This window comes from Meles meles, chromosome 16, assembly GCF_922984935.1.
Source record: "Meles meles chromosome 16, mMelMel3.1 paternal haplotype, whole genome shotgun sequence".
Lineage (NCBI taxonomy): Eukaryota > Metazoa > Chordata > Mammalia > Carnivora > Mustelidae > Meles > Meles meles.
In genome coordinates, this window is record NC_060081.1 from 34,250,461 (window position 1) to 34,322,549 (window position 72,089).

A 72,089-nucleotide genomic window follows, 5' to 3' on the forward strand; every position below is an offset into this window, starting at 1 on the left:
GACACTTAACTGACTGAGGCATCCAGGTGCCCTACAACAAACACTCTTGATTTGATAAACACAGAGTATGTGCTTCTCTTAAGTACATATAGATTGTATTCTTCAAAAAAACAAAAAACTGTGGATTAGGACATAAAACATGCTCAATAATTTTTAAAGAATTGGTATCACAAAGTTATTATCTCAGACCACAATGAAATTAACTTAGAAATCAATTACTAAAATATAAATTAGGGGTGCCTGGGTGGCTAAGTGGGTTAAAGTCTCAGCCTTCAGCTTGGGTCATGATTCCAGGGTCCTGGGATCAAACCCCATATTGGGCTCTCTGCTCAGCAGGGAGCCTGCTTCCCTTTCTCTCTCTCTGCCTGCCTCTCTGCCTACTTGTGATCTCTGTCAAATAAATAAATAAAATCTTTAAAAAAATAAAAAATATAAATTAAATGTTGTAATCTTAGCAATTAAACACCATACTTATAAGTTACCCATGAGGCAAGGAAGAAATCAAAATGAAACCTTAAAATTAGTTACAATTAAATATAAAAATACTACAATCCAAACCTTTAAAAAATGAGGAAGAAGCATAACAACACATGCACCAGTGATTAGAAAGATAATTAAAAGTTAATACAAACACAGTTTACAATTCTGTCGATAAAACTTATATCAAAAAGAAAACAAATCTAGGAAAAAATGAGCTTTCTAAAGAGATTCAGGAATGAATTTAAAAACATGAAAAATCCTATAGCCATTAAGGCTATTGAATCTGTATTTCAGAATCTTCCCACAAGAGAAAACACCAGGCCATTTTACATAATGGTTAAATTAAACTTTGAAAGAACAGATTATTCTAAGATGATAAAACTCTCCCAAAAGACAGGGAAGAAAAAGTGGGAATCACTGTTCAACAATGGCAACTTTAATATTATAATCTAAAAAGGAAAGTATGAGAACAAGAATTACCAGTTAAGCACAATCATGAATGTAGATGCAGAAATTCTAAACAACATATACGATCACCAAATAGAGCAATTTACTAAAAAGTTAAAATAGTGTTGTCAAGTTGAAGCTTATTATAAAGTTATAGGAAGTTGTTTAACATTATAAACAATTATAAATGGAATCATCTGATAAATATATTAAAGAAGAAAATTCTAATAATCACCTCAATATACATCAAAAAAGAATTTAATAAAATTAGCATCTTTTCCTGATAAAAACTCTTAGCTGCTGAAGAATAGAAGGTAACTTTCTGAACTGGTAAGCCTCCAAAAACTATCAATTTCAGTGGAGAAACTTGAAATGCATTCCCTTTAAAATGAGGAGCATAATAAGGATCCCCACTTATGCCACCTTTATTTAACATAGTACTTGAGGTTTGCACAGGCACAGTAATAATAGAAGTTATGAGTTTGAATGGGCAAAGAAAACTAAACACTGTATAAAAAATGAAAGTAATGGAAAGCAATTTACAAGTTAGTTATCAAAATGCCTAAGAATGATGAATATGGAGCAAATTCATTGCATTTCTATAGACCAGAAATCAGCAGCTAAAAATTTGAGAAGGCTTGAACTACCAGCTACCAGAACTTATTACAAGATGATAGGAAAGAAGACAGTGTGGTATTAGCACATCAGCATATAGTTACCAGAGGAACAGAACAGAAAGCCTAGAAATATATGCATGTGTTGAAATGTAATACAAAGTAGAGATGTCAATACCTATTAGTCAGGAAAGGATGCACTGTTTTTAATAAACTGTAATACAAAAATTACCTACACAGAAAGGGAAAATAAATTGTATCCCACCTCACATTACACACACACACACACACACACACACACACACACACACACAGACACACACACGCACAGATTTTAAAAAAAAAGATTAAAATGCTTAGGGTAAGTTTTGCATATTTTTAGGAGAAACTCAAGACTATCTTTAAGATTTGGGTATAGAGAAGAATTTTTTTTTAAAAAAAAAACTCATAAAGTACTCACCATCAAAAAAATTGATCAGCAAAGAAGAAGTCAAACTCTCACTCTTTGCAGATGATATGATGCTTTATGTGGAAAACCCAAAAGACTCCACTCCAAAACTGCTAGAACTCATACAGGAATTCAGTAAACTGTTAGGATATAAAATCAATGCACAGAAATCAGTTGCATTTCTGTACACCAACAACAAGACAGAAGATAGGGAAATTAAGGAGTCAATCTCATTTATAATTGCACCCCAAACCATAAGATACATAGGAATAAACCTAACCAAAGAGGCTAAGGATCTGTACTCAGAAAACTATAATGTTCTCATGAAAGAAATTGAGGAAGACACAAAGAAATGGAAAAACACCCCATGCTCATGGTTTGGAAGAACAAATATTGTGAAAATGTCTAAGATACCTAGGGCAATCTACACATTTAATGTAATCTCTACCAAAATAACATCAACTTTTTTTTCAAAGAAATGGAACAAACAATCCTAAAATTTATATGGAACCAGAAAAGACCCCGGATAGCCACGGGAACGTTGAAAAAGAAAACCACAGTTGGTGGTATCACAATTCTGGAATTCAAGCTCTATTACAAAGCTGTAATCATCAAGACAGTATGGTACTGGCACAAAGATAGACACATAGATCAATGGAACAGAATAGAGAGCCCAGAAATAGACCCTCAACTCTATGGTCAACTAATCTTCAACAAAGCAGAAAAGAATGTCCAATGGAAAAAAGACAGTGTTTTCAACAAATGGTGTTGGGAAAATTAGGCAGCCACATGCAGAAGAATGAAACTGAACCATTTCCTTACACCACACATGAAAATAGACTCAGAATGGATGAAAGACATCAATGTGAGACAGGAATTCATCAAAATCCTTGAGGAGAACAGAGGCACCAACCTCTTTGACCTCAGCTACAGCAACTTCTTCCTAGAAACATCACCAAAGGCAGGGGAAGCAAGGACAAAAATGAACTATTGGGATTTCATCAAGATCAAAAGCTTTTGCACAGCAAAGGAAACAGTTAACAAAACCAAAAGACAATTGACTGAATGGGAGAAGATATTTGCAAATGACATATCAGGTAAAGGGCTAATATCCAAAATCTATAAAGAACTTGTCAAACTCAACACCCAAAGAACAAATAATTCAATCAAGAAATGGGCAAAAGACATGAACTGACATTTCTATAAAGAATACATCCAGATGGCCAACAGACACATGAAAAAGTGCTCAACATTACTTGGCATCAGGGAAATACAAATCAAAACCACAATGAGATGGCACCTCACACCAGTCAGAATGGCTAAAATTAACAAGTCAGGAAACGACAGATGTTGGAGCAGATGTGGAGAAAGGGAACCCTCTTATGCTGTTGGTGGGAATGCAAGTGACTGGTGCAGTCACTCTGGAAAAGAGCATGGAGGTTCCTCAAAGTGTTGGAAATAGAACTACCCTATGACCCAGCAATTGCACTACTGGGTATTTACTTTAAAGATATAAATGTAGTGATCCAAAGGGGCATGTGCACCCAAATGTTTATAGCAGCAAGGTCCACAATAATCAAACTGTGGAAAGAACCTAGATGTCCATCAACAGTTGAATGGATAAAAAAGATGTGGTATAGATATACAATGGAATACTATGCAGCCATCAAAAGAAATGAAATCTTGCCATTTGCAATGACATGGATGGAACTAGAGGGATTATGCTGAGTGAAATAAGTCAATTAGAGAAAGACAATAATAGTATGATCTCACTTATATGAGGAATTTGAAAGGCAGAGTGGGGGCTTCGGGGGTAGGGAAGGAAAAAATGAAACAGGATGGGATCAGGAGAGAGACAAACCATAAGAGACTCTTAATCTCACAGAACAAACTGTGGGTTGCTGGGGGGAGGGGTGTGTGGATACAGTGGTTAGGTTATGGACATTGGAGAGGGTATGTGTTATGGTGGGTACTATGAAGTGTGTAAGCCTGACGATTCACAAACCTGTACCCGTGGGACAAATAATACATTATATGTTAATAGAAATAATTAATTTAAAATATTGATAATTAAACTAAATTATCAATGATAATTTATCTTCTATTCTATTGTTATCTATTTATTATTTTCATTCTATTTATCAAGAGACCCCATAAAGGAAGTAAAAATACAAACTACAATCCAGAAAATGGCATTTGAAACCTACTGTAAACAGAGAATATGCAGAAACCAGAAAGGATCTCTGGAAGGCAGTAAAAAAATAAAAGAGCATAAGCTCAAATTTTAAAAAAATGTGCAAAACACACAGACTGGCCCTTCAGAAAACGGACACAGAAATGGCCAAGCAAATAAAAAGATGTTCAAAGAAATTCCCCTAACTTCCATTCTCAGATGCTTAGATGGGCATGGATCCTTTTTGAAGGTGGGCCCTAGGACTGCACTTAGCATTCTTACACAGTGCTGCTGGAGGCGCAACCAGAGGGAACAGGAACTTTGCAAAACAATCTCGTGTTTTCTTTTTTTTTTTTTTTTTTTCGTTCAGTACCTCTTCATTTTATTTATTTTTTCAGTGTAACAGTATTCATTCTTCTTGCACAACACCCAGTGCTCCATGCAAAACGTGCCCTCCCCATTACCCACCACCTGTTCCCCCAACCTCCCACCCCTGACCCTTCAAAACCCTCAGGTTGCCCCAACCTCCCACCCCTGACCCTTCAAAACCCTCAGGTTGTTTTTCAGAGTACATAGTCTCTTATGGTTCGCCTCCCCTCCCCAATGTCCATAGCCCGCTCCCCCTCTCCCAATCCCACCTCCCCCCAGCAACCCCCAGTTTGTTTTGTGAGATTAAGAGTCATTTATGGTTTGTCTCCCTCCCAATCCCATCTTGTTTCATTTACTCTTCTCCTATCCCCCTACCCCCCCCATGTTGCTTCTCCATGTCCTCATATCAGGGAGATCATATGATAGTTGTCTTTCTCCGATTGACTTATTTCACTAAGCATGATACGCTCTAGTTCCATCCACGTCGTCGCAAATGGCATGGTTTCATTTCTTTTGATGGCTGCATAGTATTCCATTGTGTATATATACCACTTCTTCTTGATCCATTCATCTGTTGATGGACATCTAGGTTCTTTCCATAGTCTGGCTATTGTAGACATTGCTGCTATAAACATTCGGGTACACGTGCCCCTTCGGATCACTATGTTTGTATCTTTAGGGTAAATACCCAGTAGTGCAATTGCTGGGTCATAGGGTAGTTCTATTTTCAACATTTTGAGGAACCTCCATGCTGTTTTCCAGAGTGGTTGCACCAGCTTGCATTCCCACCAACAGTGGAGGAGGGTTCCCCTTTCTCCACATCCTCGCCAGCATCTGTCATTTCCTGACTTGTTAATTTTAGCCATTCTGACTGGTGTGAGGTGATATCTCTGCGCACACCCAGAAACTCAGCAAATCCATTGCAACTTTGTATTCTAGAGAAACTCTTTGAGTACATCAGGAAACAATACCACTATGCTCATGTCAGCATTATTCATGGAGAACTATAAAAATGCTCTCAACAAGCAACTAAAAAATAAGAAAAGGTTGGGGGGAGTAATTCAATAAATGCAAATAAGCTTTCAACCTCATTGTAATCATTTCAGCAATGTTTTTTTCTCAAATATTCTTCTTTTATTTATTTGTTTTTTGGAGGGAAGGGCATGTATTTATTTATTTATATTATCCTGTTCAGTTACGCAACATATAATTCAACATTAGTTTTTGAAATAGTGTGCAACGATTCATTAGTTACCCAGTGCTCATCACCACATGTGCTCTCCTTAATGTCCATCAACTTGTGATCCCATCCGCCAATCCCCCTCCCTTCTGTAACCTTCAGTTTGTTTCCAGGAGTCCAGAGTCCCCCATGGTTTGTCTCCCTTTCTGATTACTTCCCATACAGTCTTCCTTCCCTTCCCTTATGGTCTTCCATGCTATTCTTTAAGTAGAAACTATTCTTTTTAAAAAATTGTAAAACATTCATAAATTTCAAGCATAAATTCTGGAATTTTGAAATGGAAATTTCTGCCCCTTTCCTTAATCTTCAGAAGCCTTTTCTTACATGGGGCAGACACTAGGCTCTCTCGAAGAAATCTGGCAGAAATCTTTCCCATTAGGTCTAGGAAGTTGAAATTCTTCACCTATAAAGGTGCTATACACCTTTATACATATACACCTTTATACATATACAACAGTGCTATATGATCTTACTTTTTTTTCTAGTCCCTTCATTTGGGTTTTCTTCATGTTCCCTAGAGATGTTGCACACTTATGAAAGTAATGCTTCCTCAACTTTTCCTCAAATGGCTGGCCTGATAATTTTCAATTTTACACAAATGGGTCTGTCAGTGGTATCCGAGTAGGCACTGTCTCAGGGATGAACCTAACATAGTGGAATGGAGTGCCCCAATTGGAGGGTCACCTGTAGTCATAAGAGAACCTGTTCCTCTGGCCCAGGCTAATTGCCAGTCCTGATGGTAAAAAGCAAAGCATGGGATCTCATGGTCTTTGCCAAAGACAGAGAAGAAAACAGAGAAAAAAAGCCAAGGTAATTTACCCTCTCAGAAGTCAGGTAGGAATTACTATTATGAGGATTCTGTAAGACTATAAATTTAATAATTTTGTCACAATGGCTATCATTTGATCCTGGATGTCCTCCAATGGAATTCGGACAATGTCGAGCAGAATTCCACCTCTAGGAATTGTCTGATGCTACGGTATGAGTGCCTTTGCCTATCCTTGGCCAGGATAGTTTGCAATTCTGTAGAAATAGATGTGGATTTGTGGAGGGCTGATGGTGTTGCAGGACTTTGGTGTCCACCATGCGGCAAATGGTTCCTTTTCAAGGCAATCCAAATATTTTGTTTTCCCCTGGGAAGACAGAATTGATTTCTGGTCTGAAAAGGGATTTTCCAACCATTCTATTTTTCTCCCAAACATTACATTTTAGTGCCTGAATATTGTCTAACTGTGCATCTGTTAGTGAATTCATTTCAGCACCTGATTGCCTATTATATATCTGCTCTTTAGATGCTCCTTTGGAGGTATTTTCATATCTTACATCATTATTTAAACAAATTAAATCATTAACACATTTGCATTAAAGTCACTATTTTACCTTTTTGAATATTATCCTTTAAAAGTTTCTACTCATTGTAAACTAAAGGAATCCAAACACTACAAACCTTAAATTTTATCATGGATGTTCACAAATGTTCGACTTGATTCCCTCAGAAAATTTTAGAAGGATTCATTATTATGCCCCATTTTGCAGATGTTGAAAATGAGGCTTAGATGTTTTTAGCTACAACACTTGGACTCAGGTTTCCTAAACAGGCTTGAAGTCTAGCCTCTAGAGGGCATGCCCCCAGACTAACAACAAATTCTCAGCCTCATCCCAGTCCTACTCAGTCAGGAACCAGAGGTTGGAGGGAAGACAGTCTGCATTTCATTAAGCCCTCCAGGTAATGCTGATGCACACTCAAGTGAACACCACTGCCCTAGGAGGTGTGAACACCACCTGCACAGGTGAAGCACCAGAGGAGCTTTAAAGAAATGCTGATGCCTGGGTCTGCTGCTAGGGCTTCTGATTTAATTGGTCTGGAGTATGTCCAGGCATCTGGACTTTTAGGAACTCCCTGGGAAATTCTAATATGTAGCCGGGGTTGCAAGCTGCTGCCTTTTTAGAGTGACATCCCCAACCCATAAATGCCCATTGCACTTTTGAAGTATTTTCAGCCTGTGCTGCTAACCAAGGTAGGCAGATTGTTGCTAGATGGGTATTTCATTAGATAGGATACTTCTAAAGGCATCTCATGAAGAGCTTGATTTCCCTCCGCACCAAATATTAGGATGCTGTCTGTAAAAGAATAGGGCCTACCCCTCTCACTGAAGAGAAGTAAATGTAATGTTCTTAGGGTTGAAGAAAAAAATAAAAAGAATGTCATTTGGATTGGCCCCATATGGTTCAGTTACTTCTCAATATAGCACAAATTCATTTTAATTTAATGGATTTGTTACAAATTTCCTGAAAAGCTTTTTCAGAAGTAGGTTGTGAATTAGCAGCTCAGCATCCTACCGCGGAAGTCATTATGTAGCAAGCTCCAAGCTGAGATAATCAAATAATAACTGACAATTTATAACTTCCAAAGTAATATTCTTAAATATGGAATTGTGGAAGGAAACATTTGCCAACAGCATTACTGCAGTGGAGATGATTAGCTTTCAAGACAACAAACAAAATGCCTCCTTCTTTGTGGCCATCTGCCCTTGCCTTTGAGATATTTGGGCAGTGGGCACTGATCTAAGTCATTTCTCCTTCTGTAGCTTCCTTTGCTGGGCCCAACAGGATGAGGCACAAATTCAGGGACCCTGCAGAAATATTTTATTTACTCAATTGGTAATGGAAACTAGCAAAGAGATGTGCTAACTTGAATAATGTCAGAGTGAGGGGAGTGTAAGAATGTCCCATGTTTGGGACATGAGATGTCTCAAGAAAATGTTATTTGAGGTAGAGTCAAACAGTAACTGGCTGAATCCCTCATTCATCACAGTAATTGTCTAACAAGGTTCTAAGCTAAAGGGTCTCTAAATAAGCCCAAAAAGGCAATCTTGAGATTTCCTTAGGACTCAACATTCTCATTACCTTCTGAGCAATATTTTATGATTTATGGTTCAAAAATCGTTTTTTTTCTCACATGAGGATCGATTTTTAGGGTACCCGACAGACTAACTTGATATTAAGAAACTTTGTTCTGCGAAGAAAAATTCCTCTCACTCTCAAGAAACATCTCATTCATTACGATTGCACCTCATAATAAGTTCTACTTTGTATAACTAATCATATTTTCATACCATCAGATATTAATACATCTGTGGAACTCACTAACCTATGCATATCTTTAATTCCTAGTAAGAATGTCAGTTCTCTGAGAACCGGGCAGGGCAAGGACAATGTGCCTCACAGATGACTCTATCTTTAGGTCTTAGACATATAGTGGGCATGTCATGCACCTCGTAGTTCTGATGGGGCAGTCTGTATGAATACACTCACTCTATTCACACAATGCTTTATCCTCTGAGACAAGTTACCTTCAAAACTTGGCTTTGCTACAAACTACCTATATACGTGGGCAAAATTGTATGAGATGTGACTCAGTTTCCCTGGCTTGTGCCTCAGTTTTTCCACCAATAAAATGTGGCTAAAAGTTGTACTAACCTCATAAATTTGTTTTGGAAAGATTAGGTTATTTAATTTGGGGAAAATACCGAAGAACACATGTTAAAGCGTTAGCTGATAGTGGTAGCAGAGTGGCCACTTTATGGGAAGATTTGATTTGTGGGACCCTGAAGAGCATTTTGCCATTAAATATCACTTTTATCTGCCTGATTTGTTGTCTTAACTGAAAATCATGTCCTCGTCTTCCTATTGAATAGCTAAATCCTTGTGTCCTCACCCTACCCACATAAGGTTCAATATTTAAGCCTGTTGTCTGCGGTGGTATTACCACTGAGAGCAACTGAAAAATCACAGGGTTTGAGTTCCCAGCACCCTCCTGTGACAGGCAAAGCCCTGGGGGGATATGGAAGCTCAGTTTAAATGGAGAAAGGAGGTAAATGTGAGAGAGGGAAATGAGCCTGGTGTCAACTGGCAGGAAATTAGGGCGTCCTGGAGGAGCAGATGCTTGGGGCGGAGGTGGGGGGAGGGTGATGTGCAGAAAAGGAATGTGCAATGTTAGCTTCTTGTTAGGTTTCTCATGGACACAACTTATTTGTTAGGACAGTTGAATGCACCAGCAAAATAATTAATTGAAGAATAATTAAGTTAGGGTAAGAACACCAAATGTACCAAATGCAAGTTTAACAAATATAGTATATCAGAATCCTAACAGGGAACAGATGTGCCATCATTCCCAAATTAGGATCATTTGAGGAGAGATCATTAAAGGAAATATTTACAAAATTGTAGGCAAGGTGTTTCTTTGGCCCCCAGGTTCGGGAAGGTTCTGGCTGTCTGTGCTCACAGTCCCTTCCGAATGCCCTCTAGCTGAGATCAGTTAATTGAAATCAGACAGAGATCTGCAGACACTGTCATGTGACAAGGACATTCTCATCTGCTTGTTTCCTCTGCTGTTACATTTGGATAATTCAGAAAGGAAGTGCAGGGTGGATCTTGAAGTTTCTGATGATAGATCTTTGATACTGTCTTGATGTCTCAATAAACTGTCTTTGGGGTTTATTTTTATCAAGGACCAATTGAGCCAATAATGCATGGATCCTTTCTTTCATTTCACTACCAGATTCAACTTATATTGAAGTACTTATTACATTTCTAGGACTGAGGAAGAAACAAAAGAAATGCAGCTTCTTTTTCATCTTCAAGAACTTAAAATCTTACTTAGGAGTTTTGACACAAAGGGAAGCTTTATAGTCTGATGGGAAGAGGGTTGACATGGAAAACAGAGACCTGAACATCCCAATCAATGACACATTCCTGTTCTTGTTCTTTATCCTCTTAGAAATTTATTTTTACTTACCTGGGTAAGGGCAGTGGCCAGGGGATGGAGGATAGGAACAGACAGGGAAATCTCGGTGGGCCTCTCAATAACTTTGAGAATAAGCACAGTGCCATGTAGAGAACTATGAAGTCCAAGACTGGTCAGACCTGGGGACACTTCCTGGATGAATGAACATCAGTACATTAATTTTGGGAAGAATTCTTTCCCAAATGTAAAATGAGGGAAACAATAGCTGCTCTTCAAGGTTGCCTTAAAGATTAGATGCAACACAGGTTACAGATTCCTTAAAGGCAGTAGCTATCTTTCCTTTCTCTTATAGCCATGTATCACACCATGGGGTGGATTCTCACATGGGCAGGAACTTAACAAATATTGCCTGGTTTTATTTAACTAGGTAAGTGTCTAGAACATAGTAGACAATTAAAAATAGTAGATTTATTGTTATTGAGCTCATTCCTAGCTCTGAAATTATGCGATTTATTGATAAGATTTAAATGAAGATTACCAATAAAGGGGATAACTTCTTTATTTGACAAAGTATTGTCAGTCATCTGTTCATCCAGAGATGAAACATTGTATCTTCACCAGAGTGAAGGTGGAAGGAATTAGACAAGGAAGAGGAGAGGTAATGCAAGGTTTTAGGAGAGGCTTAGAAATGAGCCCTCCAGGACATGAGCCTGATAGGTTTGGAGGAGTCCTAGAATTCTAGACCCTTGAAGAGTTTTGTAAGTGGGATTCTTTCAACAGTCAATCCTGAGTCAAGGTCTACCTGTCAGTTTTATTATGGGCGTTTTCCTGGGAGAAATTGGCAATGTGATAAGGCAGGGTAGGGAAGCCGTGTAATATCAAGTGGAGACCCAGAATCAGCCTGTTCCCATGGGAGCTCTGGAGCTTGAATTCTGTCCCATCAGAAGCCAAAAGGTTGGGATTTTGAATTTCTGCTTCAGTCAGTCATTAGCTAATCAGCCCCCAGGGATGGGGAGTGGTGAGGGCTGTAAACTTCCAGACAATTCCACCAGCTTAAAGACAGTTCTCAGGAGTATGGCATATGTGTGAGCCATCAGCAGCAAAGCGCAAAGAAGTTGGAGGGTGGGTGTACAGAGGCATTAAGGGATCCATAGTGATATTGGTGGAGCACCAATAGTGTCTGATACTGAGGCAGCAGTAGAAGGTGGCTGCCTTAGATTAGAGCTCTAAAAGTCTGGATTCAGTTTCCAGTGGTCTGTCTTGGAAAAGGCATTATGCACTTGAAGTTGACCCATCTCCTCCTGATCCAATCCAGTCCCATGCAATTTTGTAGTATGGGCATAAGGGGGCTCTCTGAGTAGCTTCAAAGAGATGAGGTGGCTCTGGTAGCAAAAACAATTTCTCCAGAGCCTAAGAGAAGAAGAGAAGATGGCTCCTCAGGGATAGATGCTGGAAAGATGGTGGTTTAATGTATAGAAAGGGGGAATTGTTTCTGAAGAAGACAGGAAAGCCACCACAAGGGGGATCAGCTACTGCCCCCCAGCAGTCTGTGTTTTCACAGAGAAAGTCTGTTTAGGGACCTCTTTCACCTTTTCTGAACCTCCAGGCACAGTCAGAGTTAACTATGGCATGGAAAAAGAACTTGCTGGGTGCTTCTATTGAGAGGAGACTAGGCACTGCCCAATTTCTGCCGGCCAAGATCTGTGCAGGGCCCTTCACATACTTTATATCTTTCTAGGGCATTCTTCTGAGATAAGCAGCAACCTATCTCTGAGAGAAGAGAAAGCTGAGACTAAAAAAGCTCAGGTATAACTCCAAGGGGTGATTGGTGGGCACAATTCCAAGAGGAGTCTATATTAATTCCAAACCCAGAAGCCTCTCACTTCAGCCAAAGAACACCTTTATATTCTAAAGAGCTTGTTGTGGGCAAAGTTAATCCTTGAATTGACAGTTTAAATTAAAACAAAATAAACTTCAAATGTCAATTCACATTTCAATTTTTAGGCGATTTCTGGTAACAAAAGTAGAAAGACAATCCAAATTCCGAGAAGGGTAAATATTTTTGGTGAGGGGTGAATATGGGATGATTTGTATATTAAAGTAAGTGATCCCTACCCAGTGGTCAGAAAAAAATCATTTCTCTAGAGCAGATCATTTGCTCATATCCTATCAGAACTGATAATTGCTTAAACAGTTATGTCACACTAAGTGATGAAAAGTAGAATCTAATGTGTGGCTTATCTGTAACAAGGGGGACAGTGTTTAGGATGTGTCTTCTGTATATTAACATCATCTTAGACTGTGCCTCACATTTTATCTTGACCTTGTTTTCCCATATAATGGCCATTTGATTTCCAGCTTCAACCTTATCTTGAATAATTATTTCTTTTAATTATAAACCATTAATATAATTTAGCCAGGACAGTCTAACTATGTCAAGTGCAGTAAATGAGCCCTTTTTCCACCCCTTTGTCACTTAGGATATATATCCATTAGTACATTTAACATATTACAATACAATCCTCCTATTATAGCCTATGCTTCCCACTGATTCACAAGCCCTTTAATAGCAGGAGCTAGATTTTATGTAAATCTTTTTTTTTCTTTTTTAACCTCCCAGATACTTTATGCTTTAATAGCTGTTGTTCAGTACACAAGTGGTCACTAGTGCTTGGCTCATGCCAGTTGATCGATCAGTCTACACCAGCACTGATGACGGCTGCCATCTCATAACGAATTATCCCTATGGCTGCAAACCTGCCATGAAATTTTTTCATAGATAATAGAATAAATATGTATTTAGTCAATTAAAAAAACACAGTAAATACCAGATATATTGTCTGTTTATGTATAAGACAATATATACATCCTTCCGTTCTTAAAAGGCAGTGGGGATACATATAAATTTACATAGAAATATAACAGCAAAAGTGTTAATTTTTGGTTATCACTAGGGTCAGAAATTAGAAATGAATCTCATGTTCATTCCACTATTCAATATCTAACATTTCTAACATTAAAAATGCCAGAGATATAATAAAATCTATTTTAAAAAGGTAGTTAAAATAGAATGAAAAGATTCTTAAAAATAAGGAGGGAAAGGGTAGAACTTGTTGTAAAGGCATATTTCCACATTGAAAGATGTGTATGTTTATAGTGAACATTGTTGCCTTGGCTATTCAAGAGTAATTAAATATATTATCCCTCCAAAGGTATATGTACTATATTAAGTTTTTACATTAGTCATTAAAGATTTATTTCAGGAGTCTCACTCCTGACAGAACAATCTTCCAAGTATTAGATTTTACTTTTTAGTTTATTCTCCCTACTTTCCCAATTTAAGTCACTTATTTGCAACAAAACAGTAAGTGAAATGTAACCATTTGAATGAATAAAGCATGAACTCCACATAATGCAGCCCTCATGCTGTGCATGTAATGAAATCTATTTCTCTTTGATGATCTCAATTAAAAGAAGTTAAGAATTGGGACTGTGACTTTAATTACTTCTTGATGTACTTGTGTTTTTTGCCAGGCAGAAAAAGTAAGCAAGAGCTTTTAGCAGGGTTTCCCAGGGTTGTCCTTGTCAGGTCCCTGGAATGAATGAGTAGGATTATATCAGGGAAGAGGACTAATCTTAGAAATGAACGGGTAAAAACACTTTTCTCCTAATGGCTATCATTTTATAACAAAGCACAAAACATAGAGACCAAACAATAATCACTCCCTTTTGGTCACAATCAGTGGGTCAGGAATTCTGGCTGGGCTCAACTTGGTGATTGTTTTGTTCCATATGATGTTGATTAGAGTCACTTGATGGTGTTTAGTGGCAGCTGGTCTGGTCTGGAGGGTGAAGGTGGCTTTCACTTACTTAACCAGTACTTTGTACAGATGGCTGGGAGACTGGGCTCAGCTAATCCTTTCTTCATTTCCATGTCATTGCAAGGTCTCTAGGAGTCTGGCAGCAACACAAGCAAGTGTTCAAGGAGGTAGGAAATGGAAGCTGCCAGTGTCTTAAGGTCTCATGTAAGCATTATTTCTGCCATTATTTTTTCCTCAAACCATCCACATAACATACTCATGTTCAAAGAGAGCAACATAGATTCCACCTCTTGATGAAGGGAACCAAGAAATATATGGTTCTCTTTAATCCAGCCTATTTTCCTATAGAGATATTACCCCTAAGAATAGGATATCCCACTCTTATTGTCTCTAAACTGATGCATAAAAACTGCTAGACCCTTCCAGAGGTCCAAGGTTAACCTTGGCCAACGTCAAGTTAACCCACATTTGCATGAGACTAGATAATGGGACATATTAGAGCAAAGGTTTGATATTTGTTCCTGTTGTTCCATAGACAACCTTAATTAATTAAGGGTGCCTGGGTGGCTCAGCCATTAAGTGTCTGCCTTTGGCTCAGGTCATGATCCCAGGGTCCTGGGATCCAGCCCTGCACCAGCCTCCCTGCTCAGTGGGAAGCCTGTTTCTCCCTCTCCCACTCCTTCTGCTTGTGTTTTCTCTCTCACTATCTGCCTCTCTGTCAAATAAATAAATAATTTTTTTAAAAATTTTCTTAAGAATTTATTTTTTTTGACAGACAGAGATCACAAGTAGGCAGAGAGGCAGGGAGAGAGAGGAAGGGAAGTAGGCTCCCTGCTGAGCAGGAAGCCTGATGAGGGGCTCGATCCCGGGACCCTGGGATAATGACCTGAGCAGAAGGCAGAGGCTTTAACCCACTGAGCCACCCAGGCATCCCAAATAAGTAAAATCTTTAAAAAATGAAATAAAAAAATAAATAAAGTCCTTAATTACAGAAAGTGGGTCAGATACTTTATATCAAGGTCTATGATAAAAATACATTCTCTGGATCTATGTTTAATTATAAGCAAAACTAAATGACTCTTAACTTGTTTGAGATCATTTATCATATATTCTGGAGAAGATAGTGAAAAGTGGAGCGACTTCAATATCTATATATGTTAGATAGATATTGGAATTCTAGTAGAGTCTTTTTTTCTTTCTTTCTTTTCTTTCTTTTTTTTTTTTTTCCTTAATGTGCCAGGCATTATTCTAGGTTCTGGAGATCTACTGTTGAAAAATATTTTTTTAAATCCCTGACTTCCTGGAGTTTACATTTTCATGAGAGAGACAGATGATATGTAAACAAATACATAGACATGCTGTTTCAGGTGATAGAAAGACCAGTGAAGAAAAGTGACAAGTAATGAGCTACAGAATGATTGTGGAGGCAGGAATGGGGCATTTCTGTTTAGATACTGAAGGGAGCTCTACTGGCAAGTGACATTCAAACAGGTATGTGAACAAAGTGAGGAAGGTAACCATATGGCAATACCAGAAAAGGAAGGTTTCTTTGACTTGGAAAAAAACAAGAAACACAAACTTCCTGAGGCAGAAATTGGCTTTAACTATTCGAGCAGTACAGAATAGTTGAAACAAAGTCAGAAAATCAGGCAATTCTGTTATTAAATGTTGCCCAAAACTCAGTGGTTTATATCAATAATAACCATTTATTGTCCCTCATGGATTCTGTTGGTCAAACATTCAGGAGTTGCTTGGCTGCATGGCTGTGGCTCCCAGTCTCTTGTGAAGCCACAGTCAGGGGTCAGTCAGGGCTGCAGGTATCTGCTGACTGACAGGCTGAAGGGTCCAGGGGGAAGTTCTCAGAACACTAATATAGCGTCAGAACTGCTCTCTCCTGTTGGTCAAAGCTCGATTCAAGTGGTAAGAGGAGAATCATGATTGGGATAAATATGTAGTTTTGGCTGCCTTCAGGAAATACAGTGCTCCAAGTGACTAGACAATTTAAGGTCTTTGGGGGCCATCATAAGAAGTTAGGATTTTAGTGCAAGTGCAATAAGAATCCTTGAAAGATTGGGAAGAGGCACAGTAGGGGCATTAGGCACAGGGGTGACCTGCAGCCCTTTCTGGTCCTGGGGGCCCCCAGGGCCTGTTGATGGCTTCAGGGGATCTCCCTGGAAATGCAGATTAACACTTTTGGAGGTTCACTTCAGATGGTATGTGCTAAACTGACTGTAGAATAAGAAGACAAGACACTGGTGGTGTCCAGAAAAGAGAAGATGATGAGTCAGTTAGGTTATGTGGATATGGCAAAAAGTTTCAAATTTGGGAGATATTTTGATGTTTGAGACAATAAGATTTATTATTGGATTGGATGTGGGATTTGAGAGAGATACATTAACAACTATTTCTAGCATTTGGAATACAGTAAATGGGTGGCTAGTGCATCCTTTACTAAAATGGAAAAGCCAGGTCATGTAATTTATTTAGGGGTGCTGTGGGGATTCAAATTTCCAGGCCGGGCATGTCCAGTATGGTGCCTGTTGTTAGGATGAGCACCAAAAGTCCTAGGGATAGACAATGCAGTGGGAAGGTCTTTGGTGATCCTGACAAGACCTTGAAGACTTGTGATTGATAGGTTAAAGAATAAACAAGGTAGAGGAAAAAAATTAGGATACACAGTAAAACTAAAACTTGAGAAAACTATGGAGTTTTATTGAAGACCATAAATATTGAAGAAATGAAATGATACAACCAACATACCATGCTCTGAGTCCAAGTGGCAAATCAATAATTTTCTAAGTAACAATTCATTTACCTTAACAGTCTTTCTACAGTGTACACACCAGAGTGTCAGGACATTCTCATATAATTGATGAGGGTTCCAAAGAGGAGAAAGTTGCTACTATAGTCAGGAAATATCAGAAGAAGAGCTAAAAATAAGACTCTGTTTTCCCTCTCCCAATCTGCAATCCTAGCTCTGCATGTATGCACAAACATGTGGACACAGATAATCATGTTTCTCCGGTTTTATACCCTGTAAAAGAAGACTGAGTACAAGATTATTGGCAGAGAATCATGTCCAGACCTTAGGAATTTGGGATTGTCTAGCACATTTATTTATCTCTCAGGTTAACTATGGAAAGGGCAGATGGCCCCCACCAAAGTGTGCAGTACTCCTTGTTGACTCCAAGTGATCTTGGACAATGTGGAGGTGAAGGGTGTCAACCACTGCACAATCAAAATTCTGGGCATGACTCTCGACTACCTTAAACTTAACTAATAGCCTGCAATTGCTACTGCCCAGATCCTTACCAATAACATAAATACTTGATTAACACATATTATATGTATTATATACTGAATTCTTATGATAAAGTAAGCTAGAGAACAGATAATGTTATCAAGAAGATCATAAGGATGAGAAAATATGTTTACAGTACTGTATATATATTTATTGAATAAACTCCACACATATGTGTCCCTGGCCAGGGCAGGGACAGACAGAGTCAATCCTGGCCCCAGGATAGTGATGTTCTGCAACCTCGTGGCCTGAGCTCAGCAGTGGCAGTCACCAGGTAGCCTGTGGACAGCAGTAACACCCTGAAGCTGCAGTGGAGTTTCCCCATGAGCCTGAAGCTGTACCATCACTGATGGGCTTAGGTTTTCTTTGGTGTCCTTTCTCCAGCTCTTTAGGTGTAGGGTTAGGCTGTGTACTTGAAACCTTTCTTATTTCATGAGAAAGGCTTGTATTGCTATATACTTTCCTCTAAGGACTACTTTTGCTATGCCCCACAGGTCTTGAACAGTTGTGTTTTCATTTACATCTGTTTCGATGATTTTTAAAAAGATTCTTCTTTAATTTCCTGGTTGATCAATTCATTCTTTAGTAGGATGTTCTTTAGCTCCATGCATTTGAGTTCTTTCCACCTTTCCTCCTGTGATTGAGTTCTAGTCTCAGAGCATTGTAGTCTGAAAATGTGCAGGGAATGATCCCAATCTTTTGGTACCAGTTGAGACCTGTGACCTAGAATGTGATCTATTCTGGAGAATGTTCCATAGCACTAGAGAAGAATGTGTATTCTGTTGCTTTGGGATGGAATGTTCTGAATATATCTGTGATGTCCTTCTGGGCCAGTGTGTCGTTTAAGGACTTTATTTCCTTGTTGACCTTTTGCTTAGATGATCTGTCCATTTCAGTAAGGGGGATATTAAAGTCCCCTACTATTATTGTATTATTGTCAATGTATTTCTTTGATTTTGTTATTAATTGGTTTATATAATTGGCTGCTCCCATGTTGGGCACATAGATATTTAAAATTGTTAGATCTTCTTGTTGGACAGACCCTTTGAGTATGATATAGTGTCCCTCTTCATCTCTTATTATAGTCTTTGGTTTAAAATCTAATTTATCTGATATAAGGATTTGCACTCCAGCTTTCTTTTGAGGTCCATTAGCATGGTAAATTGTTTTCTTCCCCTAACTTTAAATCTGGAGGTGTCTTTGTGTCTAAAGTGAGTTTTCCTAGACAGCATTATCAATGGGTCTTATTTTTTTTAACCCATTCTGGTGTCCTGTTTCTTTTGATTGGGGCATTTAGCCCATTTACCTTCAGGGTAACTATTGAAACATAAGAATTTAGTGCCATTGTGTTGCCTGTAAGGTGATTGTTACTGTATATTATCTCTGTTCCTTCCTGGTCTATGTTACTTTTAAGTTCTCTCTCTGCTTAGAGTACCCCCTTTCAATATTTCCTGTAGGGCTGGTTTGGTGTTTGCAAATTAACTTTTTTTTTCTTGTCCTGGCAGCTTTTTATCTCTCCTTCTATTTTTTTTTAAGATTTTATTTACTTATCTGACACAGAGAGAGAGAGATCACAAGCAGGCAGCAAGGCAGGCAGAGAGAGGAAGGGAAGCAGGCTCCCCGCTGAGCAGAGAGCCCGATGCGGGGCTCAATCCCAGGACCCTGAGATCATGACCTGAGCTGAAGGCAGCGGCTTAACCCACCAAGCCACCCAGGTGCCCCTCTCTCCTTCTATTTTAAATAACAACTTAGATGGATATAGTATTCTTGGCTGCAAATTTTTCTCATTTAGTGCCCTGAATATATCATGCCGTTCCTTTCTGGCCTGCCAGGTCTCTGTGTATAGGTCTTCTGACAATCTTATATTTCTACCATTGTAGGTTATAAACCTCTTTTCCAGAACTGCCTCAGGATTTTCTCTTTGTCTCTGAGACTTATAGGTTTTACTATTAGATGATGGGAAGTTTACCTTTTTTATTCATTTTGAGGGGGGTTCTCTGTGTCTCCTGGATTCTGATGTCTGTTTCCTTCCCCAAATTAGGGAAGTTCTCTGCTAAAATTTGCTCCAATAAACTTTTTTTTTAAAGATTTTATTTATTTATTTGACAGAGAGAGAGATCACAAGTAGTCAGAGAGGCAGGCAGAGTGAGAGGAGGAAGCAGGCTCCCCGCAGAGCAGAGAGCCCGATGTGGGGCTCGATCCCAGGACCCTGAGATCATGACCTGCCCCTCTATCTCTTTCTCCTTCTTCTAGAATCCCAATTATTCTAATATTGTCTCATCTTATGATATCAATTATCTCTCGAATTCTCCTCTCGTGGTTCAGTAGTTTTTGTCTCTTTTCCTTAGCTTATTTTCCATCATTTCATCTTCTATATCAATAATTCTTTCTTCTGCTTCATTTATCCAGCAGTAAAATCCTCCATTTTTTACTCAACCTAACTAATAACTTTTTAAAATTTCAACTTGGTTAGATTTTAGTTCTTTTATTTCTCCAGAAAGGGATTTTATTTCCCCACAAAGTGATTCTCTAGTATCTTCTATGCTTTTTTCAAGCCCAGCTAGCATCATTATAATCATCATTCTGAACTCTAGTTCTGACATCTTACTAATGTCCAAATTGATTATGTCCCCAGCAGTTGGTAGTGCTTCTTGTTCTCTTTTTTTTTTTTACTTTTTTTTTTTTTGAGGTGAATTTTTCCACCTTGTTGTTTTGTCCAGAGAAGAATAGATGAATGAGAGGACAAAATGCTAAAAGAGTAACAATGACCCCAGGAAAATATACACTAACCAAATCAGAAGACACCCAAAACCCAGGGAAGAAGAAAGGAAAAAAAAAAGTATCTGATCAGTCTGATATATAGAACAAAGCCACACACTAGATTTGGGATATACTTTTGTCTGCTAGAAGAAACTGCCTCCCAAAATTTTAAGGAAAGAAAAACTTATACATAAAAATATAAGGGTAGGAAAGCTGTGATCACCAAGACAGCGTGGTACTGGCATAAAAACAGACACATAGACCAGTGGAACAAAGTGGACAGCCCAGATATGGACCTTCAACTCTATGGTGAAATAATCTTCGACAAAACAGGAAAAATATTCAGTGGAAAAAAGACAGTCTCTTCAATAAATGGTGCTGGGAAAACTGGACAGCGATATGTAGAAGAATGAAACTCGACCATTCTCTTACACTGTACACAAAGATAAACTCAAAATGGATAAAAGACCACAACGTGAGACAGGAATCTATCAGAATCCTAGAGGAGAACATAGGCATTAACCTATTTGATATCAGCCACAGCAACTTCTTTCAAGATATGTCTCCAAAGGCCGAGGAAACAAAAGCGAAAATGAACTTTTGGGACTTCATCAAGATCAAAAGCTTCTGCACAGCAAAGGAAACAGTCAACAAAACAAAAAGGCAACCCACGGAATGGGAGAAGATATTTTGCAAATGACAGTACAGACAAAAGGTTGATATCCAGGATCTATAAAGAATTCCTCAAACTCAACACACACAAAACAGATAATCATATCAAAAAATGGGCAGAAGATATGAACAGACACTTCTCCAACAAAGACATACAAATGGCTATCAGACACATGAAAAAATGTTCATCATCACTAGCCATCAGGGAGATTCAAATTAAAACCACATTGAGATACCACCTGACACCAGTTAGAATGGCCAAAATTAGCAAGACAGGAAACAACGTGTGTTGGAGAGGATGTGGAGAAAGGGGAACCCTCTTACACTGTTGGTGGGAATGCAAGTTAGTGCAGCCACTTTGGAGAACAGTGTGGAGATTCCTGAAGAAATTAAGAATAGATCTTCCTTATGACCCTGCAATTGCACTGCTGGGTATTTACCCCAAAGATACAGATGTGGTGAAAAGAAGGGCCATCTGTACCCCAATGTTTATTGCAGCAATGGCTACGGTCGCCAAACTGTGGAAAGAACCAAGATGCCCTTCAGCAGATGAATGGATAAGGAAGATGTGGTACATACACACAATGGAGTATTATGCCTCCATCAGAAAAGATGAATACCCAACTTTTGTAGCAACATGGACGGGACTGGAAGAGATTATGCTGAGCAAAATAAGTCAAGCAGAGAGAGTCAAGTATCATATGGTCTCACTTATTTGTGGAGCATAACAAATAACATGGAGGACATGGGGAGATGGAGAGGAGAGGGAGATGAGGGAAACTGGAAGGGGAGATGAACCATGAGAGACTATGGACTCTGAAAAACAACCAGAGGGTTTTGAAGGGGCGGGGGGGGGGGAGGTTGAGGAACCAGGTGGTGGGTAATAGGGAGGGCACGTACTGCATGGAGCACTGGGTGTGATGCCAAAACAATGAACACTGTTATGTTGTAAATAAACAAATAAAAAAATATATATATAAGGGTAGGGACACCTGGGTGGCTCAGTGGGTTAAGCCTTTGCCTTCAGCTTGGGTCGTGATCTCAGGGTCCTGGGATTGAGCCTCACATCGGGCTCTCCACTCAGCAGAGAGACTGCTTACCCTCCTCTCTCTGCCTGCCTCTCTGCCTATTTGTGGTCTTTGTTTGTCAAATAAATAAATAAAATCTTAAAAAAATATATATATAAGGGTAAATATGATGAAGGGATAGAATATAACTTTAAAAATGAAAATAAAAAGATTTTTTTAATTTATTTATTTATTTGACAGAGAGAGAGATCACAAGTAGGCAGAGAGGCAGGCAGAGAGAGACGGGGAAGCAGGCTCCCCATCGAGCAGAGAGCCCAATGCGGGGCTCGATCCCAGGACCCTGAGATCATGACCTGAGCCAAAGGCAGAGGCTTAAAGCACTGAGCCACCCAGGCGCCTCGAAAATTAAAAAGATTTTTAACAAGGAATTGATATGATGTTGGTTGAAAAAGGAAAGAAGAAAAAAAAATTTTTAGAAGAAAATTTTTAAAAAAGGAAAAAAAATTTTAAAAATTAACTTTGAAAGACTAAGGAATCATGGGAGAAAAGCCATGAATTCTATGTGCTCTATTCTTCTAGTGCTGGAGTTTTGCAGTTCTCATTGATTGGTAGACTTGGTCTTGGCTAGATATTCTTGGTGATCTTCTAGGGGAGGAGACTCTTGCAGTGATTCTCAAATGTCTTTGCCCCAGGCAGAATTGTACCACCCTTGCCAGGGCCCAGGCTAAGTAATCTGTTCAGATTTTCTCTCAGTAGCTTTGTTCCCTGAAAGCTTTCTGTATAGCTTTGGAGGACAAGAGTGCAAATGGCAGCCTCCCAACTTTCAGTCCTGGAGGAGGGGAGAACTCAGAGTCCCACTCCTCAGTGAGCTCTCAGAGAAAAGCAGCCAATCATTCCTGTCTCCCTAGACTCTGGCCACACTCTGTGTTCACCTGGCCTGTGACTGGGATTTTCTATCTCTGGTACATGACCCCATTTGGAGTGTCCAAGCCCAGCAGGTTCCTGCAGTATGTTTCCGTGCCCCTCATTCTGGGGGAGGAAAAGGAATCTCCCCAGATATGTCATTTATTGGGTCCCTCCTTGAAGAGTAGTAGCCTGACTGTGCCACAGATCATGGTTTATGGCATCCCTGAGCTGAGAACTCAGCCCTTGGCTCTGATTTTCCAGCCCCACTGTTTTCCCCACTCTGATACCTGGGAGCTCTGCCACATTCAGACACCTCTGGTCTTTCTGTGACCTTGAGGGTCCTGAGACCACATTGTTCCCGTGAGGTTCCACCCCCCACTTCACCACTGGAGATATGTCCCTCATTGGAACAGACTTCTAAAAGTTCTGATTTTGTGCTCTGCTCCTCTATCACTTGCTGGTAGCTGGCTGACAGAAGCTCCCTTCCCCTGACATCTTCCCAAATATTTCCTTGGATTCACTTCTCCACACATCCCACCTTTCCAGAATATGGTGGCTTTTCTGTTCATAGAATTGCTGCTATTCTTTCTTCAATCTCCTGTTAAGTTTGTAGGTGCTCAGAATGGTTTGGTAACTATCTTGCTGAATTTCTGGGACCAGACAAAATTTAGGTCTCCTACTCTTTCACCATCTTGCTCTTCCCCCAAGAAGCTGTTGTTCTGATTGACCAGAACAATCTTGATCATCCCAGAGGTCACCATGATTGCCATTGGAGAGTTGGAGGGGAGAGTCTCATGCAGACATGTATACCCCATGGACCCAAACAAATGGTACTTCCTTGCAAACCCAACTGCTTCATACTAGAAGCTCCTCTCCTGCTCCTGACTCTCTGTTGCAACCTTAGAGGTCCTACATTTGCCAGATGCAACAGATGTGCTCGGGGTACCAGATTCCAGAGACTCTTCTCCCAGCCCCACACTATGCTGATTTTTAGCCACAGCCCTTAACAAAAAGACGTCAGCAGGAACTTCAACACCTTGATCATTTGTCTTACTTCCTCTCGGTGTTAACTACAGGACAAATCTGAACTCATCCCTGTTCATCATATCTCTCTCCAGGCTCCTCACCAGCACCATAAACTCTGTGCTTCTTCAAAGGCTGTGGCATCAATAAGAGTTTATCTATTGAACAAGAATTCAATTTCAGGGAAGACAAATTCTGCTTCCATTTACTTTAGAACAGCATTGACATTTTAGAAATAGATAGATTGCTACTAAAATCAAACTTTTTGTTACTAATGAAATTGGATTTTCTTAAGGCTCCATAAAATGTTCAAGCAGTACAGCTGTGCAGTCACTCTGGCATCAAGCTTCCAAGGCAAGTGAGTGATATTGTGGCTGCTCTGTGACAGAACTTCCTACCCTGCTCAGGTCATTAAGATTATCTGAAGACAAGTTTAGAGTTTCCCTTGGAAATGATGGCCATGAAATTCTCCTATAAGTTCATAATTCCTCAAGTTCTTTCCGTTTTTTTTTTTTTAAACTTCAGCACTCATGCACTAAACTGTACCTAAAAAACGTGTCTCCTGGGGGGCCTGGGTGACTCAGTGGGTTAAAGCCTCTGCCTTCGGCTCAGGTCATGATCCCAGAGTCCTGGGATCGAGCCCCACATCGGGCTCTCTGCTCCACAGGGAGCCTGCTTCCTCCTCTCTCTCTGCCTGCCTCTCTGCCTAGTTGTGATTTCTCTCTGTCAAATAAAAAACAAAACAAAACAAAACAAAACAAAAGTGTCTCCTTAATATCCTTGTCCCATAGATAGAACAACTGCATTCTAGTGCACATGCATGGCTTACCCAGCTCACATCTTCATCTTGAGTCAGAGTTATGGGTAGAGCATCTTTTCAGCTACCATGTCACTTATCTCAGTTGGGCCATCAATTCTGTAATTTGGAAATTTCCAATTATTTTTTATAGATGCTACTTCTAGTCCTTTCAACTTCATTCATTCATTAATTCAATCAACCTTCATCAATGATCACTGATGGCCTGGACTCCATGTGGGTTTGGGGGACCTCAAAAGTGATTAGACACATAACAAAACATAGTATTGTCTGGATTCCTGTCTACAAACTTGTGATATATAATATGATGCTATGAGCCATAAGTGCAGAACAGCAGTTTTCATTAACTCATTTAGGTAGTTGAGACTTACCTCAGACCTAATATTTGGCTGATATTTATGATGGCACTTAGCTATGATAACACATATCACAAAAGTTTCTATTGTTAACTGCATACACTAAAGCTTTGAGATTTTCACCTATTTATTATTCTATGTCATCAGGACTTCCTGTTCAAAACAAGTCTGTTTTAAGAGAAGTGGTCTTTTTTTTTTTTTTTTTTTTTTTAAGAGAAGTGGTCTTAAGGGGGAGCTTCTTAAATAGAGTAACCATCAACATAAAATCAGGTGCCTAGGCTTTCAGCAGCTTTTGCCTTGTACAAGGATGTCCTTACTAACATAGAGACATTTCATATTAGCACCACAGGAATAAAAGTTAAACCCTTGTGCCTTTTTTTTTTAATTTTGAAGGAGAAATTAAGCTAGAAAAATTTTTATTTTTTTTAATTTTTACATTTATCTTAGAGTCATATATTTGTTCATTTGAGCCATTGTAATCACTTTTGTTTTGTAGTTTTATCAGTATTATCCAAGAAGGTGGAAAGATATATGTGATTCAGCAGTATTTCAAACTATTTTACAGTATCATTAGAAGTTACATATTTTAGTCTAGGATTTTTTTTCTTTTTAAATTCATGTGCATTTTATGGAAAATAGATTGTAGAATCAAGATTTATTTATACTTACAGTCTTTCAAATAGAAGAGTTTTCACAAACAGTACATTTCTTTGGGCCCCAAAGATCTATCCCAGATCAGAGCAGTTTCCTAATTCAGCTAAGTGCCTCATTTCTCATACAGGGAAGGTTGGAGAAATATGAGATCTCATATCTGTGTTGTTAGGAAACCCAGCATTTTTTTTTCATAAAGATAAATAATAAATCATTTTCCTAGCAAGTTTAAATTTTATGAAGTATTCAAAATTCAATAACATTTATGGTTCCAAGTAATCTAGAAGACGTTTAAAAGAATTTATCTCCTGACCTTTTGAAAACACAGTCCAACAATGCATAGACTTGTGTCAGGGGTTTCAAGTTCAACACGCAAGAAGGACTATGAGATACTTACCATATAGTCAGTATTGACAAAGGAAACTGAGTTTTGCAAATAGCAGAAGAGAGTCCCTTGAGTTACAGTTCATTTTTTTTAAGATTTATTTATTTATTTGAAAAAGAAAGCCTGTGCAATTGGGGGAGGGGCAGGGGAAAGAATATCTAAGCAGACTCCCACTAAGCATGCAGGCCAATGTGGAGCTTGATCTCACAACGTATGAGATCAGCACCTGAGCCCATATGAAGAGTCCAATGACTGAGTCAGCCAAGTACTTTTAAAATTACTTTAAAAATGAATTTCATGTTTTCAAATTAAGACCTGCAGAACTACTGAGAAAGAAATTCTTAAAAGTAAAACAATATGAACTTAAAATGAAAAAAGGAAGAAAATATTATTTGATTTAGTAAAAAATAATATTTTTAGAATATTTTTGAACATCAGCTTTTTCAAAAACAGTAGTATAGTCATTATAAGTTAACATAAAAATCAATTGCAGGCTTCTACTTCCAGGAAGATAAAGTAGATATATATCGCCCTATGTTTCCCAGTAAGTACAACAAAAATGTGGATGTTAAGCATTCAACTTTTTTTTTAATATTTTATTTATTTGACAGAGAGAAATCACAACTAGGCAGAGAGGCAGGCAGAGAGAGAGGAGGAAGCAGGCTCCCTGCGGAGTAGAGAGCTGGACGTGGGGCTCGATCCCAGGACCCTGGGATCATGACCTGAGCCGAAGGCAGAGGCTTTAACCCACTGAGCCACCCAGGCACCCCAAAAATGTGGATGTTATACAAAATAAAATGTAAGAAAACTCATAGAGGTAGAGGGAAGACAGACTGACTGGAGACTTTGGGACACAAGAGATAACATAATACTGAGGTTTCTTCATTTTCATTTTACTTACTATTTCAGATGGGGAGCTGAAGAAATGAGAAACCCAGAAATGCCAAGCAATGTGGACTAGGGGGAAAACAAAAGCCTACTCTCTGCTCTGTGGATAAATGGATAAGGAAATGTGGTCTATATATATATATATAATGGAATATCACTCATTCTTTTTTTTTTATTTTATTTATTTGACAGAGAGAAATCACAACTAGGCAGAGAGGCAGGCAGAGAGAAAGGAGGAAGCAGGCTTCCTGCTGAGCAGAGAGCCCGACGTGGGGCTCGATCCCAGGACCCTGGGACTATGACCTGAGCGGAAGGCAGTGGCTTTAACCCACTAAGCCACCCAGGCGCCCGGAATATCACTCATTCTTAAAAGAAGAAGAAGGAGAAGAAGAAGAAGGAGAAGAAGAAGAAGGAGAAGAAGAAGAAGAAGAAGAAGAAGAAGAAGAAGAAGAAGAAGAAGAAGAAGAAGGAGAAGGAGAAGGAGAAGGAGAAGGAGAAGGAGAAGGAGAAGGAGAAGGAGAAGAAGAAGAAGAAGAAGAAGAAGAAGAAGAAGAAGAAGAAGAAGAAGAAGAAGAAGAAACTAATAACACATGCTACAACATGGTACAACATGGATGAACCTTGAAGACATTCTACAAAGTAAGTAAAAGAAGTCAGCCACAAAAAGACACATGTTGTATGATTCCAAATATATGAGGTACCTAAAGTAGTCAAATTCATAGACACAGAGAGTAGAATGATGCCAGGGACTGATGGTAGAGAGGAAATGAAGAATTGTTTTTTAATGGGTATAAAGTTTTAGTTTTGGAAATTGATTGCTCAACAATGTGAATATACAAATGTACTTAACATTACTGAATGGTATACCTAAAAATGATTAAGACTATAAGCCACAATTAAAAAAATTTTGCTCTCTAAACAAAGATCTAGGAAAGGACTGCATTTCCCCTAAACCCCTACACACACACACACACACACACACACACACACACACACCCCTAGGATGATGTTAAAAAAGTCTGAGTAGCAATCTGAGACTTTCATCCTTGCTAAACAGTGACCAAGCCCACCCCTCTGAAGTGTCAGTGTGGATGATCCTGGGATTTTACCTTTACCTGAGAGGAATACAGAAGCACACTGCTTTCCCTGCATAATTGGCATTGAGGAAGTCAACTAAACCAGAGGCATAAACAAGACCTGGGATCTTGAAACATAATAATAAAATGCCAGTCAAAAATTCAATTAAAATCATTCCTCATAACTAGAAGTAGGAAGATCTTAAACTGCACAAAAATACAACAAATGGATTCCAAAATGAAGGTGACAGATCCATTAGAAATAACTGAAAACGATTTTAAAGCAGTCATTGTAAAAATGCTTCAACTAGCAATTACAAACATGCTTGAAAACAAAAGAAAAAAGTCTCAAAAAAAATGAAATAAAAACACAAAGTATAACCCAATGAAACTTTTAGAACTGAAAAATTTAGGACTGGCAATAAAAAGCTCTGTCAGTTGGCTCAACAGCATAATGGAGGGTGCAGAAAAGAGAATTAGTAAACTGAATGAGAGAACAAAAGAATTTACCCTGCCTAAACAAAGAAAGGGGTGCCTGGGTAGCTTAATCAGTTAAGCACCTGCTTGGGGTGTAATGATCCAGGAGTCCTGGGATTGAGCCTTGCATTGGGAAATCCCTGTTCAGTAAGGAGTCTCCTTCTTCCTCTCCCTCTGCTCCTCCCCTAGCTCATTCTCTTTCTCCCTTGCTTGCTCTCTCTCTCTCTCTCTCACATAAGTAAATAAAAATCTATTTTAAAAAATGAAGAAAAATAAAGAAAGGAGTAAAATGACTAGGGGAAAAAATACATAATCTCAAAAACCTGTAGGAGTAAAGCAACAAAATAACTAATTCTGATATCCTTTTCCTGAAGAAAAGGAGAAAAAGTAAAAGGTTGAAAAGGTACTCAAGAAAATAATGGTCCAAATATCCCAATTTGGTAGAAGACATAAACTAACAGATTCAAAAAGTTAAGTAACTCTCAAACAAGAAAAATTTAAATAAAGCTATACCAAGGTGTATCAGTGTCAAATTTCTCAAAACTAAAGAAAATCCTTAAAGCAGCAAGAGAGGAACAATAGGAATGACAGTGTATTTCCCATGAAAAATTGTAGACATCAGAGATCAGAGCAAAGTAGCATGTGCGGGGAGAAGAGTCAAGATGGCAGAGAAGTAGCAGGCTGAAACTACATCAGGAAGCAGGAGATCAGCTAGATAGCTTATCTAAACATTGCAAATATCTACAAATCCAACGGGAGATTGAAGAGAAGAAGAACAGCAACTCTAGAAACAGAAAATCAACTACTTTCTGAAAGGTAGGACTGGCGGAGGAGTGAATCTTAAACGACGGGAAGATAGACCGCGGGGGAGGGGCTGGCTCCCGGCAAGCAGCGGAGGAACAGAGCACAAAATCAGGACTTTTAAAAGTCTGTTCCACTGAGGGACATTGCTCCAGAGGCTAAACCGGGGTGAAGCCCACGCGGGGTCAGCGTGGCCCCAGGTCCCGCAGGGTCACAGAAGGATCGGGGGTGTTGGAGTGTCACAGAGCTTGCAGGTTTTAGAATGGGGAAGCAGGATACAAAGACAGAGCTGAGGAATGAGCTCTCAGCTTGGGGTTACCTTGAACTGGTTGTAGGCTGGGTGAGCTCGGAGTGAGGCCAGAGGCCAGGGAGACGGGAGCGATTGGGGGCTGTTCTCTGGGGGGGCACTGAGGAGTGGGGCCCCAGGCTCTAGGGTACTCCAGGCCAGAGACTGGGAGGCTGCCATTTTCATTCCCATCCTGTGGAACTCTACAGAAAGTATTCAGGCAACAAAAGCTCCCGAAAACGAACCCAAGCAGATTACTTAGCCCAGCCCCTGGTAAGGGGGTGCAATTCTGCCTCGGGCAAAGACACTTGAGAGTCACTACAACAGGCCCCTCCCCCCAGAAGATCAACAAGAAATCCAGCCAGGACCAAGTTCACCTACCAAGGAGAATAGGTTCAATATCAAGGACAGCAGCGGAATTCCAGAGGAAGAGAAAGCAAAGCACGGAACTCATAACTTTCTCCCCACGATTCTTTAGTCTTGTAGTTAATTTAATTTGTTTTTCAATTTTTTTTCTTCTTCAGCTAAATTTTTTATAACTTTTACCCCTTTCTTTTTTTAAGGTTTTTAACTAGTTTTTCTAATACATATATTTTTTCTTTTTTATAATTTTTCTTTATTTGTTTTCTTTTTTTAGTTTTTTCTTTTTTTTTTCTGAAATATTTTTATCCCCTTTCTCCCCCAATGATTTGGGGTATCTTCTGATTTGGTTAAAGAGCATTTTCCTGGGATCTTTGCCACCTTTTTAGTATTTTACTTCCTCCTTCATATACTCTTATCTGGACAAAATGACAAGGCAGAAAAATTCACCACAAAAAAAAAAAGAGAGGCAGTACCGAAGGCTAGGATCTAATCCATACAGACATTGGTAATATGTCAGACCAAGAGTTCAGAATGATGATTCTTAAGGTTCTAGCTGGGCTCAAAAAAGGCATGGAAGATATTAGAGAAACCCTCTCTGGAGATATAAAAGCCCTTTCTGGAGAAATAAAAGAACTAAAACCTAACCAAGTTGAAATCAAAAAAGCTATTAATAAGGTGCAATCAAAAATGGAGGCTCTCACTGCTAGGATAAATGAGGCAGAAGAAAGAATTAGTGATCTAGAAGACCAAATGACAGAGAATAAGGAAGCCGAGCAAAAGAGGGACAAACAGCTACTGGACCATGAGGGGAAAATTCCAGAGATAAGTGACACCATAAGATGAAACAACATTAGAATAATTGGGATTCCAAAAGAAGAAGAAACAGAGAGGGTTGCAGAAGGTCTATTGGAGAGAATTATTGGAGAGAATTTCCCTAATATGGCAAAGAGAACAAGCATCAAAATCCAGGAGGTGCAGAGAACCCCCCTCAAAATCAACAAGAATAGGTCCACACCCCGTCACCTAATAGTAAAATTGACAAGTCTTAGTGACAAAGAGAAAATCCTGAAAGCAGCCAGGGACAAGAAGTCTGTAACATACAATGGTAAAAATATTAGATTGGCAGCAGACTTATCCACAGAGACCTGGCAGGCCAGAAAGAGCTGGCATGATGTATTCAGAACACTAAACGAGAAAAACATGCAGCTATTAGTACTATATCCAGCTAGGCTATCATTGAAAATAGAAGGAGAGATCAAAAGCTTCCAGGACAAACAAAAACTGAAAGAATTTGCAAACACCAAACCAGCTCTACAGGAAATATTGAAAGGGGTCCTCTAAGCAAAGAGAGAGCCTAAAAGCAGTAGATCAGAAAGGAACAGAGACAATATACAGTAACAGTCACCTTACAGGCAATACAATGGCAATAAATTCATATCTCTCAATAGTTACCCTGAATGTTAATGGGCTAAATGCCCCAATCAAAAGACACAGGGTATCAGAATGGATAAAAAAACAAAACCGATCTATATGTTTCCTACAAGAAACACATTTTAGACGCAAAGGCACCTCCAGATTTAAAGTGAGGAGGTGGAAAACAATGTACCATGCTAATGGGCATCAGACAAAGCTGGGGTGGCAATCCTTATATCAGATCAATTAGACATTAAGACAAAGGCTATAATAAGAGATGAGGAAGGACACTATATCATACTCAGAGGGTCTGTCCAACAAGAAGATCTAACCATTTTAAATATCTATGCCCCTAACGTGGGAGCAGCCAACTATATCAACCAATTAATAACAAAATCAAAGAAACACATCAATAATAATACAATAATAGTAGGGGACTTTAACACTCCCCTCACTGAAATGGACAGATCATCCAAGCAAAAGATCAACAAGGAAATAAAGACCTTAAATGACACACTGGACCAGATGGACATCACAGATATATTCAGAACATTTCATCCCAAAGCAACAGAATACACATTCTTCTCTAGTGCACATGGAACATTCTCCAGAATAGATCACATCCTGGGTCACAAATCAGGTCTCAACTGGTATCAAAAGATTGGGATCATTCTCTGCATAGTTTCAGACCACAATGCTCTGAAGCTAGAACTCAATCACAAGAGGAAATTTGGAAAGAACCCGAATACATGGGGACTAAACAGCATCCTTCTAAAGAATGAATGGGTCAACCAGGAAATTAAAGAAGAATTGAAAAAATTCATAGAACAAATGATAATGAAAACACAAAGGTTCAAAATCTGTGGGACACAGCAAAGGCAGTCCTGAGAGGAAAATGTATAGCAGTACAAGCCTTTATCAAGAAACAAGAAAGGTCTCAAGTACACAACCTAACCCTACACGTAAAGGAGCTGGAGAAAGAACAAGAAAGAAACCCTAAACCCAGCAGGAGAAGAGAAATCATAAAGATCAGAGCAGAAATCAATGAAATAGAAACCAAAAAAACAGTAGAACAAATCAAGGAAACTAGGAGCTGGTTCTTTGAAAGAATCAATAAGATTGATAAACCCCTAGCCAGATTTATCAAGAACAAAAGAGAAAGGACCCAAATAAATAAAATCATGAATGAAAGAGGAGAGATCACAACTAACACCAAAGATATACAAAAAATTATAAGAACATATTATGAGCAACTCTATGGCAACCAATTTGACAATCTGGAAGAAATGGATGCATTCCTAGAGACATATAAACTACCACAACTGTACCAGGAATAAATAGAAAACCTGAAAGACCCATAACCAGTAAGAAGATTGAAACAGTCATCAAAAATCTCCAAACAAACAAAAGCCCAGGGCCAGACGGCTTCCCAGGGGAATTCTACCAAACATTTAAAGAAGAACTCATTCCTATTCTCCTGAAACTGTTCCAAAAAATAGAAACGGAAGGAAAACTTCCAAACTCATTTTATGAGGCCAGCATCACCTTGATCCCAAAACCAGACAAGGATCCCAACAAAAAAGAGAACTACAGACCAATATCCTTGATGAACACAGACGCAAAAATTCTCGCCAAAATACTAGCCAATAGGATTCAACAGTACATTAAAAGTATTATTCACCACGACCAAGTGGGATTTATTCCAGGGCTGCAAGGTTGGTTCAACATCCACAAATCAAGCAATGTGATACAACACATTAATAAAAGAAAGAACAAGAACCATATGATACTCTTAATAGATGCTGAAAATCATTGGATAAAGTACAGCATCCCTTCCTGATCAAAACTCTTCAAAGTGTAGGGATAGAGGGCACATACCTCAATATTATCAAATCCATCTATGAAAAATCCACCGCAAATATAATTCTCAATGGAGAAAAACTGAAAGCTTTTCCGCTAAGGTCAGGAACACGGCAGGGATGTCCATTATCACCACTGCTACTCAACATAGTACTAGAAGTCCTAGCCTCAGCAATCAGACAACAAAAGGAAATTAAAGGCATCCAAATTGGCAAAGAAGAAGTCAAACTATCACTCTTCACAGATGATATCATTCTATATGTGTAAAATGCAAAAGACTCCACTCCAAAACTGCTAGAACTTGTACAGGAATTCAGTAAAGTGTCAGGATATAAAATCAATGCACAGAAATCAGATGCATTTCTGTACACCAACAACAAGACAGAAGAAAGAGAAATTAAGGAGTCAATCCCATTTACAATTGCACCCAAAACTATAAGATACCTAGGAATAAACCTAACCAAAGAGGCTAAGAATCAATATGCAGAAAACTATAAAGTACTCATGAAAGAAATTGAGGAAGACATAAAGAAATGGAAAAATGTTCCATGTTCCTGGAGTGGAAGAACAAATATTTTGAAAATGTCTATGCTACCTAAAGCAACCTACACATTTAATGCAATCCCTATCAAAATACCATCCATTTTTTTTCAAAGAAATGGAACAAATAATCCTCAAATTTATATGGAACCAGAAAAGACCTCAAATAACCAAAGGAATATTGAAAAAGAAAGCCAACGTGGGTGGGATCACAATTCCGGACTTCTAGCTCTACTACAAAGCTGTCATCATCAAGACAGAATGGTACTGACACAAAAACAGACACATAGATCAATGGAACAGAATAGAGAGCCCAGAAATAGACCCTCAACTCTATGGTCAACTAATCTTCGACAAAGCAGGAAAGAATGTCCAATGGAAAAACGACAGCCTCTTCAATAAATGGTGCTGGGAAAATTTGACAGCCACATGCAGAAAAATGAAATTGGACCACTTCCTTACACCACACACGAAAATAGACTCCAAATGGATGAAGGACCTCAATGTGAGAAAGGAATCTATCCAAATCCTTGAGGAGAACACAGGCAGCAAGCTCTTCGACCTCAGTCACAGCAACATCTTCCTAGGAACATCGCCAAAGGCAAGGGAAGCAAGGGCAAAAATGAACTATTGGGATTTCATCAAGATCAATAGCTTTTGCACAGCAAAAGAAACAGTTAACAAAACCAAAAGACAACTGACAGAATGGGAGAAGATATTTGCAAACGACATATCAGATAAAGGGCTAGTGTCCAAAATCTATAAGGAACTTAGCAAACTCAACACCCAAAGAACAAACAATCCAATCAAGAAATGGGCAGAGGACATGGACAGACATTTCTGCAAAGATGACATCCAGATGGCCAACAGACACATGAAAAAGTGCTCCACATCACTCGGCATCAGGGAAATACAAATCAGAACCACAATGAGATATCACCTCACACCAGTCAGAATGGCTAAAATTAACAAGTCAGGAACTGACAGATGCTAGCAAGCATGTGGAGAAATGGAACCCTCCACACTGTTGGTGGGAATGCAAGCTGGTGCAACCACTGTAGAAAACAGCATGGAGGTTCCTCAAAATGTTGAAAATAGAACTACCCTATGACCCAGCAATTGCACTACTGAGTATTTACCCCAAAGATACAAACGTAGTGATCCGAAGGGTCACGTGCACCTGAATGTTTATAGCAGCAATGTCCACAATAGCCAAACTATGGAAAGAACCTAGATGTCCATCAACAGATGAATGGATAAAGAAGAAGTGGTATATATACACAATGGAATACTATGGAGTCATCAAAAGAAATGAAATCTTGCCATGAGTGACGACATGGATGGAACTAGAGGGTATAATGCTTAGTGAAATAAGTCAATTGGAGAAAGACAACTATCATATGATCTCCCTGATATGAGGATGTGGAGATGCAAAATGGGGGTTTAGGGGGATAGGAGAAGAATAAATGAAACAAGATGGGATTGGGAGGGAGACAAACCATAAGTGACTCTTAATCTCACAAAAAAAAACCTGAGGGTTGCTGGGGGGGAGGTTGGGGAGGGAGTGTGTTTATGGACATTGAGGGATGGTATGTGCTATGGTGAGTGCTGTGAAGTGTGTAAACCTGTCGATTCACAGACCTGTACCCCTGGGGATAAATATACATTGTATGTTTATAAATAAATAAATAAATAAATTTTTAAAAAGTAGCATGTGCCAAACAACAAAGCTCCCAAGTGGAGCAAAAAAAAAAAAAAAAGAAAAGAAAAGATAAAGTACAATCTCATAATTGTGGGTGGAGATTCAAACCTTGAACTCTCTCTCAACAACTGATAGAACGAGTAGACAGAAAATCAACAAATATACAGAGAATTCAACATCATCAGTCAACAGGACCTAATAAAATTTGTAGAATACTTCAACCAACAGCAGCAGAATACAGATTCTTTCTAAAAGTCTATGGAATACATATTGAGATGGACTATATCCTGCACCATAAAACAAACCTTAACAAATGTAAAATAATTAAAATCTATTCAAAATGTTTTATAACCACAATGAAATCAAACCAAAAATTCATGACAGAAATAATACAGGAAAATCTCTGAACACTTGAAAGTTAAATATTATACTTCTAATTAATACATGGGTCAAAGATAAGCTCTCAATTAAAAAGTCAACTAAACTGAATGAAAATAAAAATAAAACATATCAAAACCTGTGGAACATAGCTAAAGAAGTGATGAAAGGGAAATTTATAGCATTAAATCCATGTATTATAAAAGAGAAAAACCCTAAAATCAATAGTCCAAGCTCCCAACTCAAACACCAAGAAAAATGAAGCAAAGAAAACCCAAAGCAGTTGTAGAAGGACCAAATAGATTAATATGAAAAAAGAAAACAATAAAGAGTAGAGAATTGGTAAAACAAAAGGTGGTTCTTTGAAAATAGAATCAATTAAAAAAAAAGAATCTTTGAAAACATAGAAAATCAATAAAACAAAAGGTGGTTCTTTGACAAACATTTAACAAGACTAAAAAAGAAAAAGATACAAATTATCAATATAAGTAATGAAACAGGGGTTAGCACTACTACAAATACTGTACACATCACAAGGCTAATAGAATTGAATTGACAATTGAATACAATTGTCAACTCCACTCATAAATTTGGTAACTAGAAGAAATGAACTAATTCCTTGAAAAACAAAACTGCAACAACTCCTCATAGAAAGTAGATAATTTGTAGAGCCTATAACTATTAGGGAAATTGAATTCATAATTTTAAAACTCTCTAAAAAGAAATTTCCAGGTTTATATGTTTTCACTGAAGAATTCTACCAAATGTTTATTGAGGAATCAAAATAAATTCTACACTATCTCTTCAGAAAACATAAGAGGGAACACTTCCCAGTCCATTTTATAAAGTATTATTTGATATGAAAACATAGAATTGAAAGTTCTATCATGTGCAATAAGATAAGCAAGGGAATAAAAGACATACAGACCAAAAAGAAAGACAATAAACTGTCACTATTTGTAGATGGCATGATTATCTATGTGGACAATCCCCCAAAAAAATCTACAAAAACAAAACAAAACAAAACAACAACAACAAAAATGAAAAACCAACCTCCTACAACCAGTGAGTTCAGCATGATTCACCATAAATACACAAAAATCAATTTTATTTTTATATACTAGCAATGAACACACGGACACCAAATTTAAAAATCAGTATCATTTACAACTACACAAAAAATTAAATACTTCAGAGTAAATTTAATGAAGCATGTATAGGACTTATATGCTGAAAACTGTAAAACACTCATAAAAAAATCAAACAGAATTTAAATATAAGGAGAGACATATGATGTTCATGATTTGGGAAAGTGAACATAATGATGACATCCATTCTCTTTAAACTGATAGACAAATTTAACAGAATTCCTATAAAAATCCCAGAAATTTCTTTTTTACAAATATTTTGTTTATTTATTTGAAAGAAAGAGAATGAGTGGGGGAGGAAGGGGCTGAGGGAAAAACAGACTCCCTGCTGATTATGGAGCCTAACATGGACAGAACTAGATTCCAGGACCCTGAGATCATGACTTGAGCTGAAGTCAGATGCTTAAGTGACTGCCACCCAGGCACCCCAGAAAGTTTATTTTTCTTTAGTTATCAGCAAGATTATTCTAAAACGTATGTGAAATTATGTGCTCTTCTTAATACCCACCCCAGAAACACTGGGTGTTATATGTAAACAATGAATCTTGGAACACTACATCAAAAACTAATGATGTGTTGTATGGTGACTAACATAACACAATAAAAATAAATAATAAATAAATAAATAAAATGTGGAAAATCAAAACAGCTAAAATACAGACAAGATTATAAATTTATATAAAAAGGCAAAGCTGAAACAACTGAAAAAGAAGATAAAGTGGGGGAACTCTGCACATTTTCAGACATTCTATGACTATAGTAATACAAACTGGATAGTATTTGGTGAGAGGATAAAATTATAGATAAGGAGAACAGAATAGAGAAAATAATCTTGACCTAAGTTTCACATTTTATGCAAAAATTAACTCAAAATAGTTTATAGACTTTAAATGTAAAACATAAAACCATAAAGCTTTTGGGAAAAAAGAAAACAGAAAGAAAATCTTCTGGATCTAGGGCTGAACAAAATGTTCTTATTCTTGATGTCAAAAGCATAATCCATTAAAGTAAAAATTGATATACTGGACTTTACAGCTTTGGAGTTTTCCATTCCAGTAACTGCCTCACTTGGGACTTTGGCTGACCTCATAGTTGTTCTTTGTTTGCTTATTTAAACCCTTTAAAGTAATTTTTCTTTGGAGGAGACACTCTCATCCTTTCAAGGCTATGCATACTCAGTTTATTAATTTGTGTACCAAATATGACCCAAGCACCTGGATATTTATACCACATTCTGTACAAGCCCAGATACAGAAAATAGGAATAAGATCAAGTCCCTGTTTTAAGATTAATAGACCTGGTGAGAAACATACCACAGGCTCTATGTGCAGTGAAACAGAGGGGAAGGAGGTCCACATACTATGGGAGGATGGAGGCTGGTGTGACCACCTGGAGAAGTCTGAGTGGGTCTTGAGGATGAATGGGCACTCAAGAAGGCACTCTGGGTGACCTGCTAGTATGAGTTTTGGAGGTACACAAGGACATAGGGAATACTTGTGGAATAGAATGAGGCAAAGAACAGAACTGTGGCTGGAGGTAAGGCTGGAGAGGGATGTTGTGGTAAGAAAGCCTGCTGGGCTTAGGAGACTGAGCCTTATGGGCACTGAAGACCCATAAAGCCCTTTAAGCAGGGGAGCTCAGGCTGTCATAACAAAATAACAGACACTGGGTGGCTGAACAACAGAAACTTATTTCTGGAGGCTACAAAGTGTACGATCAAGGTCTGGTAGGGTTCAATTTCTTCTGAGAGTGCCCTTCCAGGTTGCAGATGATTGCCTTCTCCCTGTGTTCCCAGATGGTGGAGAGAGGACCCTGGTGTGTCTCTTCTTCAAGATTCTGTTGGATCAGAACTCTACCCTATTACCTCATTTAACCTTAAGTACTTCCTTAAAAGCCCCATCTCCAAATATGACCATTCTGTATTTTATAATGTAATGATGATGATAAGGATTGATGTGGGAAACAAAGGCAGAAGAAAAATTATTAAATTTCCTTACTACTTAGAGCCCATTGACAGTCCTTGAAACAGGCAGGGTGACATTCCTTTAGCAAGTCAACTGCCTTGATGTTGACACTTTGCTAAGGGCAAAAAGCAATCCTAGCTTGACCCCCTACCCCTACCCCCTCCAGATCCTGTAAGCCTACTTTAACATATAAAATTTCTTTTGGAAACTTTATCTCTACCCCCCAAGATACGTGTTGACAATCATCCCCTAATCATACGGCCCACTGATATACATCTGAAGGGTCTCTTGACTGAGGTTTTATTAGACGGTAATAAATGACCTTTTCCAGATAACTAGCCCTATCAAGGTCCTGGAATTTTGCTTCTAAAATTCCTTAGAGACTTAGGCTATCCTTAACCCCCTCCCAACTTAAAAGTATATAATGGGCCACTTCTCATTACCCCAGTGCAGCTCTTTCTGCCCATGGGTCCCGTCCCTGTGCTTGAATAAAATCACCTTTTTGTACCAAAGAAATCTCAAGAATTCTTTCTTGACTATTGGCTTTGAATCCTAATGTCTTTCTTACACCCAGGATGATGATGATGATCAGAGGTTAAGTCTTCAGCATGTGAATTTGGGGGCACACAAACATTCATCCCACCACAGAAACCATGGTCAGATTTGCCATTTAAGGATACTATCAAGTGGTGACCTCAGAGCCACCACACTGACTGAGAAGGGAGGCTGGTAATAATCGGAGGTGGGGGGACAGTGCTGAGTGAGAAGAGGGACTGGTGATAATCGGGTTTTTATAGAGTGGGAACAAGGTTCAAAAGTCTAGAGTCATGTGTATTGAGAATTCTTGGGGTCAACTGGATGTAGGGACAGATGAGAAGGGAAAATGCCTAAAATTACTCTGAGATCCCTGGATTGGTCTTGCTGGGAGTGACCCTACCACATGAGACTGGAAGGAAGAAGCTTGCTTCCCATGATCTTGGGTGGATGTTGTTCTGAGATGCATGGTGTCATCCACAAACACGGTTGGTACTTCAGGAACAGTGAAGGTAGGTGTTGGCTCTACCTGATATTTCCTGGCAGCTTGTAGGCACACACACTGATTGCCAGGCATGCAAATTGTATTGATACACATACAAGGTGGACATGATCATTCCCATTTTACAGACCAGGAGACTGAGGCAAAGTTTAAGTTTCTTGGTTAAAGTAAAAAATGAGATCCATATGATGTTGGACAGCAAAGGAGAAAGGACTGGAGACTGAAATCATAGTAGTAAAAAAAGTAAATAAATAAAATTATAATCAATTTTAAAAAATGAAAGAAGTTTAACAAAAAAGCACAGAAAAGCAGAAGTCTTCATCAGAGAAGGTATAAAACCAGTGACAAACCAAACTACCAGGCAGTCAAACAAAGGAGGGCAGTTTGATTTGGAGAGGAGGACAGCTGGAGATATTAGAAACCATTCATGGCAGTGGGTGAAGGGGCCCAAACTCAAAACTTTCTAATCCCTGCTTTCTTCAAACAAAGCTCCTGCCCCTGCTATTGTGCTCATGGATGTAGCTCAGTGTATTTCCCTTTCAAACTCAAAGTTTTCTAATCTCTGCTTTCTTCAAACAAAGCTCCTGCCTCTGCTATTGTGCTCATGGATGTGGCCCAGCATATTTCCCTTTCAGTCTGAAATGTGAAGGGACTGCCACCCTGTGCTCCTTGATTGAAAAAGGCAAGAGTACTTCAGTGGAGACAATGAGCCCACTGTATGACCCTCACCTCCAGCCTTAGAGAAAAGGTCAGAGGAAAGAGGCACAGTTCAAGAAGCCCCAGGCAGAGAGACACCAGGGCCTATGAAGAAGATAATGGTAGACCAGGGGCATGATGGGTTCAGTCATGGATGATGGATGTGGAAGGCAATTGGGAAATTTCCAAAAAAAAGACCCATCTGACATTTTTGCTTAGTTCATTCCCAAAGGACTTTCAATATTTGCAGCCAAAAACTACAAGAGAGAGATTTTCTACTAAAGTAATACTGGTATTTTTGCATTTATTAAGATGTTGGTATGAAGGACTGGTGGTGGGGAATCATATTCATCCCATGAACATGTTAATGAATATTTTTTGGCACACCAGCCCTCTGCCAGGCTCTGTAATCTGAAGTGGTCAAAACAGGCAAGAAGACTCCTGCTCCCGGAAGGGCCATTCTAATCCCTTCAACCGCTCATGTTTGAGTTTCAGTGCTGGGCCTCAGGAAATGCAGGTGCATACTATGCCAATTCCAAATCGCTCTGAGTTACTGAGGAAGCACCCAAGACCTCACATAGGTTTCTAGGTGAGCTTCCAAACCAAGGGCCATGAATCCATTCAATCTGGTACCTCTACAGTGGAACACCCCAACATGTGAACACTAACTTCTTTATTAAAAATGACCACCAACTCCTGCACTCAGTATATTTTATACTGGAATACCTTATAAAACATGAATGATAATAGAATATCTAAAAAGTTGAGATACAAATATAAACAGAGGTTCTATTTTTTGGGGGGGTACCAAAATGGATCAACATGAGTACACTGCCTTGAGACCCTATGATGCTCAGCCTCAATAGAGGAGAAAAGGGTTGCCAGAAACAGATCATGCTGCAGATCTTAACTCTGGAGCCTGAACTTATTTCTTTTCTTTCTTTCTTTTTCTTTTTTTATTCCATTTGTTTGTTTTCCATTCTGGCAAGCTCTGAAACAAAATAATACCAGGCCGGGGAATATATCCTAAGGATACGTCAAGATGAAAAATGAGTCCCTCTTAAGCTTTTCTTTTCCAGCAAAATAAGTTCCTTATTCTGAAATTTCCCTACTTCTCCCACCTCTGACTTCTCACCCCTGCTCAGTGCCTGAGTCCAGGTTCTCATCCATGACACTTTCTGTAGGAGATTTATCAACTATCCCCTAGGTTTGCTTTGGGCTTAGCCTGTGATTTAAGAAGTATGACAAGCTTTAAAATTTGTGTGCCTTCCTTGCTCTCCTAAGAAAGTCACTTTGCACTCTGACTCCCACCCACCCCACTCATCACACCTCCCATCCTAGCAGACAACAGATGAGGCAAGAAGGCCAAAATATTAACACTTTATTTCCTGCTGCCATGACAGCTGCTTCTCTGTCTTCCCTAGACCCAAGTTATTCAACAGAAGTCATGGAATATCATCACAGGAAGCAAGATTTGTGCAAGAGTTGCATCTCTCTGACTTTTCAAATAATAGATAGACCTTCTTATATTTATTTTCCTGAGATTCAAGAATGTTAAGTACCAGAAATCAAAACTCTCATATGAACTACAGGGTCTGCAATCTTCATTCAGGTTGAAGAAGAACGGATTTGGAATGCTCACATCCAAATAAGAGAATACTTACTGGGCTTCTGGGCAGAGCCCTTCCAGGAGCACACAGCATGGAGCCATCCCTGAGAACTGCTTTGTGCAAAGTCATTCTAAGTACCAACAAGCATACATATTCTCCATTAAAAACACCTTTGCTCTCTCTCTTTATTTTTCTTGTGCTTATTTGTGAGATACTGAAAAACACAAAAAATTTTTTAAAAAAAGTTTAATCCCAGCCCATTCTCAGCAGGAAACACATTCAGAAGGTGCAGTGCTTCTCTGGAGAGGATTCATTTTCCTTTTCCCACAGCCTCCAGCATTATGAAGAGACAACTGACATCTTAACCTGTCATTCAAGGAGCAGACCTACTCACATTTCCACAGCAGGGACACCAGAGCAGCAGACTGCCCTGTCCTCTATCCTCCCAAGGCCTGTCTGCAGCCCCATCAACTGTAGGGGTTTAAGGGGGGAACTGCCAGCCCCTGTCCCCTGTGGTTTGGAGCCCACCTCCCTAAAGTGGGTGGATGTGATGGAGGTGGCCTCCACCTTTCCCAGTCCAGGTTGTAGACTGCATTGCAGTCACATCTTTAAATGCAGGTGGTGATGAAATTGCTGCTGACAGTTTTGCTGTCACATCCTCTGGTGCTACTATACTGTTGGGGCCGATTCCACGTTAAAACCTGTTAAACCCCCAGGGCCTGCCTGGGCCTACTTAGCCATAGTGACTCCATGTTGCCTAGGTAGCCATTTTCTTGTTTAATAAATGCCTCCGCAGTTACTGATACCGGTTCCGGGTAACCGTTGCTAAAACACATACCTAAAACAAGGCCATTTTATTGCATAATAAACACCTCAGCAGTTGCTAGTATCGGTTTCAGGTAACCGTTACTGAAACACACAGGTAGGAGACATCCAATCAGCCAAACCCACATACGTAGAGGTCTGCGGTTGTGCCCTATGAAACTAGCATGTAAGACCAAAGGGGGACGGTCGCTCTCTTCGGAGGCGGTCCTGACCGGTCAGTCTGACTTCTAATGCTTGGCATGGAATAAAGTTTTACATAACTTCCACTTTGTCTCAGCCTCGTTCCCCTGGCCGGTCAGTCTAACTTCCAATGCTTGACATAGAAAGGCTTTGCATAATTTTCACTTTGTCTCAGTCTCGTTCCTTTTGTCTCAGTCTCGTTCCTTTGATAACAGACCCAACAATACCACCCATGTGAAGGCTGAAAGACCAACAGCTTTCAGGAGAGAAACCCTAGTGCTTGAAAGATTGACTTGGCAATGCCTTTGTACACACACGCTGGGAAACATGCAGGAACACACAAAATCTTTCTATTAGAATTGGGCCTTTTCATTCACTTATATGATCAGACATTTTAACGTGCAACTTTCTACGTGACCAACAATTAAATTGCTTTGTGACAAAACTGAAATAAAATTGGAGTAACTCCCAGTGTCCATATTAAACAGTAGAAACCTTTTCCACCCTACCACCCCCTTAATATTTAAAACTGATACAAGTGGAACGGTGTTACCCCTCCACCTCCCACAACCACTACTCTGTCCCTTGGCCCTGCCCTGGTAGCTGCTCCCTGGAGGAGGTCTGAAAACCACTGAACTGGACTGTTCCAAATGCTTCTCCCCTGTCTTGGGACCAAAAGATCCTTCTGGGGACAGTGCTGGCCAGTATAAAGGCAGCAAAGCAGTGTTGACATCCATCCAACTTCCCCTGTAGACACCTGCTTCCCCCAGGCCACCTGCATACCATTTCCTGACGAGTGACCCCAGCAGCTCAGTGGTTTTTGCATGCTAGTCTTTATGCTGTCCATCCTGACACTTTTTCTCCCACCTGCTTCCATGCTCCTGGGCTTCAAGCAGCCTTCGTGCTCAGGGCTTCATCAAATCACCCTCCCTAGTTAATGGACCTACTGACATCACTTCCCAATAATGTTGGCAAGTTTTCTACTGACACATATGATGGAATTCAATGAGGTAAACACGTTGGTTTTGGAGAACTCATGTGAAAATAAAAATGTTTTACTTAGGGTGAACTTAATAGGTTTAAATATTGATTTGTGTATTAACATGAAATATTGATGGGCATGCCTTCAAATATTAAAGCATACCACTCTGAGCAGAACACCACGTTTTAGTTCTTCTTTGAAACCATCATTCACCTTTCAAAACACGTCTCCTGCTCTTATCTCAGAGACACAGGGAGTACAACCAAATGCTCACAGGCTCTTTTCAGGGCAGCAGTTTGTGCTCAACATGAAACACATGTTGTGGAGATCGTCTTTGTCCTGAGACTCGGAGCATATGGATCTACAGGGAATCCAACGGCTGGGTGAGTTTCCACCAAGTCCTTTCTTTTTTTTTTTTTTTTTTTTTTAATTTTTTTTTCATTTTATTTATTTTTTCAGCGTAACAGTATTCATTCTTTTTGCACAACACCCAGTGCTCCATGCAAAACGTGCCCTCCCCATTACTCACCACCTGTTCCCCCAACCTCCCACCCCTGACCCTTCAAAACCCTCAGGTTGCCCCAACCTCCCACCCCTGACCCTTCAAAACCCTCAGGTTGTTTTTCAGAGTCCATAGTCTCTTATGGTTCGCCTCTCCTCCCCAATGTCCATAGCCCGCTCCCCCTCTCCCAATCCCACCTCCCCCCAGCAACCCCCAGTTTGTTTTGTGAGATTAAGAGTCATTTATGGTTTGTCTCCCTCCCAATTTCCACCAAGTCCTTTCTTTACTGAACACTACACCTCCCCTCAATTATTTTTACAAATACAGCTTTATTTAGAGAGCTATGTCTTTTTTTACATAGTCAGCCTCATGGTAGATGACAGATCACACACTTGCATGGCAAGAAAGAAACTTGAGAGTGATAATCCAATAGCCTCACTACACAGATGTAGAGACTGGCCACCAGAGAAAGTGACTTAACCAAAGTGACTTATCTGGAGGAAGCAGTACCACCTTGGCCAAAATAAAGGGGGACTATTTCTTGATTTAGAGGGACCCCTGTTGGGCTGTGCCACCCACAATTCATGAAGTCCATGTGCTCAAAGGAACTGCCCAAATCTTGGGCAATGATTTGCTGAGGGAAGACTCTTGAGAGACATCTACCCAGCTGTGAGAGAAGAAGGCAAAGAAGAGGAAGAAGCTGGGCAAAGATAGATGTGGTGTCACCTGGACACCAGTTTCAGCCTCATCCTCTGGAGGCATCACAGACTTGGATACACCTTGAAGCAAAAGGGCTGAGCCTTGGAATATTGTGCCAGTCAGACAGACCCAAGAGGGTTCGTAGAATGTATTTTGAAAGAGCATACCAGGCAAAAATGACAACTGCAGAAATAATTGGGGGTCTTCACTAACACCTACACATTGTTTTCTCTTCTACACCTGCTTCATATGCACAGGGAAGAATGTAATCTGCTTTTCAAAGCACAACACTCTAATCGAAATGTGAGAACATCTGGTAGTAATTTCTGAAATTCATCAAATGCAAAATATCCATAGACAAGGCTGGGAAGAACAGTCTGAGAGACAGCTCCATGTTGCTAACAAGAGACTTGCTATTAATATAAAATAAAATGCAAAGTACCCACCCAAATACCCTGTTTACTTTTATTTTATTTAAATTTATTTAGTGTCTGAAGTCCATTTTCTATTTGTGGACTTGACCTTGTTTTACCTTTGACTTCTTATTATAAACTGGAAGAAATGATGACCTATGAGAATTATGTTTCTTTCAGCATTAGCTATGATCTAGAAGCAAATATTGGTAGGGTATGAAGCAAAGTGAGCATATGGATTTATTGATTGTTGAAGTCTGTGCCAGCTGGTAGACTGGCCTCCTCACCTTGCTCTTTAATATACAAACTGTTTTTATGATCTCCATGTTATACAGGTATTTCTAGGTTAAAAAGTTCCATAGAAACTTCAAAGATTTGAAAGGAAGGTGAGATTGGCTCATCTCAGAGAAACTAGACTGGCAATTAGTTTCAGTAAGTGAGAGCATATGCCATCAGGCTTGCTTTACCTGCAGCATTTTGGTGCCTGTGCCAGAATGGCTCCCATTCATCATCCCTGAGCCCAAGAGGCTAGAAGAAATCCTTGCTCCAGCAGACAGGATCCACTTAGCAAGGTTCCAGTGCTCTGGGGTATTTTAAGACTGAACTCACTGAGAGAATTTGTCCACAGAGCAACTTAGAAGAGACAGATCAGAGTTTTAGGAAAGACTGAAGAATCAGTAATGTGGGGTTGAGGTAGATGGTTGAGACCCAGGAAGAGATATACATGAGGGCACCAAGGCAGATTGTGGGCCAGAGCAGAAGGATCCCAGAAGAACTAGTGAAACAATGATGCTTGTTAAATAGATTGCATCAGTGGCCCTGATTCTTCACTTCTGTAATTATCTATGCTCTTTGCCCTGTGACATTTCCTGTTAGAGAAGTATGTCTGTTCACGCTGTGACTCTCTTTAGCCAGTGTCATGTGGGTAGAACTGCCTGTTCTATGGCCTTCCCTAAGAGGCCTTGCCTATTTTCCATTACTTCATCATCTGCCAATGAGAAGAACACACCTTGGCTATCCTGCTAGACCAAGGAAGATGAGAAATGTGTGAGGCACAGTTCTCACACATACAGACTGCCACTGCAGCCTGGGGCAGAGTTTCCCAGCCTAGTTCAGCCTTGTTCACCCAAACCCCAGGGGCAAATGAGCAATAATACCTATTCATTGTTTTAGGCTTCTGAGTTTTGGAGATGTTTGTTACATAGCACAATTATGAAGATGGCTAACCAATATGGTTGCTTCAAAATAGACAGTTGAATGTTTTTCTTTTGCATGTGATTTTCCAGGAGTCATTTGGAAGGAGTCAGGAGGTTAATTATAAAGATTTCTTATCAAGTGTTATGCTAAAAGTTTCCTAAGTTTTCACTCAAGCCTTGCAGTAACCCTAAATGAACTCTGAGTTTCCTCCCTGGAGAGATTCTTACCCCATTGATTTTTTTTTCCTCAAAGTTTTCCTCCTTCCTCCTTTCCTTCCTTCCATCCTTCCTCCTCTCTCCTCCCCTTTCTTTTTCCTTGTTTTCTTTATTATTTCCCAGAACTCCATGCTAATGCTCAATTCATTTAGAATCTTGAACATTTGTCCCTGAATACTGGAGTCATGATTAGCCATCATAGTTTTGAAAGGCTATAAGAAAATGGCCCATTCTCAATTTTAATCTGTCTTAGATCCAGTTGCCTTAGGTAGATACCATTAGTTTTCATACTCTTAGCAACTAAAAGTCGTTTGAAATCTTGCTTTGGGTACATTTGCCCTGATGATTCTCTTGGGAATCAGGATGCTTCCAAATATCTTTCTACCAAGAGAAACAAAAGAACTCAAACTCAATAGAGTTAGAATCAGAGAAATTTAGAACTGGTGGGAATATATAAGAATTTACCTTAAAAGAGGAAAATGCATTTCACAGAGGTTGAGTGGCTCTCCTAAAGGCACATAGCATGCAAATGACAGACTCTAGTATAGATCCTGGCATTTTGACTTAAAATCTAGTGCTCTTTACTAAGGATGGAAAACCCAGGGCTACATGGGTTTATCACTAACCAATCATGACTCTCTTCTTTGCAAGATCTTTCAACTCTATTTGCATTCTTTTAAATTCCTAAAATTTGAAGAGATAGTGGGTACCACTGAGGCAGGACTCCTTTTGGACAAAAAGTACCTCTGCATATCAGAAGAATACATTTGCAGTGCTCTTTACAACCCTGGGCTGAGAGAAGTGCAGGATTCATTTAAGTAAGGAAAAAACCAGACTGAGGTATAAAGCCTTGAAGGAATGGAAGATTGTTAAATATGTTGCAGAACTGTCATTTTTTACCTATCTTGCCGTCTTTCCAATGCAGCCTTTAAAAATGTCTCAGGAGGCTATGAACGGCTATAGCAGGTGCCTTAAAGAACTGCTTTGGACATGATGAGATTCCTCCTTCTCTTGTTGAGATGTGGCACATTGAAAATCCTGTACCAACAACTACCTCAGACACGCAGTTGATGGACAACATAGAACCAAGTCAGAATTGCTGCGAAGACCATGGGGAAAATCTTCTGACACCTTGATACCCATCTGCATCATGGAAGCAGGTGATAGGAGCATTCAAAACCATCCCAAAGAACTACCTTTTAAAATATGTCATTTTGTGATATTTGTCCCATTTTTTTTTCCTAGCTGAGCACCCTCTGAACTGACTCCCCACAATAATCCACATTCCATCATAAAGAGACCTTCTATCAGAGGAGAGACAAAGAAAATTTCTGCAAGGGCACTTTAACCCACAATGGATGGGCATCTGGAGGGGACCTAATAATCTAGGATGGGCATTGATCAATCAATAAGATCATCCTTCAGACCCCTTAAGATTGTCACCACTAGAGTGACTCTGAACTCTCAGGGAGACTAAAGAATGACAGGCACAGTTAACAGGTAAACACTGAACACATCAACTACACTACATTCTACTATTCCAAATGCCAAGAAGACCAGGTCCTGTGCTGAAAAAGAATGCAGGGATCTCCAGGAATGCATGGACAAGTAGCACCAAAGAGGCAGGTTTGCAAAATCCAGTGAATGCAGGCTATTTGCCAGTTGCACTGTGTTCCCATCACAGCTGACTCCATTTACTCTTAAGCATCACCCTCTTTGATGTGAAATGTGTAAACCTGGTGATTCACAGACCTGTACCCCTGGGGATAAAAATACATATATGTTTATTAAAAATTTTTAAAAATTAATTTTAAAAAAGCATCACCCTCTTTTCTGTATCTACAAATTTCCCATCTCAACTGGATCTTCAACCCGAGAATCTAAAGAGAGGTTTCAACCTCTCCCTGGAAACACACATGCATACAGAAAGATGCACACACAAGCCTCCAATCACCAGTTACTGTCCTGGTTTCCTGCAGGGCTGTTTCTGGGAAGGACGGAACACAGAAAGTGTAGTTTGGGAAATCCAGTTCATGTGTTGTGGACTTTCTCTCATTTGACTTTACTGTGGCATCTGGCACCAGCAAGCCCTCTACCCTTCACAGAATGTGCTCATCTATGGGCTGCCACACTGTTGTGCTTTGGTTGGGCTAAATTCTGTTTTGGTAAGTCCTCATCTCCTCATGGGCTCCTTATCCTCTGCTACTGCCTTAAATAGTGCTAGTCTTCAGGGACCCCTCTCTAGTCCTCTTTTCCTCCTCCCTCTGCCATCTCAAAATTACCCTTCAGATGGTGACCACTCCCAAAACTGTAGCCCTACCCAAGGCTCGGAACCATCTCTCCAGTTTACTGATGTCCTAGAGCTGCTTCAGATACCACATGCCAAACAGTAAAATTATTATCTTTCCCCAACTCCTCGAAATCCTTGAAAGATACGATTTATTTTCTTTCTCCTCTAGATGGAACCATGGGGATCACAGTTTCCTTTTATTTAGCCAGACATTCAATCAATCCCCAAGTCCTAGAGATTCTTCCTCATCAATTTCCCACGTGTAACTCCCTCCTTCTCTATTCTTACTGATACACCTTACTCCCGTGATTGTTGCTTTCCACCTGCATCCCTACAATACCTATTCAGCTTGTATCAATGCCTCCAGATTGGCCAGTTAATTTTCTACCTTGCCTCCAGCATGACCCATTCAAAGAGTAACACATACAGAGCTGTTCCCTGCTTTAAAGCCTCAGTGGAGTTCAGTAAGTCTCAGGGCACAATGCATACACATGGACACAGCAACATAGGCCCTGCCCAAGCTGTCCTTCACTTGCCTCTCTGGTCTCATCCCTCACTATCCCCATGTGCCTCTGTGCCCCAGGTCTCACTTGACTACTTGAAATTCTAGGATTGCCCAAGCAATTTCACACTTTATAGGCACCAATTTCCTGCTTGGAACACATTTGGGCATCTGTCCCTCCTCCTCCTTTATTTCCCCTAGGTCAGCCCTTGATGTCTTTCAATTCAAGTGCTGCTTACTCCAGGAAATTTTCTTGGCTTCTGTTGGTGTGGTTCAGTGTCTTGGAAAGCCCTGTATCAGCACACCTTCTGTGAGATACTGCAGTCAACACGTGCTTGGGTGTCACCCTCTTCACCTACGAGCTCTCAGGAAGTGTATGTGGTGGGAAGATAACCATGTTTGAATCCCTAAAACCTGGGAATACATTATAGGGCAAACAAACTTTTAGGTGCAGGTAAATTAGAAACCTTAGAATGGAGAAATTATTCTGGATGTACTGGGTGGACCCAATGGAATCACAAGGGTCCTTAAAAGTAGAAAAAGAAGTCCGTGTTTCAGGAGGAGATGTGACTATGGGAGAATCATCAGAGGGATATAATACTGCTGGCTTTGAAGTTGGAGTAAGGGGCCAGGCACCAAGATATACAGGCAGTCACTAGGAAATGGAAAAGGCCAGAAAAGAGATTCTCCATTAGTCACCAAGAGAACACAACCCTACTGGCACTTTGACTTTAGCTCATGAAACCCATGTCAGCATTCTGACCTCCAGAAATAAAGGACAATGGATCCTTGGGATTGTAGACACCTACATTGGTGGCAATTATGGGAGCAATAGGAAAACAACACAAGCCATGCCTCCCTTGCTTGCACATCCTAGCACGCAGCCCAGGGCATGATGAGTAAATTTTTAACATATTTGCAGGTTAGATGATTGGAGAAATACATGAATGAATAAATAAAAAGTGAAATAAAGTTACATAAACATGCAGGTTTCCCACTGGTGTAGATAAAAACCATTCAGCTCCACCGATCTACCTGTTATCTCTCAGCACCTTGAAGACCTCAGCAAGTCCAGTAAGACTACTAACATGGAGGCTTTTTCTGCAGGCTTTGGGTAGAAAGACCTTGTCATCGCTTGCCCAAGTGATATCCCAACATGGTGTTTCTAGGCCTGGTTTTACATGAAACCATCACAAATTGATAGAACACATAATTCTCATTCTGGATGGTGGACAGATAGACAGATGATAGTGGGATACATACAGAGAGAGAGAGGATTTTCTTTCTTTATGCTTTGGACAACTGGGGTTTATGAATGCCATATGTGTTATCTCAGCATATTAAAAAGGAGGAGGCCCCTAGGGTCTCCAATGAAGCCTGCTGCAATGATGATCTCCCTGAGCATCCATCTCTCAGGGTTCCATGGCATAAAACAATTCTACTGCTTTGCTTTCCCTGAAGATACATGCTGTTTAGAATGCCTGTATGAGAAAGATCTCAACTCTTTTTTTTTTTTTAAACCAGACCAAATGATCTTTACTTTTATGTTAGCATAATACAGAAAACCTGCAGGATGAAATGTTTGCATTTTCATCGTTACTGCCCCACATGATGAATTTTGACTATGGAGTACTGGAGACACTGAGAGAGAGATTAAAGTGTATTTTGTGTTTTGCTTTTAGAGATTTTGATGTATTCTCAGAGGAATTTTGGCTATTATTTTTCCAATTTGGCCTTATTTTAGCTGTCCCATGAATGAGAAATAATCTCTCATGTCTGAAGAATAGAAATCTATTTTTTTTGAGTGGACTCCTGGCTGTACAGTGAGCACCCCTTCCCTAGGTGAAGGTTGCAGAAAAGAGCATTTCAGAATTTTTCATTTCTAAAGATCATTGCAACAATAAAGGTCCAAGCTGTTATTTCCAAAGTGTGGAGAGTAGTAACTAGTGGCCTATGGAGAAAGAATGTGTGGTTTCAGGAGATGCAGCTCCCTGCTCAGGTCTAAGTTAATAGACACTGTCGCTTAGCACCTACCACGGGTCCCAAGGTCAGCTGAGCATGCAGAGGTCCCAGAGAATATATTGTGTTCCCTGCCCTCCAGAGCTCACTGTCTTGCAAGGAAAGTCATCAGGACCTGAGCCATGGGGACACCTCACACCTAGTAAGGTAAGCTTAGAGCTGATAATCTTAACCTAGGTATGTGACTACAGGAAAGCATAGGTACAAGCAGAAGAGAATACCGTGGCTCAGACCTGCACCTGATGATGTGGTAGATGGGCACAGGGGAGACCAAGGTGTTGCTGGGAAGCTGTTGGGAGGAATGAATACAGGCCTCCTCCTACTGAGAGAGGCTTTCATTTCACTTAGAGAGCCCCTCAAAGAATGAAGCTGCAGTGGGAAAACCTATGTGGACTCAGGCTAGGGAGGAGAGGACACAGACATGCAAGGAGGTGATATGCTTTGAGAAATACCATTGTAGTGATTTGGGAAACTGTCTACAAGCAGCTGGAGAAGAAAGTCTATGAGAGGTAGATGAGGGCTATGGCGAACAGAGTAGAGTCCCACTGTGAAAGCAGCCACTTCGACTTCTCGAGGACATGTTTGGGAGATTCTCCCATAGCTTGTGGGGCTAAGGAATTTTAAATAATGGTGATGCAGTACTCACTTTTTATTATTTTCCTGTTCTGCCTATGGTCCAACTGAGCGTCATTACCCCTAAATACCTGCCACATATTTCTTCATTGCTTTGGTGTTGCTTTGAGAATAAAAGGAAAGGAGGTCTTCAGAGTCGGGTACGGTGGAGGAAGGATGGTGAGGATGGGATGCAAGATAACTGGTGGGCTTGGGGCTACCCAAGATGGGGAAGCAGGCCAGGCAAAGGTGACACAGGCGTCACCAGGAAGTAAAACTCTGGACCTTCAAACACACTCCACAAAGTGTGGGTGGGGAAGAGAAGCCCCTGCAGCTATTGGGTAAGGAATATCCTGCAAGAAATTCTTGAATCACATGTGTTCATAATGGAAAAAAAAAGAAAGGAAGAAAGGAAGAAAAAACCTAAATAGTATATGCAGACAAAGCTGAAGAGATTTGGGGAAGGGCTTGTCTGGAGGGAAGAAAAGGTTTTCTTGGAGGGGACGGCTTTGAACGAGACCTATGTGTCAATGGAGTGGGATGATGATCACTTGGTCCACTGTTTTTTCTTCTGTGAAATAGGCTCAATAAAGTCTGTCTACTTATCTTAGCTTTTTTAAAGACCCAATTCATTAAAGGACATGGGATTATCTTGAAGATGATGTTTAGCAGGGAGACATTATTACATGTCAGTGCGACACAGTCAGCCTATGGGGTTTTCTCGTTTCAGAGAATCCTAGGTAACTGTCGTGGCACTACTTTTTTTTTCTTTCTGGAGACTGTTACTTTTAATTATATTTTTGTTTTGCATTAGAAATAAGTTTGTGCTATCTTATCTGCTTCCAGAAGTTAGCCTCCTCTAAAGTAAGGCTGATACTTACCTGCCTTGGTCTGGACATCCCACATTAAGAATGTGAGGAATGGCAGCTGTTTGGAAGATGCTTCCAAGAAGCAGATGTATTGGAGTGGGGAAGATGGCTGATAAAGGGTGTATGCTCACCCAACTGGGTCATCACTGTGGGAAGCTAGGCTCAAAACCATGGGAACCCCAGGTGGTAGTGAGGAACATGTCTCCAAACTGTCCCATGCTCTCCCACTATCATTGTCTGAGAGCTGTTCCAGGTTCACTAATCCCCCTGGAACTTCTGGGCTATCCCAGACCCCACACAGATGGAGACCCAGGTGGAGAGTCATAGGTACTAGTTGTCCCAATGGTGAGTGTGAAGGTCTGGTGGACCCCCTCCCCACCATACCAGGTAAGGCAGTTTGCAGTGAGATTGAAGGAAGGAAGGAAGGAGGGAGGGGCAAAGAGAGAGGAGAACAAAGAAAAATTGGAGGGAAGCATGTTCCCTGGGAACAGGGTGCAGGTCTGCCATGGTGAGCCATAGTGCCCCACATGGGATCATCAGGATTCTCAGGGCTGCCTGCCACTAAGTCCCCAATGTAGCCACAGTCACAGATATGGTTCCCAGCCCCACTTCTCAAACTTGGGAAGGGTGCTGGTGAAAAGGGAACACCTGCACCACTTCCAACAAGCACTCTGGAACATCTCAAACAGTCGAGGTATTTAAAACATATTTTCCTTTACCAGTTTTGACAGAGTGCATGAAAGTAAAAATAAAAAGAGAAGAAAAGAATGTGTATGAGGGACTGCATGTGTGTATTCTTGGTCCCCAGAAAAGTCCTGCATGGGGGAACTGGGACAGTGGGACAGCCCTCCTGTCAGCCATATTTCAGCACAGTGCACAAATAGGCCCCAAGCTGCACTTTTCCCATCTACTGTAGAATATGGGGAAGCTGCCCCAGGATCCTTGTCCCTCAACTAATGGCTTTCTATATGACCTATAGTAATGAAACAATTAGTAATACACAGTTACTATTTATGGAGCATTGATATAGACCACAGTTTCAGTTACACATCATGCTTCTAGTGCATCCCAGAAGCCCAAAGGTGAGTTCAAGGACATCAAAGGGGCCAACTTGCCACGAATCACAGAAGGGTTGCAGGCAAGGTCTGCCTGTTTCCTTCTCCCCAAAGGGGACCCTGAGACTGGCAGGAGTCCTTGACGCTGGGTATCTCCCACACCCCCTTCAGGACAGAAGGTGGGTATTGACTGCTGAGGCTTATAGAAGAAGCCTTCTTGGAGCTGCCTGCATGGTGGGGGGAGCTCCACCTTGCTCCATCCAGGCCACAGCCTTCTCTGAGGGCATTCTACATCCTGGGCTTCCTTGAATGAAGCCATGGCCTCCATGGACTGCAGCTCTGAAGGTCCATCCCAGCTCCCAGCTCCCCAGTAGGGCCACAGCTCTGTAGGTCAGCATCTCTCTCAGCCTAGGGTCACTTCCCTCACACATACTCTCCCCGGGATAGTCCCTGAGACCCCATTCTCCTGCACCTGCTGTGTCCCATCTGCCTGGATCCTTAACTCTGCTTCCTGCAGTTTTGGGTCAGGTTCTCAGAAAACATTCTCAGGTAACCTGACCCCAAATGCAGGAAGCAGAGTTCAGGCTCCTAGGAGCAGAGTGAGCCCACCATGGGACATGATCTGTCCTTACCTCTATGGCTCCTCATGGCAGCTGAACAGGACACAACAGGGTTGATGGGGAAGGAGGGTGTCAGTGTGGCCCCTCCTCTAAAGCAAAGATCTGACAGGCTCAGCTGCTCCCAAATCCACAAGTCAGATCAACCAAAGCTTTCAGGACCAATTCAGGCCTTCTTTAATCAGGGCTGAGAATTACCGTTATGGGATGAGAGCCAGGCTGAAACTACTCAGGTGTATGAGCTCAGGCAAGGTTCTTAGACACTTCTGCACTCACTCAGTTGCCCCACCTATGAAACTGACTCATGCTAGTGACAATGATGTCAAACCTGTGCTCAAATGCATGAGGACAAATGAGTTGAGATGTTAAAACCCCGTTTATGTAAGTTAGTAATGTTACAATCCGGATTTTCTATTGCTAATTTTTGCAATTCCTGCTAGAGTGTGCTTTTATTCTGATTTATCATCTTGGACCAGGTGGAAAGCCTGGGGCAATTTTAGGATTTCAATTTCACCTTTCTCTATCACATGGTTCTTACTCCTCAGGACAAGGGATTGATGCTGGTTTCTGCCAGCCACCATCCCAATTCTTCATTCAGGGACTAGGGACCACAGCTCTCAGACTCAGGTGAAATGAGCTAGAACTTGGTGTCCACCTCCACCTGGGCTCCATGAGCCTTGCCTTCAACCCGGGGAGTAATGAGCTTGTTAGCTCACTCCTGCCTCTGTGAGCATTCACTGCTGGTCCTTATAGGCCAGAGCCCCTGGTGATTTGTCTGGCATATGCTTGATTACCACTTCCTTGTCTCTAGCTCCACCTCATCTGCTGTCTCACCTGCTGGTCCCATGGCATCTCTCCCCGTCGACATCAGCCTCTGAGGACCATCACCACCACCACCACCAGAAATATTGGTGCCTGCTTTGGGGATCCCCGTTGCTGTGGCAAACGGGATATCCTCTGGGTTCCTTGGAGCTGTCCCATTCCTCTCTTGTTGCTGTGCCAGGGCAGATCCAGCATCTCCATTTCATATCGGTGGGCATCCTGGTGTGATTCAGGGAGCTGTCTTGGGTCAGATTCGAGGAGCTCAAAGGGCCCTCCTCACAGGCCAGAACCCCAGGCCCATACATTCTCCCACCCCAGCATATAGCAAGGAGAGGCTGTTCTCTTCTGACAAGGCAGAAAGGATTCAGGGAATCTGTAGGTCAGGATTTTTAGGCTTATTTACACAAAAATTCTCATCCCAGGATTCAAGTCCTGTCTTTTCCTGGAAAGACCCAGACTTTTAAACATAGGAGAAATCTTTTGGTGTCTTGCCTGTGACTCCAAGAGATGAGGTCTCAGGCCTTCATACATGGCTGGAGTTGACAGTTGGGGAATCTGAGTTTATCTTTCCCAAGGTTTGCACACAGTTTCAAAAATCCGACTGCACACGTTACCATTAGCATTATTCCCAAACTGCTTATCTGCTCCAACCAATACACCCACTGCTCACCTTCAATCTGCACCACAGGTCAAACACAGGTTTGGGCACACAGGTGAGGGCCTTGCTGGCAGATGCCATCTGTGCCAAAGTCTCACAGCTTGTAACTATGAACTATGCTATTGATAGTTCATCTAGGTGGCTAGACATCTAGGTGGCAACATAGTCTCAAACATTAACCCTGATACTGTTCTCTAGGTCCACTACTGGTACTAACTGCCTTTGCTTGTGCTCCCCAGGAAGAAGTATCTGAGACAGAGTCTTATCTGTGAAGAGGTTATTGGGAGAGACAGTCTTTGAATACAGGATTGTGGGGCAGGAGTATTTGGCATAGAAAGGAAACAGCAGAAAAACAATGTCAGGATACAGTACACAGTCGTAAGTTACTGCTGGGCAACTCTGCTCAATCTCTTCATCAGGACTGTGCTTCCAAGAGAAGAAAAGGATGCATGCTTTCCCATCGCTTTTGCTCCCATCCATTGAGGGTTACTCTGTGGTGCATTAACTCTGTGGAAGTTGTAGTTTCCAAAAGTAACCATAGCAAATGTCTGGGCCCACTTGCTCTTCCAAAACTTTGCCATTCCCCATGAAGAGGTGATGTCCTTGCCCTTTCCCTGCATAATGTGGTGGAAATGGCACTGTATGACTTCTGAGAGTAGCTCATAAAAAGTGATACAGCTTCTTTCTGGCTTACTTACAGGGCTCTCACTCTCTCTCTCTCTTTCTCTCTCTCTCTCTGCACCCCTTGGGACCCAACCACCATGCTTGTGGAAACCCAAGCATGAGAAGACCATGTGCAGGTGTTCTAGAAGACATCCCCAGCTGAAGTCCCAGCCAACATCCAACTCCCTCCATTACCAGACACACAGGTGAGGTGCCCTGGTCTTGTGCCATTCCAGCTAAGGCAAGGGGAGCAGAAATGGTTCCACTGAGCCCTGATAAGCAGCAGGTTCTTGAGCAAAAGAAATATGGTTATGTTAATTCACTGTGTTTGTGGGTGATTGCTATGCAGTCATCCTAAGTGGAACACTCCTCAGCACTTCTGTAGTGAGTGGCTGTCCTCCACAGCTGCATCAGAGGACCCCAGTGCAGGAAGGCAGGACATGCTGCCCAGCCAGAGCCTGCACCTTCCCCAAGTTAGTTGGAGTCTTTGGGGAACTGGTAACCAGTTGGAGTAAGAAGTAAAGCTGAGAATATTTGAAGAAGACTTTCCAAGGCAACACAATCACCCAAACCAGAAATTAACCTGTCTTTGAGCAGTGGTGTTTCCTCTATAGAAGAATGAATGCAACTTTAGGATTAGGACAGGTAGTCTCAGTTGGCATTAGTCCTAGATCAGCTACAACTTTGGAAAAATTGTTCTCTCCTAGGCTTCCTCCAGTTCATCACTGACAAATGAAAGTGGGGTAAGCTTTAATTTTCAATAGGCTTCACTAGATTGATAGATGATAGATGATAGATAGATGGACGGATAGATGATAGATGATAGATAAAGATAGATAAACAGATGATAGCTAGACAGATTTACTTCTGATTTTTGCTCTGAATTTGGTCTTTATGCCAGCATGACAGGATACTTTTGGGCTGATGGCTGGGTGCAAGAACTAAAGCCTATTCAGATTCAGGTTTCAAGTAAAATGACTCCAGTTAACCAGGAATCCTGCCTGTGTGTGGAATGAATTTACTCAGGGGAGAAACATCACACCTAGGAGTCTAGGCTTGGTTGGGGGGTGGGGGGGGTTGGTGCTGGATGGAGTTTGCAAGAGGTACATTAGTGTCTTCAGTGGCTGGAGCAGGTTAACTTAGATTGTCCAATAATAGGCTCTAGAAAACCTGAGAAAGTTCTCAATAAATGTGAGACAATGGAAAAGAGAAAGTCAAGCCAAGCAAGATGCAGTTAGTCTTCCTCTTGTAGCTGAGAAATAGAACAAAGCCAACAGCAGCTAAACTCCCATGGACACTCTGGGGCAAAATCAGGACAACCCTCAGCACAATCTGGGAATAAGCTCCAGGCTTCAGGTCAACACAAAGGAGGAGCTAGGAGAGAGCCAGTCCTGGCCACCCTACTGTAAGAGGTCTGAGCCAATATGAGCTACATTATATGTGTCTATTTTTCCTTTGTTCATCAGGAAGGGACCACATCAAATTCCATTCCCAGAGGGAATAATTTTACCCAGACTCATCATCATCATCATTACTGTTGTGCTTTCCAGATTTTTTTATTTCTTTTCAGCGTAACAGTATTCATTGTTTTTGCACTACACCCAATGCTCCATGCAATACATGCCCTCCCTATTACCCACCACCTGGTTCCCCAACCTCCCACCCTCTGCCCCTTCAAAAGTGCTCTCCACATTTGATTAACACTTGGAAAAGTAGTATTTTTCCAAAAAGGTATCAGGCAACTTTTGAAGACAATACTTAGAAGAAAACAAAAAGCAAACATTAAAAAACAAATAGGAATCCCATTCTTTGAGGAAAAGAGACCAAACATATTTACCCTAACATAAACAGAAACACAGCATGTTCTTACCCAGACGACTCTACTTCACAAATTATAAACCCAGTGTACAGGCCTTTAAAGAATTATGTCTCTTTATGACTTTTTCTCCCCAACTTCTTGTACAATGTCCTGTGATCTCAATGTGGTCTCTGGTCACCTAATGTCTTGGGTTTTCCCTCCTGCAAATGCCCCTGTACTTTCTCCTTCTTACCTAGACTATATCCCATTGTTAATCATTTAAATGGATAACTCAGAACTTTTGGGGGTATTTTGGTATCATTTTCTTTTTGCTCCAAAAAAATCCCTATCTTGACTCAGAACCACTAATTTTGGAGAAAATCCTATAACTATGTAGATTAAAAGCATTAGAAGCATTAGAACACCCAAATTTAGTGAGGCCCCTAAAACTGTATGTCCACTCCTTTGTCTTTCCTTATTAGATCCCGATTTTGTTTCTAAGTAGTCATGTTTTGCCTCTAGCCCCTTACTCAACCAGGCTCAATCCATTCCCAGCATTCAACCCTGACTCTAAATTCATTAGAGATTTGAAGCAGCCAGGTTTTAACTTTCAATTTTCAAACCTATTTAAAATCTTTAAAACTTAAACACCTACTTAAAATCTACTTAAAATTTTATCCATACCCCAAACATCCTGATCTCCTCTCTTCTGGTCTTGGAGGATGAGAGATTTTCTATTTCTCTAATTATTGACCAATACCCCCACCATTGTAATTGGTGTCCCGGCCCACCGTGACCTTGTACTGACACATCAAAATTCAAAGGCTGCCTAAAAGGATTCCAACATTGGCTGATTGACTAGCCACCTGGCAAATGGGTTCTAGAAAACTGCAAGGATCCAAGAAATGGCAGGACTTCTATTCCCAAGACTCCATGAACTTGGTTCTAGCTCTGTGGGCCAGAGTTATAGTCAACTACATTCTTGTGTGAAGCAGGAGTCAACAACCTTGTGTCAAACAAGGAGCTCACAACCAATTGTTCCCAACATGGAGAGACCATTTCTATCTATAACCTTCTATTCTCATCTTCTTGCCCCAGCTTACCTATGGAAATGAGATCAGTGTTAATCAATGTGATGGTATAACCATTCTCACCTGCCTTATCAGGTTGCTTTGTAGAATATTTAATCATTACATGTCATATACCTGTTACTCAATGAAGAATACACATTTATACACATTAACAGAGAAAAAGAAATAACCAAAAGGAAAGAACAATGAGTAACAATGACATCACTAGATAAATAATGCAGTGATTTAAAAAAAAAAAAAAAAACAAAAAACAAACTTCTGTTCTCAACGGGAAGGCTGCAAGCTTTTTCCCATTGAGGATGATATTTGCTGTGGGTCTTTCATAGATAGATTTTATGAAGTTCAGGAATGTTCCCTCTATCCCGATACTTTGAAGTGATTTAATCAGGGATGGATGCTGGATTTTGTCAAATGCTTTTTCTGAATCAATTGAGAGGACCATGTGGTTCTTCTCTCTTCTCTTATTGATTCATTCTATAACATTGATTGATTTGCAAATGTTGAACCATCCTTGTAACCCAGGAATGAATCCCACCTGGTCATGGTGGATAATCTTTTTAATGTGTTGCTGGATCCTGTTTGCTAGGATCTTGTTGAGAATCTTAGCATCCATATTCATCAGTGATATTGGTCTGAAATTCTCCTTTTTGGTAGGGTCTTTGCCTGGTTTGGGGATCAGGGTAATGCTGGCTTCATAAAAAGAGTCTGGAAGTTTTCCTTCTCCTTCAATTTTTTGAAACAGCTTCAGGAGAATTGGTATTATTTCTTCTTTGAAAGTTTGGTAGAATTCCCCAGGGAATCCGTCAGGTCCTGGGCTCTTGTTTTTTGGGAGGTTTTTGATCACTGCTTCAATCTCATTACTAGATATCAGTCTATTCAGGTTGTCAATCTCTTCCTGGTTCAATTTTGGGAGTTTATAGTTTTCCAGGAATGCATCCATTGCATCTACGTTGCTTAGCTTATTGGCATATAACTGTTGGTAATAATATCTGATGATTGTTTCTATTTCCTTGGTGTTAGTTGTGATCTCTCCCTTTTCATTCATAATTTTATTAATTTGGGCTTTCTCTCTTTTCTTTTGGATTAGTGTGTCCAATGGTTTATCGATCTTATTCTTTCAAAAAACCAGCTTCTCGTTTCATTGATACGTTCTACTGTATCTCTGGTTTCTACCTCATTGATCTCTGCTCTAATCTTGATTATTTCCCTTCATGCATGTGGTGTTGGTTTGATTTGTTGTTGATTCTCCAGTTCTTTAAGGTGTAGAAACAGCTGGTGTTTCTGGATTTTTCAATTTTTTGAGGGAGGCTTGGATGGCTATGTATTTCCCCCTTAGAACCGCCTTTGCTGTATCCCATATGTTTTGGACTGAAGTGTTTTCATTCTCATTGGTTTCCATGAATTGTTTAAGTTCTTCTTTGATCTCCTGGTTGATCTAAGCATTCTTAAGCAAGGTGGTCTTTAGCTTCCAGGTGTTTGAGTTCCTTCTGAACTTTTCCTTGTGATTGAGTTCCAGTTTCAAAGCATTGTGATTGGAGAATATGCAGGGAGTAATGTCAGTATTTTGGTATCAGTTGAGTCCTGCTTTGTGACCGAGTATGTGGTCTATTCTGGAGAAGGTTCCATGTGCACTTGAGAAGAATGAGTATTCTGTTGTTTTAGGGTGGAATGTTCTGTATATGTCTATGAGGCCCATCTGGTCCAATGTTTCATACAATGCTCTTATTTCTTTATTAATTTTCTGCTTTGATGATCTGTCTATTTCTGAGAGAGGCGTATTAAGATCTCCTACTATTATTGTATTCATATCAATATGACTCTTTATCTTGATTAATAGTTTTCTTATGTAATTGGGTGCTCCCATATTGGGGGCATAGACATTTACAATTGTTAGATCATCTTGGTGGATAGTCCCTTTAAGAATTATGTAGTGTCCTTCTGTATCTCTGACTACAGTCTTTAGTTTAAAATCTAATTTATCTGATATGAGAATCGCTACCCCGGCCTTCTTTTGAGGCCCATTGGCATGAAAGATGCTTCTCCATCCCTTCACTTTCAGTCTGGGTGTATCCTTAGGTTCAAAATGGGTCTCTTGTAGGCAACATATGTATGGGTCCTGTCGTTTTATCCAATCTGCAACCCTGTGTCGTTTTATGAGCACATTTAGGTTTGTTGTTGTTGTTGTGTTGTTGTTGTTGTTGTTTAATTAATTTATTTATTTTTTCAGGGTAACAGTATTCATTGTTTTTGCACCACACCCAGTGCTCCATGCAATACCTGTCCTCCCTATTACCCACAACCTGGTTCCCCAACCTCCCCCCCCCTTCAAAACCCTCAGGTTGTTTTTCAGAGTCCATAGTCTCTTATGGTTCACCTCCCCTTCCTTCCAATTTCCCTCAACTTCCTTCTCCTCTCCAGAGAGATAGGTTTTTATTGACATCGTGTTACCTTTGAAGTCTTTCTGTTTGTAGATTGTTTCTATATTTCTGTTCAATGATATTCTTGGAATTTTTCTCTTTTATAGGACCCCCCTTAATATTTCCTGCAGTGTTGGCTTGGTGGTTGCATAGTCTTTTAAGCCTTGTCAGTCTTGGAAACTCTTTATCTCTCCATCCATTTTGAATGTCAGTCTTGCTGGATAGAGTATTCTTGGTTGCATGTTCTTCTCATTTAGTACTCTGAATATATTTTGCCAGCCCTTCCTGGCTTTCCAGGTCTCTGTGGACAGGTCTGATGTTATTCTAATGGGCTTTCCTCTGTATATAAGGAGCTTCTTTGTCCTAGCTGCTTTTAAGAGGGTCTGTCTTGAAACATAATTCCTCATTTTAACTATAAGGTGTCACGAGGACTTTCGAGAATCTAAAATCTTGGGGGGAAATCTCTCTGCCTCTAGTACATGAACTTTGTTTCCATTCGTGAGATTGGGAAATTTTTCATAGACAACTTCTTCCACTATATCTTCTAGACTTCTTTCTTTTTCCTCCCCTTCAGGGATTCCAATAATTCTGACGTTGGAACGTTTCATGGCATCATTTATTTCCCTGATTCTGTTTTCGTGGCTTCTGAGCTGTTTGTTCCAGGCTTCCTCCTGATCCTTTCTCTCTATCTGTTTGTCCTCCAGATCCCTAATTCTATCTTCTGTCTCAGTTACCCTAGCTTTAGAGAATTTAGATTAGATTGGAACTCATTGAGAGCATTTTGAACATCATCCCTGGTGGCTTTCAGTTCTGCCCTAATCAATTCCATTTGGTCATCCATGGCTTTCTCCAACCTAGCTATTGCCTGGATAATTGTTAGTCTGAATTACTTTTCTGACATATTGTCTATGTCGATAGCCATTAGCTTTGTTGCAGAAGGTCCATCCTCTGTATTTTTCTTCTGTTGGGTATTCCTCCTCCTAATCATTTTGGTAAGAGATGACTGAACAGATGCAGCTGGATTTATTGATTGTGGTGCAGTCGAGGTGCACCCTGGAACGCTTCTGTGCAATCAGGGTTCCCCACCCAAATGAGAGAAAAAAAAAAAAAGAAATAGAGAAGAAGAAAGAAAAAAAAAGGAAAAAAAAAGAGAGAGAGAGAGAGACGGGAAAAAAAGGGAAGATAAAAGAGAAGGCTCAGCCCAAATGGGCCACAAGGTAAGATTTATGAAGTATACAAACAAAAACAAACAAAAAGACTGAAAAAAGTATATGACAAGAGAAAAAATATATATATAAGCAAAAAAAGGGAAGAACCTCATCAGAAAAACCCCCAAGTATAAGATTTATATACTATCAGGACAAACACAAATTCACAGAAACACTGGCAGAAGGAAAAAATGGGAGAGTGGTTATAAATTCTCAGTGTGGGCGAGGAAAGTTATTTTGATTCTTCCTGAATGTATCTTGATGTTTTTGTTAAGGGACTCAACTTTCCTAAGTTACAGGGGGATTAGAAACTGGTTTGCCTATAGGGGTAGCATTGATTGGGAAAAGGGGATTACCTTGAAGTTTAACTCTATATGTATATTAGAAAATAAAAATTAAAAAGAATAAACTAGACTAAACTAAGTTAAAATTAAAAAATTTAAAAAATAGAAAAGCAAAAGAAAAACATGGGTGTATGTATCAAAAAGTTCCAGTTAGAAGGTTATTAAGGAATTTGATGTACTGGACATCTCAGTGTGATGGTAAATAGGTTAAAAAATTATCTGTATGTATTTAAAAAAAAAGAACCAGAATATTGGTAAAGAGTTAAAAATAAAAGTTGTATTTATGAAGTAGTGGTGGTTGTTCTCTTGTAGTCTTCTTTTTATTTATTTTTTTTCTTCCTTCCTGGTTGGTTTTCTGGTGGAGGGGCCTGCCATGTGGGTTTTCAGAAAATGATGTTCCCTGAATTAGGTCCTGCCGCTCCCCTCAAGGGGGTGGGCTCTGAGGAAACTGTTTTTTTCAGGCTTTTGTTCTCTGGGGGTTTTTATGTTCTTTCATCTGTTTTCTCTTGCCTTGACAGCTTTTGATGGTTTTTGGAGGTTTAGAGGAGAGCAAACAGCACCCCAACCTCCCTCTCAGAGAGAAGCCTCAGAATGCTCTGCAGAGCTGCTGGCAGAGTCAGTTCTGAGTCACGGTCCCTGGGGATGCAGGAGCTCCTCGTTGTACCCAATACCAGGGCAGCAGCGGCTGTCTGGGCAGCACCAGACCGCCAGAGAGGTTCCAAGCAGAGATCACACACTGAGATTTTTGCGCTGTTCCAGGCTGGGAATGTCTGGTTTTTCTGGATGCCAGAGCTCCAGGCTAGAACCTATGAGCACCCAAGGGAGGGTGTGGAAGGTGCGCATTTCAGGATTGCCGTCTGACCAGGCTCCCAGCCCCTCATGGGAGCAGGACCCCACTCGTTCTCGGGCGTGCTGGCGGCTCAGGCGCGCTGGCGGCTCAGGGACCAGACCTGATGTCTCCACCGCACTCTCTCTGGCTCAGCGCCAGGGGAGGCTGTCCTGGGTCCGGGGACATAGGTCCCTGTCCCTAACTGCCCCGATTCCCACTTCCCACTATTTCCCCTGCGATCCTTTGCTCTTCTTTTTTTTTTTTTTTTTGAGTGCTTTCAACCAGACTCCAAGTTAATGCTGGTCCCCAGACGCAGGGCACTCTCGTATTGGGGTATTACTTTCCAATCGATCACCTCTGGTGGCTCCCTCCCCCTTTTGTTTATCTTCTGATATCAGTCCAATGTTCCCACTCTGCTTTACCTGCTACTGGCGTCTTCTGCTCCTGTAGAGATCCAGACGTATATAATTCTGATCTCAGGCTGATTTCATGGGTGGTCAGAGTTCTTTGGTAGGTAATTAGCTCACTTTAGAGTACAGGTTGAAACAGTGCCTCCTCCTACTTCCCCACCATTTGCCCACTCTCACCACTCTAGTTCAACATAGTATTAGAAGTCCTAGCAATGGAAATCAGACAACAAAGAGAAATAAAAGGTATCCAAATTGGCAAGGAAGAAGTCAAACTCTCTCTCTTTGCAGATGACATGATTCTTTATATGGAAAACCCCAAAGACTCCACCCCCAAACTACTAGAACTCATACAGCAATTCAGTAACGTGGCAGTATACAATGTCAATGTACAGAAATCAGTGGCTTTCTTATACACTAACAATGAAAATACCGAAAGGCAAATTAGAGAATTGATTCCATTTACTATAGCACCAAGAACCATAAGATACCTGGAAATAAACCTAACCAAAGAGGTAAAGGACCTGTACTCGAGGAACTACAGAACACTCATGAAAGAAATTGAAGAAGACACAAAAAGATGGAAGACCATTCCATGCTCTTGGATTGGAAGAATAAACATTATTAAAATGTCTATACTGCCTAGAGCAATTTATACTTTTAATGCCATTCCGAACAAAATTCCACCGGTATTTTTCAAAGAGCTGGAGCAAATAATCCTAAAATTTGTATGGAATCAGAAGAGACCCCAAATTGCTAAGGAAATGTTGAAAACAAAAACAAAACTGGCGGCATCACGTTACCTGATTTCAAGCTTTACTACAAATCTGTGATCACCAAGACAGTATGGTACTGGCATAAAAACAGACACATAGACCAGTGGAAGAGAGTGGAGAGCCCAGATATGGACCCTCAACTCTATGGTCATATAATCTTCGACAAAACAGGAAAAAATATACAGTGGAAAAAAGACAGTCTCTTCAATAAATGGTGCTGGGAAAACTGGACAGCGATATGTAGAAGAATGAAACTCGACCATTCTCTTACACCATACACAAAGATAAACTCGAAATGGATAAAAGACCTCAACGTGAGACAGGAATCCATCAGAATACTAGACGAGAACATAGGCAGTAACCTCTTCAATATCAGCCACAGCAAGTTCTTTCAAGATATATCTCCAAAGCCCAAGGAAACAAAAGCAAAAATGAACTTTTGGGACTTCATCAAGATCAAAACCTTCTGCACAGCAAAGGAAACAGTCAACAAAACAAAAAGGCAACCCACGGGATGGGAGAAGATACTTGCAAATGACAGTACAGACAAAAGGTTGATATCCAGGATCTATAAAGAACTTCTCAAACTCAACACACACAAAACAGATAATCATATCAAAAAATGGGCAGAAGATATGAACAGACAATTCTCCAACGAAGACATACAAATGGCTATCAGACACATGAAAAAATGTTCATCATCACTAGCCATCAGGGAGATTCAAATTAAAACTACATTGAGATACCACCTGACACCAGTTAGAATGGCCAAAATTAGCAAGACAGGAAACAACGTGTGTTGAGAGGATGTGGAGAGAGGGGAACCCTCTACCACTGTTGGTGGGAATGCAAGTTGGTGCAGCCACTCTGGAGAACAGTGTCGAGATTCCTCAAGAAATTAAGAATAGAGCTTCCCTATGACCCTGCAATTGCACTGCTGGGTATTTGCCCCAAAGATACAGATGTAGTGAAAAGAAGAGCCATCTGTACCCCAATGTTTATTGCAGCAATGGCCACGGTCGCCAAACTGTGGAAAGAACCAAGATGCCCTTCAACAGATGAATGGATAAGGAAGATGTGGTCCATATACAAAATGGAATATTATGCCTCCATCAGAAAGGATGAATACCCAACTTTTGTAGCAACATGGACGGGACTGGAAGAAATTATGCTGAGCGAAATAAGTCAAGCAGAGAGAGTCAAGTATCATATGGTCTCACTTATGTGTGGAGCATAACAAAGAACACAGAGGACATGGGGAGATGGAGAGGAGAGGGAGTTGAGGGAAAGTGGAAGGGGAGATGAACCATGAGAGACAATGGACTCTGAAAAACAACCAGAGGGTTTTGAACTGGCAGGGGGGTGGGAGGTTGAGGAACCAGGTGGTGGGTAATAGGGAGGGCACATACTGCATGGAGCACTGGGTGTGGTGCAAAAACAACGAACACTGTTATGCTGAAAATAAACAAATAAACAAAACAAACAAAAAAACTTCTTTATTTTATTTATTTAGTTTTTAGATTTTATTTATTTGAGAAAGAGCATGAACAGGTAATAGGGGTAGGGTAGAGTAAGAGGGTGAAGTAGGCCCCTGCTGAGCAGGGAACCTGAGAGGGGGCTTGATCCCAGGACCCTGGGATCATGACCTATGCCAAAGGCAGATGTTTAACTGATTAAGTCACCCAGACACCCCAAATTTTCTTTACTTTAAAAATAAATTTTGAAAGAATCTGAGGCTTGACTTGGATCCCTGGAAGACAAACTCATTCAAATAAAAATATTCTCAGAGACACTTTAAACATTTTTCCTCCAAGGAAGTCTTCTCAAAATCCAAATTCAAACCTTTACCACCACAAAGAAAAACTATTCTGAAAGCTGGACATGTGCCAGGAGGCTGAGCTATAAATAACAGAGACAAACTTACTTTGCAACTTTGCATTAGAAAAGGATGGCCCCAGAAGAACAGAAAATGTAGAGGGTGGATAGAGGGTTAGAAGGAACAACAGCCTGAAAAGATATCTGAATAGAGCAGAGGGCTGGATAATTGAGCAAGGCTTAGTAAAGAACAGGCCCTGTCAGATTAATTGGGGGAGGAAGGCAAGTGAATGTGGGCGTGACTCTAATAATAAGATAATGGAGGCTTTCAGGTAGCATTGCCAAGATGCAAAATCCTGCTTTGGAGCTGCAAATGCATACTGAACAAAAAAGCTGGGCTGGGAACATATTTTTTTTCCTCATGATCAATAAAATGTAATAAACTGATATTTATATTGATGATGATTATACTGCCTCATGCTCCTATACTTCATTGTATTTTAAGACCACAACAAATAAGAACACAGATAAAGATGCTTTGTAGTGAAGAGATGCCTAGCTAGGGAGTCAGGAAGCTTCAGGCAACCCACCAGCTGAGAGGTGTGTGCAGGTTCCTCTTGAGTTCACTCACCTGTGAAAGGAGCAGTTGGAATTTAGGGAACTTGAACAAAGGTGTATGTAGGGATTCATCTGGGTATTCCAAGAGCGTCTTGAAATTGCAGATAATAGTTTATGTGTGTGCAGTTTTCAGGGAAGAACCACTAAATTGGATCATATCTAATGAACCACCACTAAATTGGATCATAACTAAGGAACATTTTAGCTCATTGATACGAAAGGTAATGGAACACATAGAAAAGGAAACCTGAAATGTCCTTACATACATCAGAACCTATGAAAATTGGTTATTTGAAGGCAAACTGTCAATGGGATAAATAGTCATACACAATTTTAACATAACTAGATTACGGTTTTCACGGATGAATGCCTTAATTTTGATTCTCCAAAAGGACACACCAAGAGGTGTGAGTACAGGGGGTTTCCAGGGAGAGAATCCCACAGAATGTAAGTCAGGGACGGAGACGTGAGAAGGCAAAGGGGTTGTTGATGAATCAGTAACTGCTATCAGCAAGTGGGACACAATTCTGCCAGGGGAGGGGTGCCGCTATAGACCATGTGGAACATACCTTAGGATTGTCTCAATAAGGTGGCGAAGCTGGTATTAACGTATCCAAGGACTCCCATCCCTCATCAACTGAGGCCCTTGCCATAAAATCCAGCTGCTTTGCACATGGGCATAGGGACTCCATTGCAGGCAGAGGAACTTTCAAATAGAGAAGTGGAGAAACACAAGCATTTAGGCAGGAGAAGTGAGCATAAATGGACAGCCACCACAGCTTCCCATGACCTCTGTGCCTGAGAAGATACGAGGTGTGGAATGAACAAACTGGACCTGGCACATGAGTGAGTCCAATCAGATTCCTGCTTGATGACTGTCTTTGCAAGCCATGAGCCCATAAAGGCTGGGAACAATGCATGGTTAAGCATGTGGGCCTATCTCTGAGGCAAGAAAAACAGAAGCAAAAATAACTATTGGGACCTCCTCAAAATAAAAACCTTCTACACAGCAAAAGAAACAATCAACACATTTAAAGGCAACCTACAGAATGGGAGAAGATATTTGCAAATGACATATCCAATAAAGGGTTAATATTCAAAATATATAAAGGACTTATACAACTCAACACCCCAAAACCAAATAATCCAATTAAAAAATGGACAGAAGACATGAACAGACATTTTTCCAAAGAAGACATACAGATGGCCAATAAACACATGAAAAGATGCTCAGTATCACTCATTATCAGGGAGATGCAAATCAAAACCACAATGAGGTATCACCTCACACCTGTCAGAATGGCTGAAATCAACAAAACGAGAAATAACAAGTGTTGACAAGGATGGGGAGAAAAAGGAACCCTTACGCACTGTTGGTGGGAATACAAACTCACGCATTGAGTATGGCATTTCCTCAAAAAGTTAAAAATAGAGCCACCTTATGACCCAGCAGTCATACTCAAAGATTACAAAAACACTAATTCAGAAGAATACATGCACTCTGATGTTTATAGTAGCATTATTTACATTATATAATGGAATATTATTCAGTCATAAAAAGAATGAAATCTTGGGGCACCTGGGTGGCTCAGTGGGTTAAATCCTCTGCCTTCGGCTCAGGTCATGATCTCAGGGTCCTGGGATCAAGCCCCGAATCGGGCTCTCTGCTCAGCAGGGATCCTGCTTCCTCCTCTCTCTCTGCCTGCCTCTCTGCCTACTTGTGATCTCTCTCTGTCAAATACATAAATAAAATCTTAAGAAAAAAAAGAATGAAATCTTGCCATTTGCAATGACATGGAACTATGGAGCTAGAGAGTATTATGCTAAGTGAAATAAGTCAGTCAGAGAAAGAAAAATAGCATATGATTTCACTCATCTGTGAAATTAAGAAACAAAAGAAACAAAGGGAAAAAAATGAGAGTCAAATCAAGGGACTAAGCATAGAGAAGGAACTGTTGGTTACCAGAGGAGAGATAGGTGGGGGGTGGGGGAAATAGGTGAAGGAGATCAGGAAATTCACTTGTGATGAGCACTGAGTAATGTATAGATTATTGAATCACTGCATTTTACACCTGAAACTAATATAACACTGTATGTTAACTACCTGGAATTAAAATGAAAATTTAAAAAAAGAGTGTGCGCTCAGATAGCTGCCTACAGTCACATCCTGGCTCTGGTGTGTGGCCTTGCGCAAGTTAGGTGACATCTCTGTGCCTCAGTTTCTTCATCTGTAATATGGGGATTTATTCATGCAATAGCTTTTCACTGAGCACACCTCATGTGCCATGCTAGGTTAGGCACTGGGGGTAGGCAGTAACTGCACAGGTAAAGCTTATGTCCTGGGGGTGGGGGCATTCTGGATAAATAATAAATATGTGCACCAAAGTCCAGTAAGTCGGAGGGTGAATAGGACAGAGAATCTTGGGGAGGGGATTTAGTTTAAGGGTAGAAAGGAAGGCATTCTGATAAGAGGACCCCTGAGTAGAGACACAAGTAAATTGAGAGGGAAAGTTTTGCAGACTCTGGGAGAAGAATGTCCTCTTTTGAGGCTACATTGACTGAAATAATGACTCATAAGAGATGTGAAGCCCAGATGGGTTAGTACAAGCACATGAGGCATGAGGCTCAGCGGAGGTGCCTGGCTTGTAGGAAGCAATCCTGCCTATCATTATTGTTGTTGTTGTTATTATTACTATGACTATGGCTATCATTACATTATCATTAATCTTTTTTTTTCCCCTGTCCCTTTTATTTTTTTTATTTTTTTTTATTTTTTTTATATTTATTTTTATTTGTTTATTTACAGCATAACAGTGTTCATTGTTTTGGCATCACACCCAGTGCTCCATGCAGTACGTGCCCTCCCTATTACCCACCACCTGGTTCCTCAACCTCCCACCCCCCCACCCCCCTGCCGCCCCTTCATAACCCTCTGGTTGTTTTTCAGAGTCCATAGTCTCTCATGGTTCATCTCCCCTTCCAGTTTCCCTCAACTCCCTCTCCTCTCCATCTCCCCATGTCCTCCATGTTATTTGTTATGCTCCACAAATAAGTGAAACCATATGATACTTGACTCTCTCTGCTTGACTTATTTCGCTCAGCATAATTTCTTCCAGTCCCGTCCATGTTGCTACAAAAGTTGGGTATTCGTCCTTTCTGATGGAGGCATAATACTCCATTGTGTATATGG